Here is a 72,089-nt window from a genome sequence, read left to right as displayed (position 1 = left end):
CTTAATGATCCGGAGAAGCTGACTGGGAAATGGCCTGAACTTCCTCTGTAGTCAGAGGGAGATGCTCCCATGGAGAGCAATTCAGGTCACCTTGGCTAGGTTCTTGCTCTGAATTACCCTTTGGAGGAGCCCATCTATCTTCATTAATTACACAGGGAATCTAGGAAGCCTATCATGCTAATGTAAGTGCTAAACTGTGTGTCTGAAGTAAGGCACTATGAAAACCTCCCTTCTGTGAGCTCCTGGAATCTTGTGTTCCTCTGCTGAAAATATATAAGGCTTCACTTAGTAGGGAAGAAAATTCAGAAAGACTTTTCAATCTTTTTTGTTGCTCTTGACTTTAAAACAAAATCACTGTCACATTTTTTAAAATGCTCTACTTAAGAAAATGAATATATAGCTTTCCCACACACTCATGGCAATATGCAAAATCACCGCTGATAATGAGGGCATCACAGCTTCATTCCCATCACTGCCTTTCATTTTACCATGTGCCTGAGCTCCATAGCTGCTCAAACTGTCATATATATAATAATTTATTAACACAGACAGTCATTGAAATGCAATTTCTTCATCTATTTGTTTCTTTCCTAATTTCACTATTTAATACTCAAAGAAATTCAGCAATGGCTGGCTTGATTTTCCTTAGTTGCATAGATGCAGGACTTTATATTTAATCATTTTTTATTTAATTATTTTCTTGTTTTTTATTTATGTGAACTTTGTGCACTATTTCTTTTCACTTTTAATCTATCAGCTGTTTATATCCTCTCATTCCTTAATATGCATTTATATCATGATTGATTTTTAGCTTAATATTTTGCTTAATATTAGCTTAAATATTTTGAGAAGTGTTTTCTTTGAAAAGAGAAGCATTATGTGTGACATTTCTTTAACTTTTTACAGATGCTCTGATTTAAGTGCATTTACAATAACTCTGCTTTCTTCCTGATTTAAGTGTTAAGAACAATTGTCTTCAGGTGTCTCTGGACAATTATTGGAATTGTACCCGTACGTAATACTAATGCATTAATATATAAATAGAAAAACTCAGATTGTCATAATTCAGAGATTTTTCAAATAAGTAGTTACATGCTTCCCCTTGGTCTTTGGTCTAAAAGTTGGGAGACCTCTTCTGCTTTTCTTTGTCTTAACAGGCTTTTAAGGCTGAAAATGAATCTAACTGCCACTCTCATGATTTTACAGCTACATTTATAATAGGCCTGGCACATCACCTTGGCGCCTCATCCATCTTCACATTTTTCTCCAAGGATGGTAAATGAGCCAGAAACATTTAAGGAGTACTATCTAGGAAAGCTTTGCACAGTATTCCCTGTACTCAGCAAGATTTGTGACATTGATTTCAGTGGTCTTTGTGTCAAAATGGATCTCTCAGCTTTAAAGTTAGTAGAATAATGTACTTGGGAAACATGGCTTCCTCTAGCTCATTACTTGTTTGAGAATTTTGGAATGAAAATTTTACACAAAGCATGTTGTAGCTTGATATCAGAATAATAATAAGTAATTAGTAAATGAGAAATGTTTGAACAGATGCAGGAGTGAAAGAGTTTTTGAAATGATAGAAACTTAACGTCATATGTAGGCTAAATGTCAGGCATTTTTAGAAATTCTAAGGTGCTAATACTGGGTGGCCTTGCCAGGACGAGTTCAGTCATCCTGGGTCATCAGCCCACAGCTATTGAATTGCATGAAAGTTTTTTATATGATTCTGTGCAACAAGCTGGAGTGCTATGATGCTGCTATGCAAATGCATTGCATAATAGAAAAATTAATACAAAAAGTCAGAGTATTGTGATGTTTGACCTAGATTTTAAAAAAATTACTGTTACAATGGTGTGAGAAGTGCAAACCCAACAAATCTGTTACCATAAAACAGAGTTTGTAACACAATGAAAAAAGAGTTTATAGCTGTAGTGTCTTTTTGGAAAAGACAGTAGGGTAAAAATATAAGTGTTATTTTCTCTTTGTATTTCTGCTCTCAGAAAGTCTTCTGCCTTTGGTAGTTCCTCTGCTCTCAGTTTTATGGAACTGAAAAATGTGTGCTTTATACAAAGATATGAAAATTTAGCTTAGACTCCTGTCTTTTTAAAATTTTATTTCACAAAATAAACCACTTTTTTTTTTTTTTTTTAATACATCCCATACCATTAGGTAGTGGGAAATTATATTTTTGTTTAATATTTTAGCAAAAATACAGTACAAATGCAAATTTTTGAAAAGATAAAAAAACTTATTTTTCTATGCAATGGTGTTTATTAAAAATTTATTTGTACACAATTTGTTGTAAAAGGGGTAAAGAAAACCTATAGACATTCCATGATCAAAAAAGAAAAATATTAGCAGTGTCTAAATACCTGATCCTTTGGGAATACTCTCAGGAAAATTAATAAAAGGAAAATAAATAGATGGCAAAAAGTGTATAAGTGATTGATTTTTTATCTGGGTATTGTTTAAAGGAAATAAACATAACTTATTGATTGATTTTACCTTTTTCTGTGATATTTCTTGCTCTTAGTCTTAGAATAAGAATGATTTCATTACATTAAACATTCATCCCATTGGAGGAGCTGTTGAAGAACACGGGCATAGAATTTATATACAATGAGGTCAATAAGACCAAGATATTGCAATGAACTGAGGATATGGTTACGGCCTATGTTCTGCACTATTGTATAAGACACAAAATGAGGAAGTCAGAATACAGCTCATGTAGAATGTCTCAATTGCTTTTATAAATGAGAATTTTGATGGCAACATAATTAATATTTTATGTTACCAAATACGAAGACATTATCTAGTTTATATCCAGGAAATGTAACTGAAATAGATAAAATGCAGGAATGCAATAAAGGATGTAACACTAAGAACCTTTTACCTATGTGGTCACTTTCTGCAGTCCCTGAAGACGAATTTGCTTGGTTTAGTGGCTAGAAATAGTCAATGGAGAATAACATAGACAAAATTGAAATTTCCTCTGATGAAGTTCTTAGAACTTTCTCCAACAGCTATCCTCGACATCCATGCTATTGAGGCATGGCTAGGAAGGGGCTGAGAACACTCTGAGAGTATGGAAGGCTGGAGTGATGGCTTAGGATTTTCTCCTTACTTGAGAGTTCTGATGGAGTCCAAACACCTACATTAATGAAGACCACAAAGAAACAGGTATGCAGAATATGCCCAAATGTGGGAGGCTCTGCAACTTTTCTAACTCAAACTTCAGCAATGTACAAGTTTTCATTAGCTGTGTAACTAATAGTGGCAAAATAACTCAATATCATGAACTTTTCTAAAGGCTGTGGTGGGATTCATTAAAGCCAGGGTAATGTCTTTTACTCATTACATCTTTGTGATTTGCTGGTTCTGTCTATTTCAGACTATGTTGAAATGTCTAACAATATATATAAGCCAGAAATAATACTGTTTTGGCATTAAAGTTACTGCACAAAGAGTGATCATGATATTTGATGGGTAATTTGGCTTTGGTTATTCTTCTACCAGGATTTCTTTAGCCCAAGGAGGTTTGTAACACTCCAGGAAATGTATCTTTTCATTTTCTTAAGAAAATATACTTATGAATGCTCTGATAGATAAATGTGTGCCCTGTGTATTGTTAGCCCCGAGATATCTTGAAGAAGATATCCATCTCAACGGGCCTGTTCCTGGGAGACAGATATAATTAACAATGGAATATATAAATCAACCAATAAGCTCACTACTGTAAGGAAAAGCTAATTTCTTTTTGGTTTTTTTTTTTTTTTTGAGCTTGATTTTTAAAGTGTTAATTTTTATAATAGCTTTCAAAGAAAATTTCAGGTGAGATTTGCACAAAAGCTCTCTTTTATATTTTTCTTAATGATGTTATGGACACAATTAATCTCCCAGTGCATCTCTTCAGAGTGTTGCTTTGGCAACCTTAACCAGAAAGATTATTTTAAAAATTTAATACTATTCAGTAATCTGTCAGATGCATCTACAGCAAACTCAAAATCATTGCCATCATCTTCTTACCTTCCTTGCAAATATATTCTCTCCAGTTTTCTTACTCATTCCCATGCAGATGAATTTGAACTTAATGTTCCTGCACTCTGAATTGGATATATACAAATTTGGGCTGAAATGAAAAGCCCCTTTATAAACTCAGGCACCAGTCAGAGATGGATCACATCTGATCAGGCAGCTGCCAGCTCACTCCTCTGTGCAGAAGGACACATGAACATGACATTTTTATAGTATACCTTTTTTTTTATTTTTTAATTGAAAATATATATGTGAATCTTTTTTAATTTCCTCTTGCCTTACAGCTATCCCTGTGTATCTGGCCCTGTAACATTTAAAGTTCTCTAAAAAAAGCTTGGAAGAATGGTGTCAGCTGAAATAACTGCAGTGTCAGGTATCCGGCAAAAGTGAACCTGCAAAATTTTGACCAATTGAATAATTCTGATAAAGATTAAAATCAGATGTTTTCCATATAAAATTTGATATTTCTTCAACAATCTGCTGAGTTTTCTACTGCCTGTGTTTTTAATCTCAAACCAAGACTGGAATTTCTAGCAGGCCTGTGCATCATAGCTTATTGAGTAGTCATTCCGCAAGATGTTGAGGTGATATATAAATGCCTTCTGCAATACCCAAAGAAATCTGTTTCTTTGTTGCTGCAGAGATTTTCACTCAAAGACCTAGAGAAAAAAAATTCAGAATTATAATTTAGATTGATTAGGCTCATGGATGTTTTTGTAACCTTATTTAATTTTCTCACCTCATTAGAATACAGAAAAAAATGGTATTTGATGAAACATTCAGATGCCAGGAAAAATATCATCTAGAGGATTTATATCACGACAATGTTTACTGAAACATATTTGAAAATAAGAGATTTTTTATATTTTGTTAAATTGTTGCTGTTGCTGTAAGGCTCAAATATATATAAAGTGTTCATCCAGCAGTATGACTAAAATGACAGTTTTTTAAAATACATTATGTTTCTCTTTTGTCACCTCATGACTCTGGTAATTGAGATATTTACTACATTGATGTGACTGTTAATTTGTACCACCTAAAAAGAAAAAATATAACATTTTAAAGTTTTACAGGAATCTCATCAATGACAAAATATGTGTGAGGAAAAAGCAAAAGGGCAGGATGAAACGAAAACAATGACAGTATCACAAGATACATACATATACCTGATTATTTTTCCCCAAGTAAGTACAGTCACAGTCCCTTTTAACAAATTTTGACTAGCTAACCTTTTCTGTGACTCAATTACTCAATAACTAAACAGACAGAAAACTCAGAGGAAAATAACCTCACTGTGCTAAGAAAAATCACCATGGCCAAATAAACTTGACACAAGAGGAGCCACATGTGATATCTCCCTTCCTTTCAGAGAAGTTAGTAACAAAATGCAGGATTTTGCCATGATCTTTCCACACTATTTTTGAGGGAAAAAAAGGGAGATGATTTAACATCTGAATTGATTGAAAAATGACCTATGCATTTTTTGTGTGTTTCAAATGGCTTCAACAGGCTTCATATGCCTCCTCATCCAAAGACAATTTGAGATCCTCAGATGAGAAAATGAATGCTATCTACAGTTTATACAGAGAATTATTGTTATTGAGGAAATAATTTGTGTTTTGTAAATACATATTTATAGGATAATTGATGTGTCTGGTAAATAATATATGATATGCTAATATAATTAATTTCCAGCATTCATTTCTAAATTAGCTAAATATGTATTTAACAAACTTAGTTCTGAAAAGAGCTTAATCACCCACGGGCAAAAGGAAGATTAAACTTGAAACAACAGGATACATTATGTCTTCTTGTCAAAACAAACCAAAACAAAATCCAATTTATAATTTTCCTTGCTAAAGGAACTGTCATTTTATGCCTGCACTGAAAGAATGAAAAAATCTTTGGGCTTATGAAACAACAAAATCCAAGAATATAAATTATAATTTTCAAGGGAAATATAATGAAAATATAAGGAAGAATATATCTCCTAGATCAAACCATGAAGTATCTGGGAAAAGTGAAAAACAGGGCCAGCTGCCATTAGCTTTTTGTCACAGATTATATGAGCAACTCTGTGTGTAGAACTATGCAGTATAAATGCAAAAATGTTAATAATTACATTAATTAATGTTAATATTTTATCATTGATTCAGTAAATTAACTCGTAAAACAAAGCATTGCTTTTTATATAGAAAGTGAATCAAACTTTTATCACAGATCAAGTAACATATTTTTTCTTTTATGAGGAGGAAAATCAGTTCAATAGAAGCAAGAGTAGATTTTGGTGGCAAGAGGAATCTCTTCTGGGAATATTTACATTGGTAAACTTGGCTTGAAGACATGCTAAGACATCCTACAAAAAGTATACTCAAATGTGATTTTAGGATGGAGAGGCTTGGAATGCAAAGTTTATTAAATAAGCAAAATTAAGACTAGGAAAGAAGAAAGTCTGTAATATTAAAACATTTACATTTTATTGTAGCATCAAGTTTTACCTCTTGGTCTGCAGAAAAAATGCCTGTCATTAATCACTAATATACTTTGGACTACTTGTTTCCCTATTGGCTAGTTACTGCATTTACTTTGCATAACACAAAAGCATTACCTGACATGACAGAGCCAGGTATCTCAGTGAAGAGTTGAAAATTAGAAACAGCAAGTCACTTCATACTGTTTCTCAAAAGAGAAAGGAGGTGGGATTTCTTAAAGCATGTGGAAGGAGAAGAAGAAAATGGAGGGTAGCTGTAAAACAGCTCTGGGTGAATACTACACACTTTTTTAACCTTCCAAGATTTGTTGTTAAGCAGGAGAGATGTCTAAGATCAGTAAAAGATGAGTAAGTTGGACAACTGAAGATGAACAGTACCCAGGCAGAGAGACTGAAAATAACAATAATAATAATAGTAATATCAAAAACAATAAAATTTTTAAAGAAACTAACAAAAAACTTCATTAGAAAAAAGCTTCTGCATCTTCTGAAAGTGTTTAAGCATTTTTATTTTTCAAATCTTTTCTGCTGTCCTTTCATGAAGTTATTACAAGTTTGAAATGCCTTCAGACAACCTCCCCTAAAAAGCTATTATCAGCATTGTCAGCCAACAGCCCATGTATTGGACAAAATAAAATCTACTCCACAGAATATTCCAGCACTCAGTAAACCCAGTTTAATTTAGCATTCATCCCCGCTTATGCAAAATGCAATACGAAGTAAACTCACATATAAACCAGATCTAAATGTTGTTTACTCTTGCTGCCCAATAAATAATCCTAATAAATTAGTATTCCTGTTTGTAGAGGCCAGCCACGTTGGCCTATACATTAGCGTTCAGGTTCCCATTCCCCTGAGGATTAAATATGGTGATCGCAGATGGCATCCAAAAGTGGTGTGTGTGGTTTCAGCTCTGGGTTGGGAATGGAGGATGTCACTCCATCAGTACTCCAGATAGCCCAGGTGAAACAGACACCACTATGGCATTAAAAAACCCTCACGTTTAAAACTACTCTTTGACTTCGGTAAAGCTGGAGTAGCATTTAATCTTGTGCTGCCACTCTCCAGTGTGGGGTGTTTCTCCTAAGTTGCTGGTCAGACTTCAGGCATGGTCAGAAGAAAGTCACAGAGCAAATGATAAATCAAAGATTGACCTTGTTAATGACCTGTTTCCTACCAACTTGGAAGATTGTGATGATTTTTGAGTTTTTTTCCAACCTTTATGACTCTATGATTCCATTCTATGATTCAATTAAGTGTGTGTGCATGCTTCCAGTTATAAACAGAGTCAAGTGCTGGATTTCTTATCCTGCTACTCAGGATTTGTGACAGCCTCTGTTATTGACAAAGATTTGGTAAAAATCCTTCAAAAAAAATCAAATCCTTCCCTAAAATTCTTCCTACACATCTCCTGTATGCCTAAGAAACACACAGTACCCACTGGGTGTGGTGGTTGGCATGCACTAGCCCTGCCTGGCCATAGTGCAAACACAAGAACACCATTACCCATTTCCATAATTCAAGTGCTCTGTATCTGTTTCCACCATGTCTTCCACTACATATTAAGTGCAGCAATGGGCCCCAAGCATGCTGGCAGGTATTGCTACTCTTTGTGGTGACTGAAGTGCCTTCATGCTGTGCCAGTGCTGTCCCAACAGCACTGGGTGCAGGAGGTGTCCTGGGCTGCAAAAGGGAGTAGGTTGTACTCCGTGCATTTCAGAGATGCCTTGGCCCATAGATATCTATGCCACAGGAGACAGGCATGTTACGAATGAAACCGGGAAATGGTTGCGTTTTAAACAGCCTGCACAGTTGAACTGGGTTGAATTATGCCTGTCACAGCTTTGTTCTCTTTACACAGTCTGAAGGGAAATTGAAATCTTGGTCTTTAGCTGGGGCTCCTTAGATTGAGAGAAAAAATAAAAAATACGTAGTAACGCTGCAATTTTTAGTCTCTGGTTTTAAATTATAAATTCCCTGAAGGGAAGATTGCACTTTGTGTGGTTCATGGCACACTGGACTAACCTGTTTCATCCTCGAGGGTGATGGGGTGAAGTGCTTTTTCTATCGCATTTCTAAAGCTCAGCATCAATCTCTCAAAGGTTTTCCTTTATTTTAGCTTTGTTGAAAGGTCTGACAATTTTTTTAGGATTTTTTTTTTTCTGCAAGCAAAGATTAAGAGAAAAAGAAAACCTTCACAAAATGAAAAGCTTTCAATATTTTCTCTGCATCTCAAATCCACCCTTACCTTTGCTTCAGACCAAATAAAATAAATTCTGCTTTTGAGTTGCATCATATTTCCAGAAGTAACTAGTTCTGCAAACATTTCTGTAGTTGACCAAAGAAATACAAGTTGATGAACTGCATTCCTAAGAGATTTCCTCAATATCACAAGAACGTCTGTAGCAGAGTTGAAACAGAAGTGTAAAGTGCTGGTTGCAATTCCCACTTGGGCCTTTATCAAAAAAAGAAAAGAAAAACCCAAATCACCCAGCTCTCATTCCCCTCGATATGAATCATTTGCTTGTTATTTTTGAAGGTTTTCTTATTTCAGCTGCTTTGGAGACTGAATGTCTTTTTATTGAATGAACTTTGCAGATTCAGGTCAGGGGTTTTTTTCCAAAAGTACTATTTCCTATTCTCTCAAGTAATACATTCATACAAGATACAGCCTCTGTAAGCCCTTTTGCAATGTGATTGAAATGTGATTTTTTTTTAGTCATTACAAATTTTGCCTTGTGAGTGAAGCAAATGTTTGGTATAGTTTTGTGTTATATTTTAATTTACTTGATTTTAGTGCTTGGGAAATAGAAAATTTTCTGCTTTATTTCTTAGATTTTACAAGAAGTAATAAAATATACGCTTCAGCTTACTCCATTACATCCCAAAAGAAAAATGTCCAGGTACTAATGACCAACACAATCATTCAGACTACCTACAGTATAAAATATTATGATGACAGAACATAGTTCCTGACAATAAAGTTCTGCCCATCTTCTGATTGAACTAAAAGAATCTGCCCTTATAATAGAGATAAAAGGACCAGGAAATCATGGACAAGCATTTTTATATGCCTTCTAAAAGTATTAATTTCTTTCTATGGACTTTGTGACAATCTGGATACCTCGGGATTTTGGTTTGGTTTTGATTTGTTTTGATTAGTTTGTCATCACTAATGGAAAGTAGAAAGCTAGAAACGGGTTTCAGGGTGTTACAATGACATTTGTCTTTCCTCCCTTTCATTATGTGTTAATGAATGTGAATATGACTTATCCTTATGGTAAGAGATAGCAAAGACTGGACAACTCCCAGATGCAGCCAAGGGAGGAAGCATAAGCAGGGTCTGGCTGCCCAGTGGAAGAGCAGAAGGAGTGTGAACTCTTGAGGTGCCAGCAGGGTAGGTGGGTGGAAGGTACAATATTGGATACCTGGAAGAGGAAAAAACACTGTGGTCCTTACAGGAACTTTATACTGAGGAATATAATTGGAAAAGATTTTATGTACTCGGTTGTTGAGAAATTTTAATTGTATCTCTTGAGGAGAATAAAGCAACTGTTTTTGTTTAACTATAAGCAAAATAAAGTAATGATGCTTTAGAAAGAATCCTATGACTATGAACAATTCCACAAGGAGCCTGCAAACATGTGTTATGAGCCAATTCCTTAAATATAATTGCACAAGTATGAGTTCTGAGATAGGTTGTATGGAGCATCTTAACCAAACCTCTAGTCTATCCCCCAACCCCACTGCTGCCTGAAGAGGCCCCTGTGCCTGGGCCTCTGAGTGCTCGCATTCCAGGATGGCCACAAGTCCAGAGGCTCTTTCTGATCTCATCACCAAGGTGACTTGACTTCCTTGTAAGAAATGTTCTGCCCCTGGCATTCCTGCTTCCAGGCAGTTTAAACCTTTCTGCAGGTGGGTTGTCTTACCCTCCATGTCAAATCATTCCAGAGTCACAAATTATCACCAATGAGCAGGTACAATTTTAAATTCCCCTTCACCATGTAAATGCAACTATAGGCATTCCAGGCCACTGAGGGAAATAGAGCTGTTTATACTTTCTCAGGTATTGAACACAAACCCTGTACTTCTCAGGTATTGAGCACAAACTCTGTGCTAGCAGAGGCACATTACTACAGAAGAATCCCTGCATCCCTGTGGTCTCTGTCCCCACTACTTTCTGCATGAGAATGGGTGCAATGCTCTGAAAACAAGGGTGACCATGGCTAGCAAAGGGAGAAGGAAGAAGCATCCACTTCTCCAGGGGAAAGCTCAGGCAGTGATGGCCATGCTCCATGTAGACAGACATGTATGGCCCATTCACACAAATAGACACACCAGCTAAAATACTCTTCTGATTCTCAATGGCAATAGCTACAGGAGCAGCTTAGTAGCCTTGCTTAGCCTCAAATATGGCACCAAATGCCCCATTCAGACTCCAAGAGAATTTCTGAGAGACTTGAGACATCCCTCTCAAAAAAAAGGACATAATTTTGATAGAAACCATTTTTCTCCTCATAAATATGAGTATAGGTTCATTCACAAATATGCCCACTCCAGAAAGCATTCTTACCTGCAACTCAACCCTGAACTACCTCCTACAATCGATCTGATGGGAAACAGAGAATGTGGATGGGTATGCCCAGATGACTTCCCTGTCAGACTGAAATGATGGTAGACACAGCTTGGGTCTGATCCCAGGTGCTGAGCAGGTGGACCACAAGTAAATCACTGCATTCATCTCCTTCACTGCTCAGCAGCTCAGGACAGCTCTGTATGAAGCGAATATATCCCACAATTTCAAGATGCTGTTCTAAAGATGACACCTATATTAGAAATCCTGTAGTCATGAGAAAAAATACTCAATACCAATAGTTATATGCAACAGTATAAATCCCATAAACTAGGGATTCAATCATGAAATCTAGTGCCTTCAAGTGTGACCTGGACTTGCACTATATTCCTGAGATATGGGAACAAAGGGTTTAATTGTCAAACTTGCTGACCACCTACAAAGAAGTGCTGAGTATTTGGTATTTACTGACTCCTACAAGAATACATGTTGACATAGGAATTCATAAAAAGATTTCTGATGATATTTAATAATATAATTTAACATAAGATGGTTTCTGTATTGTATAGAACTTTAACATTGTCTCTTGAGTTCTATCTCATTTTGTACTAAACAAAATAAAATACTTGTGCAAAGTTGATTTTTTGGGCATGTATGATAAGGTTAGGTGGAATAAAAATGTTGAGAAAATGAACACATTTAATTAACTTCACCATGTCTATGCATATGACTTTAGATCTCTCAGTCAATAATTTCTGTCAAAATACATAATTCCTTCTCTTTAAACTCAGCTTTATATTTTGTAATTCCTGCATTAATTTTTCTTATCTATTCTTTAAAGAAGTTTCTTTAATTAGTCGTTTTTTTCTTGTTGTCTTATTTTAAAGTTTATTTTTTGTATATTTGCCTTGCATATGTTGCCACAAGTGTCTTCTGATGCCCTGCTTCCTCTCTTCTTTTCTGATCTATGACTGTCCTTTAATGCTCATGTTCTGAATTAGATTTTTATAATTATGAAATAGTGATGACTCTCTTCCCAAAAGCAGAGGACTTTGCTTGATAAATTAAAATTGATAAATTTGCTTGATAAATTTGCTTGATAAACAGTTGATAAATTAGCAAAGTCATTGAAACTTAGATCACCTGAAACTGTAAGAAAATTTGCTTTGGATTTACCTTTGATTGATTAATAAGGGAAGGATCAAGCAGTTTGTAATATAACCATAACAAAATTCTTACAGGTAAAGTAACGGCTCTGACTAACTTTCTGAAATATTTGCTGCTTCTTTTTCCTGTGGAAACAAGCCAGGGTCTCTGTTTATCTTAAATAAATTCCAAGTGCTTTCCCTTTGACATCTGGGTTCTACTTTCAACTGAGTATTGATATTTTCTTGGATTTTGTTTTACTTTGTCTTTAATTTCAGGGGAGAAAAGCCAGAACTTTCCAGCTGACTGCATTTGTTTCATCAGCAAACATCAAAACACTGTAGCTTTTTTACTGCAACCTGTTAACCAGTCTTTAAAGACAAAATGGAACTGTGGCAGAATTAATTCTAGCTTTGTGCTATATTGCACAGCAACTATAAAAGGAACTGTGTTAATGTTTATTGTCTGTTTTGTAGTATATTTAAGTGCTTGTTAACATTAGAAAACATCATATGTGTGCACAGAAATTGCTGATTTAGGTAGATATAAAAGTGTAGGTTGTTGGAGGGCTGCTTTTGCTATTTTCACTGCTTCCTTCACTCTACTAAAAATTAAGGTTGCCCCACAGGCTGAAATCTTCATGCAGCTGGTACACAGCCATTTTTGTGAACTGAGAGAAATGGGAACTGCAGGAATGTTTCACCAGCAGACAATGACCAGGGCTGCGAGGGGCTCAGTTTTGGAATGCCATTCAAACCAGCAAACCACCAGCTGTGACTTAGTAATGTCAAACCTGGGGAGCTCTTTATTGCATCCTCTGTAGCTAAAGGGACTCTGGCATGACTCTGCTGCCTTGTTCCTGCCACTACTGGTGGGGCTGACAGCCACATGAGCCATGACTGAGTAAAAGGTGGTTACCACTTAAAGTCATTGTGGGTGTTTTTGTAAAGGTTGAAGGTGTTTTTCTGCATTTCAGAGAGAATTCCAATGTTACTGAAAAGTGTTCAGTTTTTCCTTCTACTTATCTCATCTAGTTATCTGGTAGGTAAAGGCTGTAGGAAAAACAAGACAACAACTGAACTAAGTTTTTTATGATATTTAATTTAAAATATTATTTTAGATTAAAAGAGTTTGTTAGTTCTTTGCTACTATATTTTTATTAAAGAAAGGTGCTAGGAGAAGGGGGAGGAGTCAGACAGAAATGGAAAGAAGTGAAGCTGTATTCATGTGCATAAAGATGCAGAGTTTTCAGGTCAGTAATGGAATTTTTAACATTCTTTCCAAGAGGATACCATTTTGAAAATAGATGTTCAGTGGACAAAATAAGCAGCATTCATTATATTGCTAAGAAGTTTAGTTTACTTCTATATTCACCCTTTTCCTAAAGGTCTCTCTGATCTACAATCACAGAATAAATATAACATTTTTTAACTTAGATATGCAGGTTTGCTTCCTAAATTAAAAGAAAGACTACAGGCAGATGACTAGTTTATATGACTTACAGTTTCAAAATTATTTATCTTAATTATTCACTGTGGAATTTATAACTAGAGAGGCCAATTTCCCTTAACTTACTTTCTGTTAACATCAGCTGTGTGTTTGTCTGATGAAAAAAAGGAACACAAATTCTTCTTTATAAAAGAAAAGTTGATAAACTCATGATGGCTTTCAGTCAGAAAGGACAGTTCTTCTGTTCTTTTCATAGCCTTCAAACACAGTTCACAATCTTTAATTCATCACGACTAGTTTCTCATAAGACTGCACCCCTTCGACACTGCAATTCAAGCAGAAGTAGTGGCAGGAAGTCTGTGACAAGAAAGGAAAGAGGAAAGTAATAGAAAAGAAAGAAATGAACCTGTCACTTGTGATATTTACCAATAAAAGATTATCAGATAAGTATTTCCAGGTCTTGTGTGGTTGGGTATTAACTGGTATGGTATAATTTTGTTTCATTTTTTATTTTACTTTACCTAATGGTCTGCTCCAATAAGACAAAAACACCTCCAGACAACCAAACAAAACACACTGTTATAAAATGAAAAAATGTTAAAATGAATTATAAGAAAAGAAGTGTCTGATTTTCAGAAAAAAAAAAGAAAAGAAAATATTTTGTGTCTTTGTGGGCAATACAGTAGATGCAAAGGTGAAATTTATCCACACCAAGTTCAAGAAACACTTTTAACACTCTATTTATATTAACAGGTTCCAAGAGACATTCTTTTCCTAGCTAATAGAGGAAAGTGAAAGATTAAAAAGAAAGGAAATAGTCCATACCTTGCAAAATGCATTGTTTCTTGCCCTTAATTGAACTTACTTGGACTAGAATTTCCCTTTATTGAACTGAACATGAGGATGACTTCTTTGGAACAGCTCATATATGGTTGAATACAATAATTTTGCCTCCAAAAAGAATGCACCCATTCTCTTCCAGTCTTTCATGGCTAGGCTTGCTATCTGTGAGTTAGGTGATTCATCCAAGTTACCATTTCTTTTTTGTAGGTGTTGGCTTACAGAAAACGAGAATGGAGCTTAACTGCTAAGTGAGAAGTTTTTGTAAATCTTAGTGTTGTTTTTCCTGGAAGACAGAATTTGGAGATGTGAGTTTATTCTGAATACCAAATTTTAACTTCTAGTGTAAGTAACATTTTATGGGGTCAACATATTGTGTGTATAGATTTTTATTCCAATGAAACAGCCCAATATAACTGTAAAAACATCTTGTAATAATCAGAGATTGCTTCAGCCCCCACTTCCTTTCAACTATATGATTTTGACCTTCCAGTACAAGGAGGCTACAAGAAAGCTGGAGAAAGAAAATTTATGAAGGCATTTAGTGACAGCACAAGGGAAAGGGCTTCAAACTGAAAGATAGTAGGTTTAAATTAGATATAAGGAAAAAGTTATATTGAGGGTTGTGAGGCACAGGAAGAGGTTTCATGGCCAAGTTGGATGGGGGTATGAGCAACCTGATCTAGTGGAAGGTGTCCCTGCCCACAGCAGGGGGTTGGAACTAGTTGATCTTTAAGGTGGCTTCCAATCCAAGCCTTTCTATGATTCTATGATAATCAGATGCTGAGGGTGACATTCAATTTACTGAAAATGTCTGAATTGCAGTTCTCTGTATATTATCAAGTCCCTGTTGCACCTTTGCAACTCTCAGACTCAGTCAGCAGTGTCAAGAGCAGATTGGAAATGCCTCAAAAAAAGTCATGTTCTAAGTGACATCATTCTTGATATTTGAAAACAAAACCTGGATGCTCTTCCACTGCTTTTCAACCCTTTGTTTAGACTGAAGGTGAGGTAAACAAAATTGTTTTTTATAGCCAGGTCCAGCTCTGAAGAGAACATCCTTAAACCTCTTTCTTTTAAGAGCCTTAGAACTCCTTTGAACTTTTATGTGTTATAATATATTTTGGTTGGCACTAACACTGCCGCAGCAGAGGTGGGTATATTGTGTACTGCTGTCTCCTGAATCTTTCAGCTCTTGACCATAACAAAATGCCTTAGGGCCAGTGTCAGGGCAGAAAACACAGAGCTATGCAAAATCTACATCCCAGCTTCACACAGCCATTTTGCCAGAATAATTCATGTCTCATTTCCACCACTAGAGCAACAGAACAGGTTGTATCATCTACATTACAAAAGCCATGCAGTGTCAAATTTTTTACCTTATTCGTGTTCCTATGGGAAAAGTGATAAACACACTGTCTGCTCAGCTTTGTCCACCTCATGACATTCTGCTTGTAGTGGTATTAAGCATGTTCTTTGGTGATATTTAAGTGCTACTTAGTTTTGCTTTCATTTTGTTTTTATAATTTCTACTTATTTTACAGTCAATTTTTTTTAATCTGAGACAGCAGCTCTATTGAAATGTCATACCCCTAGTAATTACTTGTATTTTATACTACCTTGAGGATAAAAAACCCCTTTCTCTTAAGCAACACATAATTATGTATTACTCACAATGATTGATGGTTTGTTGAGTGCAAGATCATGAAACAGTATTCTGAATATTACAACATAGCAAGTCCCACCAAATCTCAAGGTTTCAGGAACTGTCACATAGATCAGTCATTTTGTATTATAATCATAAAAGCCTCCCAAAATGATTTAAGCAATAGTAAAAGAAAACATATTCCTCACTTGCAGAGTAGAGGCAACTTGATCACTGTAATTGTGGGAAAAGCAATAAGATATCATAAAGTAAAATAATCTGGAGACAGTTCAAATTTACTAATTTGCTGGATGGTTTTTAATGTTACTTGACATGACCTCTAAGTCAGAGAAGTTCTATTAAATGAAGTAAAACTGTGCATGCATCAAACCTTTAGGAAAATAACGTTTTTCAGAATTACTTCAAAAAGGAGTACTTTGAGTACACAGAAGCTAAAAATATGTCTGTACCTTTTCACATCAGGAGTGCACCCAGAAGGAGCAGAATGGCACAGTGAGCCAGCAACAAACCCTACCTCTGATCAGATTAGATGATGGATGTCCCTGCTTTCTGAGAAGTATGAAGATCTTCCCAAACTGTCTTGCTTTGGGATAGAAATATTTTATTGTAGTGAAGAACTCCCATCACCCTGCTCCTTCTTCTCCCACCCCACACCCCTCTGCTCCACATTCACATATTAATGACAATACACTGCAGAAAGGGAAAAATAAATATTCTGGACAATATAATCCCAGTCAATGCTGACGGGTTGGACAAGATCTTCTGAGATGCCAAGATGAGGAGAATGATTTGAAGATTTTAGGATCTTAGCTCACAGATACCAGATGGGAATTATTTCTATTATTCCTAAGCAAAAATAATCAGAGGGTGATAGGCAACTTGTAATTTGAGCAAAATGATAGAAAAGACTAGATAACATTTCATAAAGATATGTAACATATTTTACATGCAAAATAGACATTTTCACTACTTTGTTAAGGAAATTTCCCAGTTTGACCCTTGCTGAGACTCTGGGCTGTGACTCTCCAAGGCCAGAGACTTTCACTGTTGGGACCACAGCCACTTCACATCGGGTGGCTCCAGTGATTGACAGGTGCCCTGCTTGACTCCCCACACACCTCACACAGCCAGACCAGGTTTCCTTTCTGGATCCACCCCAGATTTCTGTTAACAGAGTCTCAGATATCCAGTTCCATAAAGCAATTTATTCATGGCACATTAACACAAACAGCCTCGGCTGTTTTGTGCCAACAAAGCAATGGCTGGGCTCTTATACCCTCACAGTGTGCCCACAGAAAATGCTTGCTCTTCCTGCATTCCTGCTGAGTCTCCCAGTGTCCATCCACTTGGCTGCCACCACCTGTCCTTATGCCCTTTGTTAAGCGAAGTGTTGGCATTTCACAGCTGCTTGTCTAGAGCTCCCACCCAGAGCTCAACCCACATCTCAATTTTCATTGTGCAAACTGAGCTACCAGCACCAGATGTATTCTTCAACACCTTGCACAGACAATAGTGTTTAGCACCATGGTTGTGTATTCAACTTAAAATAAGCTATAACAGGCCACCAAAACTGTTTTCTCTGATTTGCATGCAGAACAGCTATTCCATTTAATGAGACTTACTCATACAGAACTGTAGGAAATGGAAAACTAAATCAGCCCCCTTGACAAGCCTAGAGAATTAAAACTCTAACCTGCTAATATAAAGAAAATACTATCATACACTTTAAATTAATATTTTATAAAGAAAAATATAGCACTGGAAAGCAGAGCTAGATAAAGCAGCCCAGTGAAAATACTTTTGACTTTCCTGAAAAAGAAATGTCAATTTTGAATACATAACTTTTTCTTCCCCATAAGAACATGACAGTTTTGATGGCTCTATCACAAGATGGAAGAGAAATTCAGCCATGTTTTTGGTAATGATGTTATAAATTTGTATTGTGATATTGGCTTTCGCAGATGAATATTATATGTTAAATACTTTTTAGCTATGTATGTACTTTTTTTCTTGCTAACAAGTCTTAAGCTTAAAAGAATTTCCTAGGTACAAGGCAAGGAACCCCAGAGGGCAAGGACAGTGGGGCCCAAGCTCTTATCAAGAGAACAATAGAGGCCAAACTGTTATCAGCAGAAGATATGAAGCCCAGCTGTCCTCAGGGGAAGGATGACGGCCCGGACTCTTATCAACAAGTGACCATCTGCAGAAAAAAAAAAGGAAACCAAAAACTCCAAAATAATGCTGACCAGCTAGAATAATGATGACCTGCAAAAATATATGCTGACCAGAAGAAAATAAAATTGTGAAGAGCATGATCCAAGAAGGCAGAACCAGGGAGGGGACATGCTTGAATATGCATTAACCCCTCACAGCAAGGAGGGGATAAAAAGGGTATTCCTGAGATACCAGGTGTGTTCCTGGCAAGGCGCCAGGGCACCCGGCCATTTTAACCCTTTGCTTTATTTCTTTTGTCTCCTAATTGTCTTTTTATTTATATTAAATTATTTTTATAATTTATTAAGTGAATCTCGTTTTTAAGAATGACAATTGCCATGTAAAGAAAGTGGTTTGGTCATGGTAAAAAGCCTTAGAGCTGACCTGCTGCAAAACAGGAAGGACTTCAAGACCTTTATATTTTCAAATATTTGAAAGATTTAGAATGGAGAAAGCCATCATATTAGTCAGTTCCAACCCCAATATTTTTACTTTTATGACTATCACATAGTGAGAGGAATGACGGGTTTGTCTTTACAAACAAGCTGTGGGTCTGCTGATAAGATGAAACTATCCCTGAGAGATAACAGAAACAATGGGATGGATTCCACTGAAAGATGAAAGGGACACTGGGGAAACACCATAAAATTCCACAAGGGTTAAGAATTAAGAAGAGGATTGTGCATTGTGGGGGGAGGTATCCCCACAGGTATCAGGTGCGCCGGGAAGCCTGTACCTCTCAAGTACCTCAGCCTATGGAGAAAGAGAGAAAGGGCATGCGGTCGGGAAATTAGGATAAAAAGGAGGCTGTGCCCTTCAAAAATTTGAGAGACCCCAGGGGAATGCCCCATGGCCTCTCCCTTTATTCGAATAAAGTAAAAGGGCTCCTCTGTCTCCTTTTTGGACATAAACCTCTGGTGTTTGTGAATTAGTTTTCCTGACACATAGTAAGTGATTAAAGCACTTTTTTTTATGTGTAATTGTATAGTACATCATCAGCTGAAGTAAAGAATTGATGCCTTAAGTTTTAGCTTTCATATTTTCTAGATTCTGTACTGCCTTAGGGTGTGACTCTGAACTTCAAATAAAGTGCTAGCAAGTTCTCTTCACAGAGTAGTCAGACAAAACTATCCTTTTCCAGCTTGAGAACCAAGGGCACCATTGCAGCTTCAGGCCCAAAAAGTATAAACAACAGTGAACTGAGGAGAGCAAATTGGGAGGATGTGACTTCATAACCTGAAGCTGTAATTGGACAATTAACCCCCATAAGTAAATGAACCAAAACTTAGTGTGAAAATTCATGATCAGTTGTCCGTCTGGTGTCCATCTTGGGTAAAGCAACGGCTGGGCTATTGTACTGCCCAAGGCGATCCTTTTAAGGCCTTTTAATACCTACTTAATATCTTTTAAGACCTACTTAATTCCTTTAACTCTCTCTAGCCTCTCTAGGCATCAGTTTCTGGCACTCCAGAAGGGACAGCAAGGTAATCACAGTGGACAACAGTCTTTATCTCTTATGGTCTCCAAGAGCTTTAACTAATGGGAAGGATGCCAGTATGGGATGCTTGTTCTCTAAAGTGCTGGAGAGATAAAATCTTTGCACTGGAACTTTTGCTGATTTGAGGGCTTGGTTATCTCCTCCTCTATTCACTCACACTATGCAAGAGGTTGGAAGGAGCTCTGAAGACCTGAAGCAGGCAGTAGTGTCTTGAGTTATGTTGTGCAATATCTTTTTCCAATAGAAAGAATCTTACACTATTGTGGCTTCTTTGACTTGTCAGATGACTTTCAATTAAAATACAGACACAGTGAGTCTAAGGGAGCAGAATGTTTCTGACCACTACTCAGTGATGGTTTTATGTTTTGCTTCATGCAGATTTGGTTTTTTTTCATTGCCATTGAAACAAAATTCACCTTTAAAGACAGGAAGTGCATCACTGCCACAACTGTGAGCTCTATTGCAGCATTATGCACTTTGCTCTGCATTGCACTCCTGTGGTTTCTCTGATGATGTTACAAATGTAGTGGAGCAGCAGAGAGTTGCACACTATGCACATCATGGCAGTAAAACACACTCACTTCCCCACCACACTGTTGGCAGTCACACTGGAGAAAAGATCTAACACATGATCTGCTTCTAATCCTGGCACTGCTGTATCACGGCTTGGAACTGCTGAGGGTGGCCAGCAGCAGAGGTAGGTCAATGCATGATGGGGTCATTTTGAAACCACTACAGAAAAATGGAAAGGCAAAATATCAATTGCAGTGCTCCTGTTCAGCTAATAATGAACAATATCTGCTGGGGATAGAATGTGTGTGGTCATTTGCACAAGTGTGCTTTCTGCCAGGAACTTACATGTACACTACTGCTTGAATAAAATGTTTTTTCTGCCTTATGAAGACAAACTAATTGTTGCTATGGTAGTAGAATCAGGAAACACTAGAGGATGAAGTTACTAGAATTGAGATTAGTGTACTGGTTTTGGCTGGGGTAGAGTTAATTTTCTTCACAGTAGCATGAAGCTGCATTTTGGATTTGTGCTGGAAACAGTGTTCCTAATTCAGGCATTTTTTCTTTTCTGCTGAGCAGTACTTGCACACAGCTGAGTCATTTTCTGCTTCTCATCCCACCCCACCAGTGAGGAAGCTGGGGATGCACAGGGAATGGGGAGGGGACGTAGCTGGGACAGCTGACCCCAAATGACCAAAGGGAGGTTCCATTCTATATGGAATCATGCTCAGCATATAAAGTGGGGGAAAAAGAAGGAAAGGAGGGACACATTTGGAGTGCTGGCGTTTGTATTCCCAAGTCATTATTACACATGATGGAGATGATTTCCTGAGGATGGCTGACCACCTGCCTGTGCATGGGAAGTTGTGAAGGAATTCATTCTTTTCTTTGCTTTCATTTGCAGCTATTCCTTTCCCCATTATACTGTTTTTATTCCAACACACTTTTCCTGTCCTGATCCCTCCCCATCCCACTGTGAGAGGCTTGTGGGGCTCAGTAATCCTGACTGGGATTAAACCACAGCCCTCAGTCTAAGATTTTTAAAATTTATGTCTGTCAGTTTCTTTAGCCATGATGTGGGAAAGAAGAGACTTTTTTTTGTGTACTGCAAAAATTGCTACCAAGGCTGAATACATGAAAACTATTCAGTAGCTGGTTTGTGAATAAATTTGTATCACAGTATCACAGTCCTTTCAATAGAGATATTTCAATTAAAATATTATTGCAGATTTCTACAGATTTCCTGCTAGAAGTGAAAGGCGTGACTTTTTAATCAGGGTGAAATTTCCATTTAAAGCAACAACCACTGTGTGCAAGGAAAAATATTTGCTCTGCAGCTGATTACAAAATAAATATATATATATATATATAAATATAAGGTAACTGACTGAAAGACTTTATTTATATATGGACAGTGCTCCAAAGATATTGCAAGTCATGAATCTTTCAAATATGGATAGGCTTTCCACTGATACAAAATAGATAATAAAGCAAAATTAAGGCAATAGCAATGGTCTTCTGACCAAGCTAGCCATATGGATCATTTTATTGTGACCAGCCTCCTCATAATTTCTAACTCTCTCACATAAGTTTTAAATCTACCATTGCAATTATTTTTAAAACAATCATGTTGGTTTTAAATCTACTGTCACAAATCACAGGATTTCTTGAGTTTCACAAAGCACCTTGATCTTGTTGCTTAGCATTACTCTCAAGCATTTCTCATATTTTCACCTCAGGACTTTAACCAAATAAAATTTTTTACATGTATATTTCCTGCCTTTTCTACTTTTCATCAGTCCTCCATCAACATTAGAGGCAATTCAAATGAAAATATTGTCCTATTTTTCAGGACGTTTGATAGCTATATGCTTCTCTTCATCTTTCTCCTCATGAAGGTTACCTATCAGGGTGTTATTGTTTTCTGCCACTTTATTGAAACAGCTCTTTATAGGTAGCATTCCCAGAAGATGATTTTCCTGATAGTATGCAAATAATAGCATTCAAAGCATCTTTCAGTTTTGCCTTCATTTAACATCCATGTACACAGAGCAAAAGCCAATGGAAAGTGCTCAAATTACTTGGTCGCTGTGTCACATTCTACATCTCTTGTGACATTTCCAAAAATGGCTTCATGACCCCAAAGGAAACCTGGAGACAGGATACATCTTTTCTGATAGTGTCAGAATATGTTACAAATCCCTTTTGAAGTCCATGAATTTTTTATTTGTCATGGCAACATCTAAACAACTTACTTTATGGTAACAACCCAACAATCTTCAACAAATTCTAAACTGTTAATAACCCTAATTGGCATTTCATCTTTGAAGTCCATACTCCAATTCAATGAGATAGTTAAACACATGAATAGTTTTATACACTTGAGTAGTTCCTGCTGAAGAGATTAAAATAATTTTGTAGTATTTGATTACTTAAATACCTTTATCAATTGGAGTCTAAATTTACTGCTGATTTTTTTTTTGTAGAAATGCTCGTCTTTTAAAAACTGTATTTTTGAATGATAAATACTGGGTTTTGACTCCAATCTGGTATTTGTGTTTGGAACAAATACTTTGGAATTCAAGCTGATGCTTCTCACACTCTGTGCCATTGTGTTCAAAGTGCTTCAATTATTTTGTTTTAAAATTACATCAGCAATACAAATACTGAGATTTTAAATTGCTAAAGATAGTCTTCACTGGTATAATTGAATAGGTTAGATAATTTTACTGTTTACTTCCTGATCACATGGTCTCTTTTAATGATACCTTTTAATCAGCAAATATGAAAAATAATCAAGAGAAATATGTATGTGATAGAGCAAGAAAAAAAGCTGCAGGGTGTTTTTCATACTGGATTGTGGTGCAAGCCAATAAAAGCTCTTTATTAGAAAAGCACTTCAGTGGTTTCTCTTCATTGCCTACTAACAACAAAAATTGAGAACCTGCGGTAAAGCAAATTTTGTCTTGCGCTAAAACATTCTGAATTAGTAAAAATTTAGGTTTAATTCTACTCTAAATTCCTTTGGACAAAAATTTTCTCTTTAGCCTTTGAAGTTTCTTGTGACATTTTGTACAGTATGTTGGCACAACTGCAAGCAATTCTGCAACTGGAATTAGATAGCTTCCTAAGAACTAATGTTCATATCCCATGAAACACAGGAGAATGATGGCAATTCTAGTTCACATTAGATAAGGATATATTTAGCTTTTCAGTGACCTGGTCTTAAACCAGTCACTGAGCAGTACATAACCTAGTCCTTAAAATAAAGAAAAAAATTAAAAACAAAAACAAAACAAAAAACAAAACTCAAGAGAAGAAAGAGGGGTGGGGGTGAAGAAAAAATGTAACTGAGCAGTCCTGTCCTCATAGAATATTTCTTTTTACAGATGCAAAGACAAATTTCAGCCTATTATTGAAAACTATTTACCAGTGATATTTCTTGTCAAAATTCATGTGGTTCTATAAGAAGAGGAGAAAACTACTTATAACTGCAATACTTCTACTGAAACAGTAAATGTAAAGGAATTACATGTGAAACAGAGAAATTAAGAATTAGGAATCAGGCATAAAGAAATGCTTTTACTAGAAGAGGGGGCTGCCAAACCCTATGGAATGCTTACTGCTCCTACAAGGGCAAGAAGGAAGTGAGACTATAAGATAAAGAGCTAGAATACACAAACAGGATGTAAGGACAAAGGCAGCACAGGATAAGGGGATTCTTTGGACCCCTAAGCCAGGAAAAATGGTATAAAAGGCCAGAAGATGGTCAAAAGACTAAAAGAAGCATGTGCAAAGAGACAGGGTGAAAAGTTCAACTGGGGAAAATCGCTGATTCTGACCCCCAGATGACCACCAGAGTGACCAACAAGGAGCAGTGCGCAGTTGCAAAGAGGCGTGGAGCTAATTTTAATATGAAGTGGGGTTAGGAAATGAATATGTATTAGGTATATTGTGTAACCCTAGTTTGTAAAGAATAAAAAGAGAAGCGCAAATGTCCGGGGCGTGCATGATTTTGGAGAAACTATCCCCCACGCACCTCGGTGCTGAATAAATACATACCTACTCTTATAACTTACTCTGTGGGTTATAGAGTTTTCCTTCTGCTTATCACATGTCTCATTCTGAGATCAGAAGTGTTTCATACACAAATATATCGTATGACCTTGTCAAATAGTATTATGGAAATAAATAAAAGTTTGACTGTCAAGTTGAATATTTATGGTATTTTCTCCTCTCTTATTTACACAACTTTCCACATATGAATTTGTATACTATGAGGCCAGGAATACATGCTTTCCTTTGGGGCTGACCTTGGGCTGTGAAATTATGGAGAAGTATAGCAAAACTGAGCCAGAAATAATGCAAGGGACACAAAAAACCCCCAGAAACCCTCATAGATATTTGGAAAATAGAAGTTCTTTGATATTATGAAAAGGTAATACACAAGAGGATAGTAAAAAAAGAAAGTACTTTTCAAGTGCATTAGGGGTATCAAAGTTGATTTTAACTGGTATAAACTGAAGAAGCACAAGTGGCAAGATAGGCTCATAGCTTATGTATTTGAAGAGAACAAGTGTCAGGCTATGTTGGGGGTTGGGTGTCCTTCATTTTGTTCCTTCTCACCTATGGAAGTTTTTGCCCATTAGCTGTGGTGAAACCTGATTGATGGTACTTGTTGGGTGCTTGAGAAGCACAGGGAGTTTGGCTGGGCCCAGGGGGGAAGGGGGGCAGGGGAGGGGAAGAGGGGCAGGGGAGGGGAAGAGGGGCAGGGGAGGGGAAGGGCGGGCGCAGCTCGGGCTGGCTGGTTTCTTAGGCTTGAGAGTGAGACACACTCTTGGAGCTGTTGCGGCTTGGAGAAGGAAATTAGCCATCATCCAGACGGACCTGCTGCTGCTTCTCCTCCTTTCCTCTTCGTTGGTGGCCTCGCACCCCCTGTCCTGCCGGGACGTGTGGCAGTGCCAGGCACCGCCGCGGAGCTGCTGATGCACCTCATCCACCAGCCCAGGATCTCTGCTCATCCCTGCTGTTCCAGCTGAGTGTTCCTCAGAGCCCTGCAGGAGCACCGGGACTGACTGCCCGAGGGGGTTTGTGAAACAAAGCCTCTCCTCCATCTCTTCCCGTCTCGGCCGAGAAGGCTGTCACGGGGTCCCTGGTTCTGTTTTCTTGTTAACGCTGTAGTTATTGTTGTTTGTTTGCCTTGTTATAAATACTAGTAAAGAACTGTTATTCCTATCCCCGGATCTCTGCCTGAGAGCCCCTTGATTTCAAAATTATAGTAATTTGGAGGGAAGCAGTCTACATTTTCATTCCAAGGGAGGCTCCTGCCCTCCCTAGCAGACACCTGTCTTCCAAACAAGACAGGCTGTCAAATTACAATGCAAGCAAGGAAAAAATGTTAACTGCTCACAGTATCACTGATACAGAGACTGCCAAATCTGAGACAAACTGTAACCAGCAAAACTTTAGATTTAACGTTCAGTTGTCTGTCATCTGGTAAAAATCACAGGAACCTAAGCAACTTTTTATTGAACGTCACTGGGTAAGTTGCTACCCACTCCAGAGAAAACTTACCCAATTTGTTTCTTATATATATTAAAACACGAAGTGATGATGTAGACTGCTGGGGGAAGGGGTGGAGCGAGAGTATATTCTGAACATGTTGGAATTGAAAAAAATTAGGAACATCTATGCTAAATTGGTCTAAAATTCTATTTAGACCACAATCTCAAGCAGTGACTGATGGCACAGGTCCAGGGAAAAGCAGGATAGGACAAGCCTATAGCAACATTCCTCTGTTCTGTTTTCCCAGCCTGCAAGACTTCATAGCTCAGGGATTCTAAAATATCAAGATATCTGAGCAATGAACCCTCTGTCTAAAAAATCCCAAAGCAGTTGTGATTAAGGTAGAAGAGATTTAGCACTTTTTTTCCCTATGGATAATATCCTGAATGTCTGCACTGCTACCATTTCAAACTTAGTTCAGGTGTCATTACACTACATTTACAACAGTAACTTCTGGGAAGATGCATTTCAACTACATGACAATCACAGATACAGACTACACAATTTACAGTGCTTTACTATTCTAAAAATATACTCAGAGTAGAAAAAAAATTGAAATATCATCTTGCTTCAATAAGAAAAATGACAGCAACATGTACTTTGTGTGGTCAAAAACTAGTTTTCTGAGTTTGTTTCTCTGGTGAAGAACCAATTCTTTTCAAAGTTTTTGTCAGGACAGTATTTTCTTCTGTCTTTAATGTCAATGTATGCTTAAATTATGATTAAATAGAGAAAATTATTTTCTATTTATAGGGTATGTAAGACATGTATGTAACTTTGGAATGCTCACTTCGAGAAGAAGAAAAATTAAAAGAAAAAAAAAGAGAAATGAAAGTACATATAGAATCGATTTCATCAACATTATACAAGACTTGGGATATAACATACAGCTGTTTTGTGTCTACTGCTTTTCTGAATTCATGCCTTTTTCACTGAAGTGGTTACAAGGAAAACATTGAAATGTTTACTCTTGTAAGAAGAATTTCATTATGATATATAGGAATGAGATAAAGATGTTTTGGCTACTTTTTATTAGAATTTATTAAAATTTATTAGAATCATGAAATCATAGAATGGTTTGGATTGGAAATGATCTTAAAGATTATCTAGTCCCAACCACCCTGGCATTGCTTAAAGCCCAGTCCAATCTGGCCTTGAACACTTCCAGGGATGGGAAATTGATGACTTCTCTGAGCATCCTGTCCCAGTGCCTCACCACTCCTACCGTAAAGAATCTCTTCCGTATATCTAATCTAAACCTACTCTCTCTCAGTTTAAATCCATTACTGTTGTCCTATCACTACAGACACTTGTACAAGATCCCTCTCTAGCTTGATCTGCTGCTTGATCTCACTTCCTTTGATGCACCCCAGGACACAGCTGACTTTCTGGGCTGCCAGTGCACACTGCCAGCTCATGTTGAGTTTCTCATCAACAAACACTTTGAATTACTTTGTGTATTAATTCCTGATAGAAAGTATTCCTAATAATTAATATTAAATAGAAGCATAATTTATATTCTTATGATATGGCTTTTGACTTTTTATGGCCAAACCATTCAAATATTAAGGATGGTTATAGAATGACAAAGAAAAGCTTGGGCAGAAATTCCAAAATGGAGACCACAAAAACTCAAAAATGCTTAGGCAGAAAACTTTTAGCTTTCTGTGACTCAGAGTAACTGTGAATCTTCTAATCTAAATCTAATCTAAACAACAGAAAATAAAATAAAAATAAAATCTTATCAGAACATTACACATTGCAGTAGAAGATTTCTTTGAAACTCTCTAGATTATGATGATGTTATTTCTATATTATACCCAAGAACCAGCAGATACATGGCACATTCCACCTGTTCAGAATAGCTTTTATGTTCCTGTTTTCTGAAAGAACCTTAATGCTCTTTTGTGGTATTTCCTTTTCTTCTGTTGAGTGGTTTAGAGGTCTACTTCAATAAAGTCATTAGGCATTTATTTTCTAAAAGAAGGTGGGCTGCTTTAGTGTTTTTATGGTATGGAGGTACCATTTATTCTAGCATATTATGAGATTCTAAGGCATAGTACATGCATATTCTAAGTACATAGAAGGAGGTTGATGCAACTGCCTTGCTTTTCTCTACTATTAAGTAATCTAAGTTGCAGAAATGCAAGCTAATTAACCAAATTATTAATAAGGACAATATTTTCATTCCCTTCAATAGTGTGCATGGAACTGATAAAACAAGCAAACACTTGTGTAACTTTATATAGCCTGGTAGACTAAAAGAAAACTCTCTTGGCAGCAGGTGGTGGATGCAAAAAGGATATAGCAATGAACATAAAGAGAATTGGTGAGCAACAATTAGTAAGAGAATACACATTTTTCCCCCATTTGGTACTTTGTTACTTATGCAATCACATTTAGGGAAGTCATTATCATACCAACAATCACGTACTTCTTTCCTGAAGATGAAAGAAGGACATCTGAAATTTTATATGCAAAGATTATTTTTTAATTTTTTTTCCTTAGAATGTAGACAGAAAAAAGCAAATACCTGGGTACATATTCTGGAAAGAAGTTATATTGCACAGGTTATGAAATGTTAAAGAAAATGCACTTTCATTTTCCTGTTTAAGAGTGTGATTCTGTGATATGCCTATGTGAAACTGTCTCATTAACCAGACTGAATATTTGATGAGAAAAGCTAGTTAGCTGAGGCCTACATCCAGAAACTGAGAGTTAGGCAGAGTTGTACTAAATTCTATGGGACTAGGGACAGAGTGGCTTCAGTACAATAATATTTGCATGTTGCATTACCTTACTCTGATCATAGCAAAACCCCTAAACCTGCCAGTTTGCTAAATTTTATGTCTCCCATTGTTTTCCAAGACATAATCATTGACTCTGCATGTCAACTTATAAGAATTTCCAGTCCTTTGCATAAACATGGTGGGATTGTTTTAACTTACAAACAACATCAACGTAAAATAAATATCACAATTCAACCGATCCTTGGTTTATTTTATGAAGAGATTATGTAAGGCATGGTCCACAGCCACATGGTACCTGTTAAACACTTAATCTTGTTAAGTCTTGAAAAGTTGGCATGATACTTGAACATAACCCATCCCTATCCACATTAATTGCAAAGCCGAGATCAGTTTTTTATCAGTCTGCAGCCACTGCCTTGTCTAGCATTTTAATGATCCTGATCTCTTATGGTGACATGCTTAGTTACATTTCCACACAGGACAACTATAACTATTAAGCTGAAGGCTAAATGGGTGAAAACTGTACATGAAGGAACTGTAAGGTGTAAATTAGTTACGGTAAAAAGCATAAACTTACATCCTCTGAGTTTCTGCAACAGTTTATTTCTAGATGGATTTCTGGATATTCCTTGACATAAGAGATGAGTGTAAGAACTTGAAAACTTAATTAAGCTCAAGTTAGTACAAAATTGCCTGTCTTATGCAGAAGAAACAAATTGTCCCTGATGGCCAAAAGTCATCTTGCTACACTACTGCATCTGACAAAACAATATAAAGGACAAAAAGGGAGTGAGTGTGTGGCATAATCAAGCAGGGTAGAAGCACTGAACTTGTTAATTCTTAAACAGAATCCAGTATCCATATCTGCTACAGTTTGTCATTTATCTTTTCTCATCTATGACAGCTAGTCTAACATTTTAGGCAGTAATTTCTATTTATCACAAGCTCCTATCCCAGACAGAAATATGGATTTTTCTTCAAAAGAGAGCAAGAAGCACAAAAGCAATTCAGTCATTTTGTCCATATATACTGTTCTCATGACATCTATGTCATTGTCCTTGTCAGCTAATGCAAAAGAGCAATGTGATTCTGCTTACAGGTTCCTATTCAATAACATCTCACTTAGGAAAAAAAAAAAGATATTACTATGTAGGAGGACTAGTGAAATTTCTAATGGTATTATTTTGCTATAAAAAAAGCCTATTAAAACAGCAAAATTAGAAAAGCTGTGTAATATGCCATCTCATTTTTTACTATTTCATTGGAGTCTTGTACATGAATAGAAGGAAACTAGAAGCAGGGTCAAAGTTTTCAGTAGATTTCTTTCACCACATGAACTTAATGGTATTTTCACAAGGACTGTTCCTGTTTTCAGTGACTCTTCATGACTTTAAATACTTGTGTGTATAATGGTATTGAACTCTACCATTTCTTGTCAGTTAATCCCTTCTCTTGAATTATTTTGAATTATGTATCCAGGATATAATGCTGGCATGCTTCACCTATACTCAATATTTATAGGACAAGGATTCTCACAAGAATTCAGTGATGAAGTCTTTTGTATAGTTTGCAAAAGTTAACCTGCTATCCAGATGTGAAGGAGAAAAGTTTCTCATTTTGCTTTTCTTGGTCCACTGTCATGGTACCTCATTACCTTCCTGCAAGAAATCCTTGTGGTCTTATAAAGGTAGGTTTTCCTTAAAGGTTAAATGTCCCTTTTCCTGACAGATCTTCTATAAGTATAATATTACAGTGGCTTAATGATTCTAGTTCAGCTTTGCAACAGCAAAAGCTGAGACAGGTGTCTCAAGAGAAAAATCCTCTAAAAATATCCTTGCAGAAATGTTGTACTAAGTGTTGAAAATTGGTTAAATTACTTGCAGTAGGTGGGGGCACATAATTCTGTTTGCTTCTTTTCCAAATCCTATGACTAATGTTCACCTTTATAAAAGTTATTTTTGCTTTGGGAGCCACTGCAGTGCATCTTTACTTCTTCCAGCACTTTATAAGCACTTAGTAGTAAATCATGTGGACTCAACTACCTGATCTCATGTATTGGTTCATCAACCTCTTTCTTTGCAATGTTAAATCATTTGTAAAGTTAAATTAAAAAAAAAAAAAGGGGAAATTATGCTGAATTCGTGAACATATGACTAAATTAACTCCAAGAAAGTAATTCAGCTGGCAAAGGTGAGTGATATATACTTATTTTAAATCGGTTTTGTCAGAATATTCTATTAAATGAAATACAATAGTTACAATTAAATAATTTCATTCTGTCTATTTAAAAGGCTTGACCATTAATTATTTAAAGCAGATATCATCTAGCTTGAAATGAATGTGCAATTAAATCTATCTGTAAATTGATTTGCATTATGCACTGCAAAATTCGTGTCTGGCTAGATATCTTGTTTATTATTCTGAATGGGCTACAGCCAGATATGTCAGGAACCTGTAACAAACCCATTATAAAGAACACTGTTTCCTCATCTCCCAAAACCTCACAAAAGCAATACGTAACTTTGGAATAACATTTTCCAGATCTAGAGGCATTCCTATTAAGGAGCTGGGCAACCTGAGGGCAGAGTTTGGCCCATTGTCTTTGCACTTCCTACCTGCAGTCGAGTAAGTATATAATTAAGCTGTCTGTGGCTTCTATTTTGCGAATGGGCATTCATCCGATATGTGAAGGGGGAGGGGAAGCCTCAGACCATTCTTTTTAGCCTTCAATTTTCCCATTAGGATGTACTCAGAAAGGAAATTAAATTGGTGCTGTGCTGTTGATTTATTGCAGGAAGGAACACAGTTTACACAGAGAAAAGTGCAATTTGAATTTTACACAGTTCACTAATAGCATATATATCTTCTTCATATAGGTATTGCAGTAAAAATGACAGTGTGGTTTTGTCTTCTAATAAGGGGAAAACATAAAGCTTATTTTCACTTTTAATATATAATTCTAATGTATTTTCTGTACAATAAAAAGGAGTTTGCTAATTAATTTATATTATTAATTCAAAGAAATCTACGTTTTTAAAAACTTAGAGGCTGTTTATATATGACACTGACATATATTTAAGTATATCTTAAAATATACTGGCACACATGGGCACAATTACAGTAAGACTTCAAAAAGTTTATTATGCATTTTTAAATCACCTAAGTAGTTTTCCAAAGTCACCTAAATGATGCTGCCTGCAATCAGCCCTTCAGAGCTGGCAAGTAAGGAACTCCTGCTGTTCATGCTAATGTATTTTGCATTATTATCTCACTTCAGATGATGCCGATTTGTGAATCAAAATGTTAATTAATTAGATAAACAATACACACCATTGACTTGTATTATCTCTATGTCATGCTACCACCCACGTATTTAACCTCTGGGTTAAAAATATAGCACTTTCTTTAGGATGGGACTGAAACATATTATTTTCAGGAATTGTTAACTAGGAGATATGGAATAACTAAATGTTCTGTTACAATTTAAATACAATCAAATTATTATTGTTTTTTATTACTATCTGAAAAATTATTGCACTGTCTTGTGGAAGAGATTTCATATTTCCTCTTTTTTGCATTATATCCTTAGTAATTTGGAGTTAACTTTGCCAGATAGCATATGATAGCATATGCTATTTGATGTGGGACACTGTGTGCTTTTTTTCAGAGTCTATTCTACTTCTGATTCCAGGTGCTCAAATTTATCCTCTATACAAAGGGAAGAGAAAAGTACTTGCATAGTTAGTAAGCCTTTGCTAGTTCACACTTTCAGAAAAGAAAGCACCTGGAATTACATATAATGATTTGTGGAAGAATGGGATGCAATTATTCCTTCATTCCAACAGACATTGCAAGATCTTGAATCAATACCATCTAAACCATTTTTTTCTGATGAGCTAATCTGTCTGCAACCAGGTTGGTCACATCTAGGGTTGTAATAGATGTAAAGGATCATTAAAAGGACAAAATTCCATAAATAAAACCCTAAAAATTAATAATTATATAAAATCAAGAAGAAATAATCATATGGCACCAAAATTTTAGTGAATAGTAATTACTATACACTCTCTGTAAAAATGAAAAGACCAGACTAGAATTCTTATACACACAATCATTTGGCAAGGTAAAGGCATATTAGAGCTGGTTATCCAGCTCTTCACTTTAAATTTTGCTTGCCAAAAAATATCTTTTGTAATAGTGGGGGTGTTTTTTTCTTCTCTAGCATGACATAATGAAAGAAAACTACCTATTGGTTTTGGAGATGTTTCTTCAGTAATTTTTTTCCCCATTATTGATTATTCATTCTTGAAGAAAAAAATGAGAAAAGAAAATAAGGAAAAAAAAAAAAAGAAGAAAAATGTGGATATGAAAAGCAAAATTCTTCCATTCCCGGAATCTTAATGCCTAAACTTCTCCAAACCAGTTAATGTGATGTTTTCAAAATCTCTGCAATCAAATCACTTAAACATTTTTTTCTCCTATTTACTTTTGATTTGCTCTTTATGTCACCATTCTGCACGGAAGTGGATGAAAGGCCTTATTAATGGACAGATAGAAGAACAATTTCTAATGAAGATAGATGTATTGTGCTGCTGTATAGCAGAGCATTAAACTTTCTGACACAGGTTGAAGTCACCACATTACAGAGAGCATAAAGAGATGTGCAGTGTTGGGCAGAAAAAAGTAAGTAAAAGAAGATCTGATTAAACACTGAAAAATACTATTCTGGTATATGCATTTGAATACTGAATAATACAGCACAACCTTAGAATATTTTATTTAATTTTCATCTACTGTATCCCTCCTGGTTTATATTAGTCACTCAGGTGTGGTATTCCTCTAATACTCTAATACTACTCAATTTCTCTTGGCATTTTGTCCATTTACTATGATTTACTACTGCATAAATAGAGCAATAAGGCTGAAATATTTGGGGTTTTAATAAATACATATTTTATTTTATAGTGCTTTATACTGAGCTAGCTGGTTTTTATGGTTACAAGTGTTCTTGTTTAGCTGAAAAACCAATCCCCCATGCATTTAAACAGCTCAGGCTTTGCAATATATTCAGGAAGATCTGCTTTGAAGTGGTACTGAACCATTATTATTCCTAGTTTAAATAGATTGGCCAAAGTTAGCAAAATCACTTTCCGAGTTTTCTTTGCTGGATTGGTCTTCCTGTACAAACCCAAGTAGGAGGAGCAGGGGACCTTTGAAGATGAGTGATGCTGTCTGCTGTAGCTACATAAGCAGTAAAACATTAATGGCAGGGAACCTGGGGATGATGAAGAAACCTTAGGAAGCAAGACTGAGAATCAATGATAAATAAGGAGAAAGGTTTCAAAGACAATAAATAAGCAATTAATTATGAGAACAATGGGAACTATCTTCTAGTTTTATGCTGATTTTTAGCATCAGCTGTTGAGGAGCAAGAATGCAACACATACTCACAGTCTTAAGAAAACTGCTTGAGACCAGATGGTTGCCCAAATCTTTATCTGTTTATCAATAAGACAAAAAATAAAGTTCCAAGGCCACTAAATTAACAGTGTGTTTTATCGGATTTCTCAGAAAAAAACTTCCCACATGACTTCGTGTTGCTTCTACTTTTAGTGTTTTGCTTAAAGAAATTAAAGTGAAATCACTTTCTTCATAAATAGATGTTACAGACTGCTTTGTAGGACTCACATTTTTCAAAGTCATGAAGAAAGCTGAAAAAAGATGCTAATATTCATGTTGAGAAACCACATTTTTGTTTCAACAATGGCCTTTCTTTTATCCTCCTTTTTCTATGAACATACATATTTTCTCCTTTTCTCTCTCTGAAGTACTTGTGAAAGTCTAATAAAGGCTGCCACGTGGTGATCCAGAACTTTTATAGAGACTACAAAGTGAGACAGTACTATGTTATGTAAATGCCCATTGCCTGCTGTAGGTATTTCAGGGATGAGGATTTATTTCTTCCTAAAGCTGGGAAGAAAAGAGGCATGTGAGGGACATGTGCATAGCTGTGGATACCACCCCAGCTGAGGGATACCTTATTCCTCACATTGTGCATTATGGTTGTCATTAAATGGCTGCACACCTCCACATTGAACCTGGGGTAACGCTCTCCCCAGCAACCAGGCTGTATGTTGTCTTGATTTTCTGTATCAAAAACTTCAGGGATTTTTGGTTGAAGTCCTTCATAAGAAAGTTGAGAAATTTTAAACTTGCTTTAACTCAAATAGGCAGCAAATTTAACCTGATATCTATAGAGACAAACTTTTTATCCAATACACAAGGAAAAAGTCCTGACACAGAGATTAAGCACAGATTTTCCATACTCCTTCTCCTTGTTAAAAGTTTCATTCCCACTTGCATGGTTATAATTACAATACATGAGCATCTCATCTAATCCTTTCTATCCTTGAAAGACATTTTTTAGGGGACCAGGGGAAGTTATTGCACCATTTGTACAGATGCATGGAAAGTTTTGTTGGTATTTTATGTGGAGTTAATGACATAGAAGTTACATTGCTCACCAAAGAATGTGGATTCTTAATTTATCAGGTCATGTGGAAGTCTATCCTTTGCAAGCAACCACTGTCAATTCTTAGACCTCCTTCAAACCTTTGTGCAGGTTCTACACATGTCAAAAATTTCTACGGCTTTCCTTCTTTTCACTTGTTTTCAGGCTTCCTCTAAAATTTGTAATTTTAAGTGGACTCTCCATATCCTTTAGTAATTTTCACTTCATTCCTATTTCAGCCTTTTTTAAATTTTTTTTTCTGGTTTTTGGGTTGTTTTTTGGTTTGTTTTTTTGGTTCTTAGCTTTTTGTTTTTGTTTTTGTTTTTTCCTGGCCTACTAGGGTTTGGAAGTCTGTAGTACCTTTGAGGAGCAAATAATTTCTATTGTGGCAGGTATTTCTGCTTATTTAGGGCATACCTACATGACCAAACTCTGTCTTTGCTTTGTCTTAGAACTACATGAGCCAAGTTCTTTTAGGACGATAACCATGACAGCACAAAATTTTACTCACAGAAATAAGTCCTTCTGAGAAGATAATTGGTTGCTATTGAAACACTTTTGCACTTCCCATAAGCATTTTGCTGCCCAGTAGATCTTATTCATCTCTCAGCCTACTCAGAACAATGTTAACAGCAGTTTGCAATTCATCTATAAATTGTTATCCTTTACCATACAGAAGGTGACAAACAATGAAAGATAAAATGTGTGGGTGGTTTGTTCTGTGGCTGCGCACAATCCTTCACAAAATCACTGCCTGGCATGGTGTTTGTTCAACATTTTCTTCATAAACAGAATAAACATTTTCTTCTTTATATTTTCACATGTATCAAAGTATTCTGTTGATTTTTATAGAAGCTCTAGAGATTACTTCAGTGGTGATGATCTGCATTAGGCATGAGAGGTCTACTTACCACTGGTCTCTGTTCAAAGTAAAGGAAGGAAAAAGAGGCAGTTGTGCAACTTAGGTTGCTGTGTTGTAAGGTAGTTATTTAAATAAGACCAGCCAGCCCAGAACTGTTTCTTTCATTTATTAAAACACAAATTCTAAGCAGCTATCTCAGAGATAAATCTGTTCTGTAGATATCTAGCATGAAGTAGCCCAAACTTCCTTGGGCTGGTGTAGTTTGGCATTTAAGAAAAAAAGTAGAAAACACACACGGAAGTGATTTCTCTGAGAGAGGCTGCTGGGAGTTTCTTCTGTGCTTGAGATCAGGCCAATTGCTGGCCAGTTCTCAGAATTCACAGTATCTTGCGCTACTGAAAACTGAGATCGCCTTTGTGAATATCACGCTTTAAAAACCAAGCCCGGGAACTTCTGTCTCTGTTTACGGCCTTGGAAGATATCGGAGCTCTGGTGTGGCTGGCTCCGTTCCCCTGTGGCCTGTGAGGCCTGGGGGAGGCTAGGTCGGACTACAGCAGCTCCTGGGGGGGGGATGGAGACTGTGGGGTTCCCCCAGCCTCAGGCCTGGCCGGACTCTGCTGCAGCCCCTCCCTTGAAACCCTCTGTGTCCCATTCCAGTGGGGTGGCTGAAGGCCTTCCTAGGGAAGCCCCTGACATAGGCTGGGCCGAGCTACCCCTCCGCCTGCACCCTTGGCCTGCACAGATGGCTCCAAGCCAAAAACTGTCTGCTCCCTCCCTGCAGCTGCTGGGCTGAGAGAGACACCTGAAATCTGAAACCATGAAGCCATGGTTTGGGTCAGATTTAACCCTTTCACTACACAGAAGAGACCTGCAGACTTAATCCCCTCTCCAGAGAGAGGAAAGTGTGAGAGGAAAGTGAAACCCTTTCACTACACAGAAGAGACCTGCAGACTTAATCCCCTCTCCAGAGAGAGGAAAGAGGAAAGAGGAAACATGATGTTTCATGTTCATCTCCCAACATGAAACATGAAGGTCAGTAAAAAGAAAAGTCAAGCCTCAGATGGAAAGAGAATGAGGAGATGCTTTAATAAGCTGAAATATTCTTTTGGTAGGGCCATAGAGATGGACAATAATGTTCTGAAAAATAACTCCTTTAATTCATGAAAAAGTATTGGGGAAATAAATATTCAAACTGTAGATCTGAGTAAAGGTATCCATTGATGAAGCCAAGCAGATGGTGGAGTAGCTGTGATCCCATGAGAAGCTTGAACAGAGAGATGAGAGTTGATGAAGACCCTTTTCCCCCAGGGAGAGAAGAAGAAAACCTCTGTTTCCAGAGATAATCACAGAGACAGATGGAGAGAACCTTTGCCTTTGAATAACTCATTCTTACAATAATACCCCATGAGTTCATGGCCCATGGACACACCTCTGAGTGGTGTGAAAATGGGAGGACAGCATGATGTCAGAGTTTGTGCCCTGGCAGTTGCTAATCATAGAAATGAAAAACCACAAGAAAACTGTTTCTTGTTGAGAACTCTCCATGGAATGACAAGAGAAAACTCTTCTCCCTGTATAAACTGATGAAAAGACAATTGTATAGTTGGTGCTTCTTTAATATCCCAAGTTTTGTCTCTACAGTGTCAGTTGAGGAAGGAAAAAGGTTGGGTGGGGGGAGAAGAAGTTTCTGGAGGTTTTATTCTGGTTTCTTATTCTTGTAGTCCTGTTAATAAAGTTTCTTTATTCCTTTTAAGTTTTAAGCCTGTTTTGCCCTTCTCCTAATCCATATCTCACAGCAAGAAATGAGTAAGTACCTCGGTGATTTTAGCTAGAGCTAAAACCCACCACAGCTGGGAGTGTTAGGTTTCATAAGTTTTTCACAAGGTACTATTTCATACATGTGGCAAATGTTTTCATATGTGGATGTTTCAAATGTTTCTGTTACTTGAGTTTTTTTAGGGTTTTTTTCTTATTTTCCTTTAGAGTTTGACCTTGAGTTAGCTTATTTTTCTCTTTTGGTATTTCTTTGTGTTGTTTTCATCATTACAGTAGTAACGTCAGTAGTACAATAGTACAGTAGTACATTATCTACAGTAGTTATAAGTAGTAGTTATAAGCCATACATAGAAAATTTGAAGTAGTTCATTACCATTGTATAGTTTTGCCATGTCCTAGAGGACTTCGTTTTTGTGACTTAATTCTGTTAATTTTAATTCAGTTTCTTCCACTTTTCCTGTTTAGTTTAGGTTTTTTCCTACTATAATGTCCATTCTTAAATTCTATCTAATATTGCTTCGGCCCTACTGCTAAAGTAATTGTGATCAATATTTGACTAATCCCATTTGACATTTTTTCACCTATTCTTTTCTCTAAAGTGATCAGGGACTGTTTTTAACTACGTTTCCTGCATGATGCAGCACATAGGTCATCATCCTATTTCTATCCAATATACCCTGACATGTCATTTCATTTTTCTCTTCTGCTGCATTTTGGATCTGCTTTTTTTTTTTTTTTTGGTCATTCAATATTTGTCCTGTTGTTAATTCCTTACCCACTCTTACCCACACACACAAGCAGAAATCCTGATTAGGACTCTCTGGGGTTTTCTTTCTTCCCTTTTGCAGCAACAACAACAACATTCTAGTTAGTTTTCACTGGGGCAACCTAATAGATTGTGCCAATAAAATGGCTTTTTACTCTCCAGTTTTCTTCTCTGCCATTAGAAAGCAATACATTTAGAACCAATAAAAGCAAATGTTCCTTTACACAGCATGTGAAATTCACCCTCACAGAAGGCCATCAAGTCAAATAACCTGGTTGAATGTTAAAAAGAAGTGGGCTAATTATATGAACACTAACAACATTCATAGTTATGCATGGCAAAATTAATAATAAGGGTAAGCCAAATATCATGCTTAAAGGCATAAATTGATTAGCTGCAGGTGTGAGGATGGATTCTTGCTCTCTACAGAAATTTGTTCAATTGCTAAGAGGTTTTGAAGAGTATATGAAGCAACTTTGAAGGGGATTTGTTGCATTTTGGGATTGGGTTTTTTGATTTTGTTTTTGTGGGGGTTTCTTCATTTGGTTGATTTTAATTTGGTTTCACCTCTTCTTAATGACTTCTTATTTCCTTCATTCAGTCAAAGAACATTGTAGGAAATTTTAAGGTAAAGCAGCTCCTACTTCCTCAGAGATCTAACTGAGGTAAGAAACTTCCTTATACTTTTTGTCTATGAAGGCAGTGAATACTACAGAGGAAGTAGTTCCATATTAATGAACTGCCGCAGTATCTTTCTTCAGATCTACCTTTTACACTCACTTATCTTGGTGCCACTCGACAGTGAACCAGAATGTGATGTGCAGCATGTCAGAATTTTTATATTTAATTTTTATATTTCCCAGCTTTAATAATCTCTCAGTTATCTTTCCTTTACTTCAACTTCATCTTCTACCTAATTTTTAAGGCTTTGGTGTGGTTTTCCTTTAGACTGGAATCATCTTATTCTTGTGTGTGAGTTCAGCAAGTACCAAACCAGAGTCCTGATTATGCTAAGCTACTATCCTAATTATGAAAAGAGATGAAAACCAAAGCACTCAAAGCTTTGTTGTGGATCTCTGCAAGAATTTTTCCTAATTCTTCCTTCCCTTGAAAAACTGCAATATTTTAAAAAATAATCCTATCTGCCAATGACCTTCCACACAGCCATGTCATTTGCAGGGTTTTTCCATTCTAAGCTTACAGATTTACTATTTTTTTTCCTTCCAAATTTTGGCCTATTTATACCATCTTGAGCTTTCAGGACAATCATTTTCCTTACATTTGAATCACAAATATGTTACAGTTGAAATTTGAACTCTTTTGAATAAGTTCAAAATTAATACTATGTACTTACTATTCTATCAGTCATTCTTGCCTAACAGAAAATGCCAGCTTTTATTTTTCATTTCTAACCATGGATTATCCTATATTTCTGAAGATTCCTGCAGTGATGTGAAGAGGAATAACCTAGGTTGAAATAAGATAAGTTTTTAGTCTCCTTTAGAAAATCTCATGGCAGAGGTCAAGTCAATGTTGATAGTCAGTTAAGCTGTATGACTCTTTCAAAATTCTTCCTATATTTTTAATAGAAGTATTGATGAGCTCTAAAGAAAATAGGCTGTGTCAGCTGGATCTCCCATTAAACTCTGAGGAAATAAAACTGATGTGAAGTGAAATAAAGAGTCAACATTAACACAGGATGTTTGGTATGCAGTGCTATTGTCTAATTTCTGCCTAAATTCAAGTCCCTAGTCAGCTGTTTCAGCTGATGGGAAGATACAAGTTTTATCATTATTATTCATTAAACAATGACATTGTATAAAAAATCATTGGCAAATAACTAGTGAGACACAAGAGAAACTAATGTAATTTGTATAATAAGTTAATGTTTAGCATCTCTATCAAAGAAAAATAAGAAGGAAGGGAAGATTTGTCGTCTGGGTCACAGGTTCACTCTATTCATAAACCCGTGTTTGTAAAAACATTATGATCTGCAGTCTTAGATTTTGAAGATATTGTTCGCTGGAGTTTAGTTTTAAAAGCATATTCTGAGGAACTGCTCTGTAGGCATGTACTTCAATGTACATTTAAAATTTCAGCTGAGATCTGAGAGGAGATGCTCATGCATTATCTAACAAGCAGCTTGATCAAAATACAAAAATTAATGCATAATATGACTTGTAAAACATAAATGATAATCAACCAGAGGTAGGAACTTGCCAACATTTAAACAAGGCTAGCCTATTTATATAACAAATGCCTGCAATATTTCTCATGAGTCATTTCTTCCACTCACACTGAGAATACATAATAACCTCTTGTTGTTCTGTACCAGAGGTCATTTATTTCTCAGAAAAAATGCATGCACATACACATAGACTTAGACACATATACATATGTGTATATATTTACAGAAAGTATATTCATAAGGTTAAATAATTCTAAAGACTACGTTTTCAAATATGAAATGCAAATGTTAATATGAGTCATTAATTTTTTTAAGATTGTTTGGTTTGCTGAATGAAAAAACAGTAGTTAAAATGATGATTGCTATTTCCTATTCTTATGTTAATTCCTTTTCCTCCATTTACAGAATCCTTTATCAAAGGATACAAAAAATTAACATCAAACTTAGCTCATTTCATTGTTGCCTTAATTTATGTAGAACCAGAAGCATGCCACTAAAATAACAAAAAAACCCCAAAAAAACCAAACAAAAAACAAAACAAAACAAAAAAAACCCAAAAACAGAACAATAGAAAGAAGAAGTGGGCTTTTAAATATTTTAATCATTATACCACTCTGCTCAAGAATTAGATGATTACATGCTTCAGTTTGTTTTGTCTTGATGAAAAGTTTCAAGACCTGAATTGTAGAACTTAAGCACCCCAAAATCATTACATTAACAAAGGAATCTTTCTACAAAAGAATCCTTCAAAGAGGAGGAAATAAATTGAAATAATCCTAGAAGCAATTATTTCTTAGAAGAAATATGAAAAGGTAGAAAAATAGTTACCTGTTTGCCTCATAACCTCTCTTTGAATACCCTGATAATGTTAATAAAATATTATTGTCAGCATTTAACATTCAGCCCTGGCTTATTTGGTGAAAAAGACATATCTGCTTATGACACTGCCTCCAGATGTTCTGATTTAAATGTCACCTGCTCAAAGATTCTCATAATGTTACTCATTCTCAGGGGGCCTCTTTTTTAGAGGGAATACAGGTGAAATCAACCATGCTACCCAATCTGATAAAAAGTTATATTAGAATCTAGGTGATGTAATTCAGTGTACAAGTCAAGTATAAAATTTTATTTGTATTACAGTCTTGCACTCTTCTTAACTGCCAATCTAACTTCCAGTACACACTGAACACACACAGATTGGAATGCTACTAAATGCTTGTTTTCATATTGAACATATTGAAGCACATGAAATGCAATATTACAGAAATCTTCATCATCTCAAATGAAGTAATCTGAGAACAGTAAAAATGCAGGAAAGAATAATTATAAAATTCCTGAAAATCCATTGAAGGTGTTAGTAGTGCCAAAGATCTGATTTTCCATTCTCATCCGCTTAATTTGTATGCTTAAGGAAAACTGTTTAGTGAGAGGCTGACATGCATTTGGTAGATCAATACTCCACTGATGCTGATATTTGTCAGCATTTTCTTTAGTTGATGATTTATAGGATGCCAGAAGCTGTTATAGAATACTTAACTCTTTGTCATGTCTCAATTTGGTCTATGCAGGAAATGCTTATTCTTTATGACACTGCATTTTAAAAAAAATAAAGGACATGCCACAGCAGATACTTTTTATGGCCACTTAAAACAGAGTTATAGTACTGCTAGGAGTTACTAGGTTGATGCTACTTGGTCTAAAATCTTGCTAAAATAGATTAAAAACTACTCTTCCTAAATGAAAAAAGGAATCACCTTTTAGCTGATACTACTTCTAAGAGTTGAAATAATTTCTGTCTTTGAATCCAGACTCTTCTTTTAATAACATAAAAATAATTGAAAATATGGATTCTTTGAAGCTGAATAGCTGATGCTGCTGAAATTAAATCTGAGTGCAAAATTTTTCCCAAGATCTGTTAAGAAAAATACTTGGAACAAGGAAGTTGTCGCCTTCTGTCATAAAAATATGTATTGCAGCCTTTTTAATAGAGAAATGTAATTTGCAACTGAAAACCGATAATAAGGGGTAAAATACCTGACTAAAAATAATGTATAGCTCTTACATAGCATTTTTTATCAGAAGCCTAAGGAGAGCTACAGCCTTTTTCGAGTACTGTGAATCTAAGATGCATAAAGAAGAAGCGAATTCTTCAAATTAGGGTCTGGGCCATGACAGATTTAGCAGCAACAGATGTGCTCCTGCTCTATGGCATGATGTCCAGCTGGAGCCAGTCCCTAGTGCTGTACCCCTGGAGTCAATGTCAAGGCCAATACTGTTTAACATCTTCATTAATGACCTTGATGACAGGACAGAGTGCACCCTAAGCAGGTTTGCAGATGCCGCAAGTTGGGAGAAATGGAAAATAAATCAAATGGATGGATCTGTTCCTGTTCCTATCTAGATTACTCTGTCCAGGTCTTGTCTTGGCAGATTAAAGGTTAGCAGCTAAGGCCGAGAGTTAGGACTCCTCAGCCTGGATGAAAGAAGATTAGGGGGAGAACTTATTAAAGAATTTAAATATCTGTTTAACTGAAAGAAGGTAAAGGAGGAAAAGTTTTATAAGCAGTGACTACTTAAAGGACAACAGGCAGTAGTCATAAATTAAAATATAGGAAATTCTACTTGAATATATGAAAAAAATAATTGAAGGGTGACCAAACACTGGTCATATTGCCCAGAGTGGTTGTGAAGTCTTCATCCTTAGAGATACTGAAAACACAACTCTGCAATCTTGATCAACCTACCTTAAGTTCCTGATCCTTGCTTTAGCAGTAAGGATGGACCAGTTGATCTTCAAAGGTCCCTTTTAACTGCAACAAGTCTCCGAATCCCAGTTCTCTGATGTCTGTCCTGAGTAGATGACCACAAGTAACAAGTTTATTTTCCTACTTTATTTTCCACCTAGAGATGGAAAATCATTCATCAGTCAATATACACTAGTGTAAAAGTGAAGTAATGCAGTGATAAAGTATATTGCAACTTAAGGTAATTCTCTAAATACAGCAGAAGATTATTTTGAACTCAGAAGATATTTGTTTGCTGCTAAGGTAGCAAAGAGAGGCCTACTGTTACAGAGCTGCAGTGTAGTAATTAAACAAATAGCCAAAGCAATATTGATATTTTCTAAAATAATTTGTTTTACAAGGGTTTTGACATGCTTCATGGTGAAACAAACAATGTTTAATATTTTATTCATGGATTAGTATAATACATTTCTAAGTAAAATCGATACTGTGTTTTTATTAAGAACAACATTGTACTTCCCAGCAGAGAAACGAAAAGCACCATAAGTAAGGAATTGCAAAATGAGAAAAAAATTTCATAGCTAGTGCTAAACCATATCACTACAGAGAGATAAATAGTTCTTATTCATATTTATTTAAATATGTGCCAAACAACCTGTTTCTTTTCTTTCTTTTCTTTCACTTTCTGGACCCTTCCAGCAAAGGACTGATCCTAAATCATCTGAGAACTTAATTTACAAATGAAAATATTTGCATCTTTATGACACTTGCTGAGATCCCAGAAGCAAATGCACCTCAGCAAAAAGGGTGGAGTGCATGGACACACATGAGGAAGCTTTTTGATAGAAGCAATCTATATAAAAGAAAAGCAATGCCTTTACTACTGACAATCAAATACGGGTTTTGTAGTTCTGTCTCAAAGGGCAGGATGTTAGGCTCATTCAGAAGGATGATTATAAAGGACAGGTCTCATGGTTTAACTCCAGCTGGCAACCAATCCCCACACAGCCAGTCACTCATTCTCTGCACTGTGGGGGGCGGGGGGAGAGAATTGAAGGGGTAAAATTGAAAAAACTTGTGAGTTGAGACAAAGACAGTTTAATAGATAAAAGTGTCACATCCCATTGGGATTTGGTGAGCAATTTTGTCTGTAAATCACCCTCTCTCTGCACACCTTTGTTGTTAATATTGTTGCTGTTACAGTTAACTTTCTTATCTCATTGCTGTTTGCAGTAAATTGTTCTCATCTCAACCCACAAGTTTTACCTTTTTTGTACCTCCGATTCTCAACTCCATCCCTGGAGCAGAAAGGGAGAGTGAAAGGGGTGGAGTGGGAATGAGCAATTGGCGTTCGGTTTGGGACAGTCTTGGTCATGGGAGGACACTAAATTAGGGAAAGCCATTCCTAAATCAGAACACTTGGGAAGACAAGCCATCATGCCAAATGTATCACTCTTCCTCCTTGCCACATTTCTATAAACTGCGCATGATGCCATGTGGTATGGAATATCCCTTGGATCGGCTGAGGTCAGCTATCCCAGCTGCGTCCCCTCTCAACTGTGAACTCCCAGCACCCTTGCTGGTTGGATGGGGTGAGGAGCAGAAGGGACCTTGGCTCTGTGTAAGTGCTGCTCAGCAATAACAAACACATCCCTGTGTTACCAACACTCTTTCCAGCACAAATCCAAATAATAGTCCTATATTAACTACTGTGAAGAAAATTATTAAGTCTACTCCGGCCAAAGGCAGCACAACAAGGAAGCATTTGTGGTCATTCCAACTCTCTCCAGTACAAACATTCAGCTTAACGAAGGTTCATTTGTTAATATGGAAATAAAAGTGAAGAGAGATGATGAAAAACATGCTGAAAAGCTTGATATAAAGTGGGAAAGAATAAGGGAAACAAATGCTTTCCCAAAATACCTCTTTTGAAATATGTATGAAATGCAAGGACTTGATTAGTGAAATTGAAAATTGTCGATGAGAACATCACACAGCTTTTCAGTTGCACTATAAAAAGCTGAGGATTTAGGTAGAAAAAGAGAAGAATCTTTCTAGGATAGTGAAACAGCATTAGAAAATAATTGTTATAAAATGAAGGAAAAAGACCAATTAAAAATCAGTCTGCTATTGTCAACAACTAATTCTGGAAAGCTGTTCAGGAAATGCCAACATATACCTCTCCTTTTTTGATTTAGGACATATCTGTCTTTTCATTTTGAGTAGAAGCTGTAGTTTATTAAATGTCTCATTTTTGACATAACGAGTAAACACGTGACAAAGAGTATTAAGCCTTTTTAAACATGAGTGCCTTACTTTCTCTTTTTAACCATTCATCAGGACCTGGTGCCTGATAGCACCAGGTCCTGATGAATTGATTCCTGTTCTTGAAAAAAAGCCTGATCTCTCCAAGAATTGTATTCCCCTGGCACTGTTGCCTTCTCATACCCAGTTACAGGAAACTCCCTTACCTACTTCCTAGGTAATGAAAAAGGAAGGCTTTGATTAACAACAATCCCTCTTCCCTCCCACTTTGTGAAATTAGATTCAGAAAGAAACTTTACAAATGGGATCTCTCCCATTTTCAGGTCTCTAGAAGAAGGTGAGAAAATTGTGGCTATTGCTGTTATATTTGTCCTGACACATATGTTAAAGTCCTATCATTTAAAAAAAAAGAAAAATGAAAAATCTCAGACACAAAGATCTGTGCAACTAATTGCATTGACAAAATGGTGAATCCTTGCCACTCCAGATGGTAAATATTTGCATTTCACTTACCCAGATTTGTCAACCAACATCCAAATCTTTACTTTCTTACTCCCTACAGGAAGTTCTGCATAAGGGAATGATTTTTCCACAGTAATCCATGTTCCTCCATGCAATCTCCTAGATCAGCTCCAGGGTGTTCATTCTTCAACTGTTTCAGTAGCTTTAGCTACTGAAATAAGCTCTCCATCACTGCTTAGACCCTTCTTTCCTCTCTATTGTCCTGTAGATTCATTCTGCACAGAGCACACAAAAAATCAAAAGAAAGCATGAAAAAAATGTAGAACCCATACAAACTTTACCCTCTCAACAAATCACTTGCTCACTCTGACAGAAGTTTGTGTGTGTGCTTCCTTAGAGAAGAGTGACCTTCTCCTGATAAAGTCTTTTTTTATTCCATTTGCCCAGGTAATGCATTAATATTGCTTAATTATCATTAACTAGAGATTGAATTTCAGCTAAGGCAAGGAAGTCAACAGATATCTTTACAGGTATGGAACACTATAATCCAGGTATGCTAGAGTATTGAGAGCTTGGTTTTTGAATACTTTTTTTTTCCGTTTTCTCTGATTAAGGGAGCAAAAGTCTTCAAAGTCATTGGCTGAAAGTGCCTCAGGGTAACAATTTGAAGTTTTAGCTGAGACTAAAGCACATTTTCATATTTATATATTGTATAGAAGGAAAAAAACATCTTTGCCCTGAGAAGTTTAAAGCCTAAAAAGATAGGACTAAAGAGTTTAAAGAAAATGGGAATAGAAAAGGGAAGGAATTTCATAAAACTACATCTACTTTCAAAGCTCAGCTTTCCTACAAGATTAAGAGACACCATTTGTGACTGGAAGAAACAACGTGTCATTATTCTGACCTCACGGAGTATTGTACTGAGCTCTTGGTTCTGTAAAAAGAGAACAAGCATAGAGACTGAGGATGAAGAAGATGCATCAAGGAAAAAATCAGGAAAAAATTGGCACCAGCGTTTTCCATGGAACTTCATTAGAGAATTTCAGAATCTTTTCAGAATTTCAAAAGTTAGTGTCCTGAGCCACTAGAACTCTGAAAAATTGTATTTTTTACAAGCTCCTACAGCATGTTTTTCAATACTGACAAATACTTTCCATAAGTTCAGTCTTGCAGATCTATTGAATCATAAGATGGTACAGGATGGTAAAATTTTCTATTTTGAGATGTTTAAGGGGAGAGTGAACATGTTCAAGGAAGATAAATCTTATTTGAATGAGCAAATACATGAAACCAATTTCCCAAAGTCCTGAAACATAAGTTGACAGAACCAATATAGCAAGAAATACAGTCTAACACTGCAGATCTAGAAAGAGACATTTCCAAAGAAGTATCAAGCTCAGCAGTAGAAGTACAGAGGACCTGGCGCTAATAAAACGCTAAAGTCAAAATAAGAGCTTTAGGTTTGAGGGTCATGAGATAAGACAATGTTTTTTCTAAATTGTTTGTTGTTACACCTAAGGAAACCACATTTAACCTTAAAAAAAGTTCTAAAAATCACTCCCCCTCCCAAAAAAAAAAAAAAGAAAACCAACTCAAGAACAAACAAAAATCTTTAAAAACTAAACGCCTCCAAATAAACCACCAAATCAAGCAAAACCCCCTCCACCAAGAATGTATCAAAGCTATCTGGCAAATCATCAGCTTCTTGTATTTGTACTCACAACTCAAAATTTTTACTTAATATCACTTACTCTTTCTGCTATTGGCTGTGTTATCTTAGCCATTAATCAGATCTCTACATTATCCATACAAAGAACAAGGGATTAAGGCTTGGAAGATAATACGCAATATAAAAATGGTCACAATTTATGATAAACTCCTGCCTGGTGTTGTTCTAGTTGTTCTCCTGTGTCAAGCAAGGAGTTTATATGCATATACCTATTTTGAATACTGATAACATAGCACAACAGTAAAATATATCTATTCCTTATGTATATACAGCAGCTGAAATGGACATTTTTATGTAGTGTACCCCACAAGTGCTTTTAATTCCTGATGAATCCTAACTAATCTGAGCACTCTAGGACTGGGTTACACTTTCAGGTTAATAAATGCACACATATTGTAAAAGGTTGGTCATCAGTGCAAGAATATAATCTTCAGTTAGCTGCTGAGTTTTCTTAATTCATACTTGGGGATAAATCAAAACCAAAAATCCCTCACCACCATAAATACATATTCATATACGTATGCATCTTTAAACCAGGAAGAATAACAGAGGTAATACTCAGAGTGATTCTGGAAAAGGCATCTCCACAGAAATGAAGGAAGCTTTCCATGTTCCACCTTCCAGTGCACAGTTGTAAAGCAGGGCTTGGCAGAAAGCAGCCTTGTCTAGATTGGTACATCATTCAGAAGAGCCATGCAACTGATTGCTTCTCTGTGCTGCTCCACAGCGTTACATCAGGTATTTTCAAGTCACTGCTCTTGTTCCTCTGTCCATCCCTGATCCTGAGAGCCAACCACAGACTGCCAGTGCAATTTACAATCTACCAACAGTAAGTTTTGGTCAAGTGGTGTCCCATGGTACAGCTCCCAGTACAACTAAACCAGTGGGATTCAGAGAGATACACTGGGAGAAATTTTCACTAGTATACCCCAGCTGTAGCATCTTCTTTGTCATGTCAGCTGAGAGGGGTTTATTGTATGACCTATCAGAATTCTCTCTAGTGTTTCTGGACCATTATGGTTTGATTCAAGAGAGAGCTGGCTTAGAAGGGAGTTGTTCACTGTTAAGGCCTTTGCTCTGGTGCATGTGTTGTTCTGCCTGCCTGCTGTTTTGTATCATTAAATATTTAATATTTCACAGATATATTAATCTGTCCTTCCAGAAGCAGCCTTAGAATTATATTTGCCACAGAAGAGTATAGAGACACAGCTTTTAGTATGGAGATGGCACACATTATCAAAATTATATTTATTAATAAATATCCTTGTTCCATACCTTTTTTTTTTTTCCCCACAATGGAAACTCATACTGGGATTTTCTAAGATGTTCATATTCAGCCCATTTTCTGTAACTTGTGTCAGCCTTGTGGATTTAACAAGTTGCCCTGCATGATAAGAGCATCACTTGGAGAAAGCTGATGACATTGATTATAAATTGGGATGGTTTTGCAAAATAAAACAAAACTTGCATTTTGTATGATTTGTAAGTTCAGTTAAATCACTGTTTAAAATGTGTGATTAATTTAAAGGCATATGGCTGGATGAATCACTGTCCTTTTCAGTGTTTTGTGTATTAAAGACCAAAGTCATGTATCTTTGGAGTACACCTAAGGACAGAATTCAGCTTAAATGATGCACTTTTGGGCAGTCAGGCATTTAACCTAAAGACTGTGTTGTCAGAAAAGTTGCTTGATAGTGGGAATTTTTATGAACAGATTATACAAGACTCTTTGGCAGCTCTTCTCACACAGTCCCTGTAAATCAGGGACAACTGCTTTATTGAAGTGAATGGAGTTAGATAATCATAAAAATGGTGTAAATAAAGAGAAAATTAGGGCCTTCAAATTTGAATACTGACTTTCAACATTGAATTTTAAGAGATTATTAGCCTTCAATTTTCAGTGAGACTCTGCTCTTTCTCACAGTGAATGCCAGCCATTATAGATAGCCATAATTCTGAAAAGAGGCTATCATATCTACAGCACACAGAGAATTTAATACAGCCCTGTGCATACAGTGTTGTTCACTTCTACTCGTCCACCTGGAACACATATTTTGCTACTGCATTTCACTTCTCACCATGCTACCCACCCTTCTCTAGCTGTTCTGTTCATTCTGCTCTGAGTTGCTAAGCCATCTGCAAATAATAACTCTCCTTGCCACAAGTCCACTGAGTTTTTGAGTATTCCTTTGCACAGCTAAGCATCTCAGCCCCAACAGAAGTTCTTAATATTTCTAGACCCTGAATTAAGCATCAACAAGAGGAGATTGCTCTATTTTCAGGAAACTTAGTGAATATTTTTCTTCATATAAAGTAAATTAATTCACAGCTCAAAAAAGGGTACCTTTACTAGTTTTTACCATCTCTAATATATTTGTTTATTGCAGATGTTTTATTCTGAGTCACATCAAAACCACAGGATTGAAGTTGTTGTAAGTTGCATTTATCAGAATAAATTAGGCTGTTTTCTTTATCTGGTGATTATTTTAGCTCAAGCTGTGACAATTCTGAAGAGAATGATTACACATATATAAGCCAAAAAATAATAATAATTTATTTTAGAGGCCCTACAAATGAGTCTTCCATGTGAATATCTTTTTAACTTGTACATGACAGTAAGACATTATTCTGTTACTGCGAGTTTGAGAATGTATGTGGATTTCATACAAACATCCAGCCATTAGTTTCCTAATTAATTTCTGATTATCTAGGAAGAAAACCAAGAAATTATGGATTTGGATCAAATGCACGTGACTTCATTATTCATTATTTTAAGCTGGTTAGTTTTGTGAGTCCAGGCAGTTTTCAGGGCTTAAAATAAAGAGAAGGAAGCAATTAAACATTCTGTTCAGTGATGACTCATTTATTCAAAAGACTGTGACAAAAAAAATGTATGTATGGTTGACAGGAACTCTGCCATTTGCAAAGGTGACTTGAGGTACAAAATAAAAATATGTTTACAGTAATATTACAGCCTCTCTATAGTGCATTAGCATTGCAAATATGTCCAGACAGAATTATATCTTCTGTTTATGCCATATTCTACATTCTGATTAATAAGCTTAATTACTTACGTGGTCCTTTTCCTTCAGTAAAAGCTCAAATTAACAGAGAAGATTCACAATTTAGAGGTCAAGGAACAGAAAATTCTTGTGTTAGTAGTAGTAGAAGTGGTAGAATTAGTAGTAATACTACTGTTATTCCAAAAATATCCCTGCAGCTTTTTTCTAAAACTTCGGGTACTTCATATCTCTTAGGTACTGAAAGAGTATGGAATTCTTAGAGGTAACATTTCTGATATAAATTGTGACTTACATTGGAAATTCTTGTAGCCAGTGAGCATATTCTAACCACACATGCAATCTGTTTATAAGGTATTTATCAGTATGTCAAAGTTGGAATAGGAAATACCCTAGAGATATTCAGCTTAATAATGGGGCTGTGTCTGTTTGCAGAAGTCAAGCAGCTCACGGAACATATACAGAATGAATGATAACCAAAAAAATAATACATTCTTTTACAAGCAGCAATGGCATCTCACTCAATCTCACAAGTAACACCTAAGATTGACAAAGTCCCAGAACAACCAAACCAAATGTTGCTGTTTAACCCCAGCCAGCAACCAAGCCTCATCCAGCAGCTTGCTCACTTCCCCATTAGGAAGATCAGAGAGACAATGGAAGGGTAAAAGGTGGAAAACTTGTGGGTTGAGATACAAACAGTTTAATAGGGAAAGCAAAAGCTGTGCACACAAACAAGTCAAAACAAGGAATTGCTTCACTGTTTTCCATGCATAGGCAGTTGTTTGGCTATCTCCAGGAGGGCAGGGTCCCATCACGTGTAAAAGGTGGCTTGGGAAGACAACACTGTCACTTAAAATGTTCCGCCCCTCCTCCTTCTTCCTTCCACTTTATATGCTGAGCATGATGGTCTGGAACCTGCCTTTAGTCTGTTGGGGTCACCATTCCTGGCTGTGTCTCCTCCCATGCACACCCAAACTCCTTGTCAGTATGAGACTACAAAAAGCAGAAAAAGCCTTTTGTAGATTCTTGATTAGAATTGCAGATTTTAGTATTTTTCAAATCATAAAGAAAAACTAGTGAGAACATTTTCAAGGTCCTTAGAGTGCAAATTCAACTATGAAAACTTTAAACAGTTTATACCAGCAATGACCTACCATGAGCTGTTCAACCATAAACATCAAAAATTACTTGTATCTATTTAGATTTTGATATAGCATACAGGCATCAGAAACAATTCGTGGGATAGTGTACAGAGGATAATAGAAAAATGACTACAAAAATATTCCTCCTAAGATATACAGCCTTTATGGTTAAGCCCTCACAATAGATTAGGGTTTTACAAAACCATAACCATCTGAAAATAGCTCTAGAGTAGGAAATGTCTGTACCTATGTAGTTACCCATTCCATATATAATACAGGGATCAGTTTAGATTCTCCATCTAGTCTGTATTTTGCAATGGTTATGTGAAAGACACACAAGTAATGTAAACCGCTGGTGCAGTCAGGCAGAATACTAAAGGATCAGTATTACAGTTTTCTGCTCTCATTGGCAGGTTTACAAACAATTCCCTTTCAAAACCAGAGTTGGATTGCTTTACTTAATGTGCATTTTTCTCTGAGAAGTTGCTGTGAAAATGCTACCTTGAAGTTTTACCTCTTAATTGTTCCTGGATCTAATGTGCAGTTATCAAGCTGGATTTCAAGATAATCCTGAGCAATTCACCACCAATCCATAGCATACACTTTTTTCCCCTTTTACATGTGTTCTCGTTGGTACTCATGAAACTATGCAGAATTAATGAAAAGAAATAACAAAAATTGTTTCCAATGATTATATATGAGAAAAAACATTATTCTGTTCACAATGTCTTTTATATACGAGCCTAAAGAGATAACATATTAACAAAGAAAATAAATCCTGCATAGGAAAGAAAACAAATTAATTACTTTTTAAAATCATATTTCCAGTTAAGTTTTTATTCTCTGCTAAATTTCATAAGTAGATGGTTGTACTGTGTGCATGTGATTCTGCAATCTCAGAGACCTTCAATACTACTGATCCTGTAAGAGTGGATATAAGAAAATCTATACAAAACAGAAGAAAAATCTATGAACAGCACACAGTCATGTGGGTGCATAGAAAGTAACAATTGCAGACAATAAAGCCTAGTCCAAGGCAAGTTCTCAATCAAAAATATCAGCTCCCTAACCAATCTTCTGCTGGTGTAAACCTATAGAAGCTCTCCTGATATCAGAAAAGCTTGGTTTTCCCACATGCTTTAGAAAGCCCAAACGCTCTTTCATGATCTCTCATCCAGTTAATAAGTAACAATAATTATCAACAAGAAGATTAGTTAGAACTATGAAGTTTTCTCAAACACTTCAGAATCAAATTTTGTACCAGAATTTTAAATGCAGACTATGCTATAGAAAGAACCAAACAAAAAGAAAAACCCAACAAAACCACCCAAATAATTTCAATCCACCAAGCAACCAAAACCTCCAAACCCCAACAAATCTGAGTATTAAATTCAAGACAGAGACATAAAGTTTTGTGTGTCCCACAATAAAATGAGGGATAGTAATTTAATTTGATATATTCTAGCTATGGTATGGAAATGAACTATCAAAAGTATTTATAGAACTTTAAAGCCCCCACATACGTCGTTTTTGGGGAAAGGTAATATGAATTATTCAGTAAAAACAATGAACAGTTCAATAAGGAATGAACATTTCAATCTCTTCTGAAAATAAAAAACTGTGGGAGCGTCTCATAAATGAACTGTGAGCAAATTTTTCATGGGCAAAAGAAGATATTTCATTATGTATTCAGAAACAATTCTATAAAATCAGTGTTATACACTAAAATTGAGAAAAACAAGAAATTGTATGTAAAGGTGATGTGGTACACAGCAACGAGTTTAACATAAAACTATTGTGACAAAAAAATGAGACAATTTCCAGAAGATGTCATCCTGAAATGATGATCCTCATAATCTCATTGTGTTGACAAGAAATGACAAGAGATGACAAAAGATGACAAAAAATAATATTTCCCCATCATAAATTCACATTGTTTTGACTGAAAAATATGATGCTGTTCAGATATGTTGTAGATACCCTGGAAATATTCAAGACCAGATTGGAAGGGCTTTGAGCAATGCATTCTAGTGAAAGGTGGCCCTACCCATGAAGAGGCTGAAACTTAAAAGCCTTTAAGGTCCATTACAACCCAGGCCATTCTGTGATTCTGTGAGTCTATGAAACTCCAGTATCTATGAACGAGGACCAAATCATAACATGCATTTCCTCAATTATTTATTTTTACAAGGTAGTTTTTAAGTGACTTTGAAGTTTCTGTTTGTTTTGTTTTCTGTTCAAAACAGACATCTGATAAATAAAAGCTCCAAGTTGAAAGCTCCTAAGGAATATAGAAATTATTTTCTCTAATTTAATTTTCATCTATGTCATCAATAATTTTACCTTATTCATCTTACTATTACAAATCTTACACTTTTGTGCCTTCAAGATACATCAGGTTTTTAACTTGCAGTGATAGGGTTTAAAAAGATTCTTGTATATCCCAATTTCCATGAAGAAGCTGCTCTCTGCTTTTATAGTAGAATCCCTTACTAATTGTCAGCCAGATTCTGCAGTCAGACTGTTGTATCCACAAAGACTGTTAGTTGATTTCAAAGGCTTTATCTATTAAGTTGCACTGCTGTATCAGGGTTGTATATATTTTTACTTTTCATTTTTATTTAAGAGGGAAAGAGGAGATAATCCTAATAATTGCCAGGTGAGTTTTTCTATTTCTCGATTTGTATTTGTGTCTTTCAAATGTCACATGATCTGAATTAACTGTTTCTTTTATTGATAGCTGAATGTAACCCCAAAATGGGTAAACAATATAATTCTTCATCAGAATTCTTGTTCAGAATGGGTGTGAAGTATTATTAAGAAATATAGCAACAGCAGCCAAAGTCAAAGTTATGTCTGGACTTCATTTCTCCACTTTTCTGCCCTTTGACATGGAAGGAAAGGCATTGTTAGGTCATGAAGAAATTGAGAGCAAAAATTAATAGACAGAAGATTAAGAAAATTAGGTATTCCAGCATACAGATAATGAGACCAGATAAGGAAGAGATATATGCTGAGAAGTGGTACAATATTAACCACTAATAATTTAATTCAACAATTTGACATTCAAAATCACATTAAAAATGTATGAAAAATAATTTCAAGAATGAAGATACTAAGTGCCAAAAATTTCAGGTGCTTAAATAATGTAAAAGTCATACCCGTTTCTTGATGTACAGATCAGTAAGTCAGAGTGCAGCAAGACAGATAGGAAACTTGCTTGATGGGCAAAGTGCATTCAGCACTATATGATTTCTATGCAACTGCAGAAGCGAAGGCAGTGTAATACAAAAGACTGTTTCTTGATGAAGGGAAAATCTATAGAGTGAGAAAGAAAGCTTGTTGGCTAATATGGTGATACCATTCTTCTGAAGGAATGAGGCAGTAGGCATTTCTTCAGACACCTTTCAATCCCAAGAGTGTCTCCACCAACATTTACAAGGTACCATGTTACTTGTCTTAGTGACCGATCTTGAAACAGACCACAACAGAAGCAGATTACAAGAACACAATTTTTTCAACTTTAGCTTGAGCTGTGAGGCAACCACAAAAGTTTGGCCAAACGTGGGAACAGGCTACCTAGAGAAGTGGGCCCCAAACCAGTGGGTGTTCAAGAGGCTTTGGGATAGTGCCATCAATAACATAGTTTAGTTTTTCATCAACCCTGAACTGGTCAGGCAGTTAGACTTAGATGATTGTTGTAGTATCCTTCAAACTGAAATCTCCCCTCCCCTCCCCTCCCTTCCCCTCCCCTCCCCTCCCCTTAAAGCACTTCAAAACCAAATAAATATTCTCGAATAGGTTCAATGTATTTTGCTAATACACAAGAATATAACAACAAACTGTTATATAATACCACCTCCCACCATATTAGCAATCATATTGTATGTGATGACACATATTCCTGCGGAAACCTTGGGCTTGCAGGGGGAAGGAGGGTTCACTGCATATTCATAGAAATTTCACATTGCCATAAACCATTCCAGATTGAGCAAACAATCCCTGCCCACGCTCATTAACAGAGGCTCAGAATGAGACCAGCCTCACCTCTGGCATGCTTTATTGAACCACGATTCTTCAGTTCCATCTGCTCTTCAGAAATGCCAGTTCATCTAGCAACCAATCCCATCCGATATTTTTAAACTGTGAGAGGAGTTAGCTGGAGCTCTTAACAAATTGTTCCTGTCTTCTACCATCAAGTTTCCCATTATCATTGACAGCAGGAACAGCCCATGGCCAATACCCATTTTCACTTCTAGCTGAGAGAGAAAGTTCCCCCTAAAAACTTCATTTCAGCTAAGATACATGTTTTGTTCAACTGAACTACACCAGCTGAGGATACACACCTGTTCCTCATGAAAAATGTAGAGAAACTCAATTTTTTGGTCTTAGTATGATGACTGAAGCAAATTTAACAGAAAAAATCAGCTTGGGATTCTCTGTCTATGTTAAAAATTGGTGGACCATAAATTACTATAGGTTGAAAGAAGCATGTTCCAGAAGTTTATCAAAATGCCCACTTTGACCAATGTTTTGTAAAAGTGCTTTGATATTCAAGAAAAGCTTTGCTCCAGACTTTAATAGACAGCTTCAAAAAACCTAGTTCATCATGGGAGAACAAATGGGAGACAGAACAGAGAGCACAGCTAAGCTTGATGCTCTGGCCTTGGTCGGGTACAGACCGTGAGATAGGTAACTATGGATGTGAAGGGAAGAGCTAGAAAAGTACAACATATGCAGATATCAAGGTTTTTGAAACTATGTGGTTTTGTAAGGCTGCCAAGTAATACAAACAATAGGCTGATTCTATAACTAGTGAGAAATGTTTGCTTAGGACTGTCACTGCTTGGGGCTGCAACAGTATATAAACTGAACTTTGAAAACAATAAATGACTTCAGTGACTTCAATGACGTCAATAAACAATTTCAACCCCTTTTTCCTTGGACTTCAATGACTTCAACTTGGACTCCAATCTTTTTTTGCCTTGGCTTTGATTTCTTTTTGCTAAAACTTCTTGCTTAGGCTACTTTTTGCACCCCTCCTTTGAAGTCCATCTCTCAGTCGTGCGGCAGTCCATCATTAGCAGGATGGATGGGTAGCCTGACCCTCTGCTAGTAAAACATAGAGCCATGCAGAATGGAGCAGACAGACTCCCTGGTGGTGCTTGAGAAATGTACTCAGGAATTGTCTGGAAATACAAGTTGGCATCAGCCCCTGATGCGCTGGGTAGCATTCCTGCATGACAGATCACATCTTCTGGGGTCCAGCAATGTCATCAAGTGCTGTTTCTTCATGTAGACCTAGATGTTGAGTTCAAAAATATTGCCTAGTCCTTTGAAAACATTTTCTTGAATTGGCATGAGAATACTCTTTGTCACCCTAAAAATTAAGCCTTCTGATAATGTTTTCATAGTTTTACTTTCCCATGAAAGTAACTATAAACGTAAGTTGTTTATCACATTCCTTCTAAGAAAAATCTTTCGATGGATGTTTCTCATGACCAGTGTGCTTGGGAATGTGGTAACTTGATTATCCAATCCCTGGTCAGTGTCGAGAATCTATAAATACTGGAGTCAGAGAACAAAAACCAGTTTTTTGTTCTGACACGGAGAGTGGTTGTGTGAATAATTTTGTGTCCTTTAGCAACATATTCTCTAATAGTGCCACCAAGTATAATGATCACTTGAAAACCTTAATTTTACTTCCATATCTCTTATGTTGTTTTGAGTTTTTTTTCGTGGGATTTTCTTTTGTTAATGAGCCTGAATTCTGGAAGAGCCCATATTTTTCTGAAGGTGTTCAAATACAAGGGGACATTGTCAAGTATGGCTGAACAGAGTGCAAAATAGAAACTATTCTACAGCATAACACTGGTGTGCAATTTTTTTGCCAGTGTGTACATTTCTCTGGCATATCTTATAGCCTAAGCTTTTTTAAATTTTTTTTTGTTGCATTTTCTCCCATAAAGCTAAGGATTAAACAATATAAATATTACTTTTTGGCACATTCAGAACAGGCTTACATTATTTTTTATCTATCCTTTTTTTAATTTTTTTTTCCCTAAAATTGATATCTTCCCTTACTACAATACTTTGAGAAATCAATTGAAATTTGTACTGGAGACACCTGGAAAAATTTTTAAAAAGGGATGTCTGCTAATTAGTATTCAGTTTTCATTTATGGAGCATTATCTTCTCAAAGATAAATATTAGTTCCAATTCTAAACTGAATCAGCAATTTGTAATGGTTCAGAATTTTTTCTCTGCATAGCTCCAGGAAAAGGAAAAAGGAAAGGTGTCTTTAATTTTGCTTTTAAAATGGCCAAAGGTCTTTTAAATTAAATTTAATGGGAAGTTGTGCTACCTAGATCTTCAGGGTTAAAGAACCAGGGAATCTTCTATTTAAATTATCAGAGATCACATTTCATGATACTACCCACATAACACAATTTTCTGACCACTTTTTACCCAAGAGGAACTGCCCAAATTTATAGGTTTGGGTAATAACAGAAATTGGACCGTTTATATGGCTTGAAGATCTCTTCAAATGTGAAGGGACAGAGAAGAAAAAGAACCTGACCATGGGCAATGAACCCACAGGAAGTGCCATGTCAAGATAAATTTACAGGCTGTAGTTACATCCACAGCAAAGGCAGTCTTCCAAATTGCTCCAATAGCCAGTAATCTATCAGACATCATCTAAGTCCCTGGAAATGTCTTTTCTGTCTGCCATACAGTGTTTCCAAGCTAGATGAGCTAGTTTTGGTCAGCTACCTGCTGCAAGTTAGCTGACATCTGTCTGAGAGATTAAAGCTCCCTCATTGGAAGTCTGGGTTCAATCACTGTCCTGCTTTGTCCCATACTCTCCATGCTCTGATGCTTGACTGGCTCTATTTTATTCCTAGTCCAGGCGAAGGCTGATACCTTTATCAGTGGCTCTAGTATTTATGGTATAAAAGGGGAGCGTAATCATACTTAGTCATGCCTCTTTTGCTTGAAGAATATATATGCAGGACAGACCATAGGAAATGTAGGAAATTCAGCGTGGGACATTAGGATGTCCTAATGGGACATTAGGAAATTCAGCAGCCTGGAAAAGCTGTACCTGCATTGCTGTTGGAACCTCATTTTTGTCACTGCGGACAGTTTATTCTTGCCTTGGTCTCTTGAAACTGTGGGATCAATGAAAGTCTTGCTGTGACCAAGATGATCCACCTTTGCTCCTATGAGTAGCAGTTAATGAAAAGGAATAGTTAATGAAAAGGATAGCAATCTATACAAAAGTTGAGGAATATTACTCATTATGATTAACCATTGTTTCTTTGTCAGGTTTCCATCTCTACTAAATGTTGCCAGCAGATATGAAGGGGAGCATTAAGGTTGAAATCAGTTGATGTCTGAGTTCTGATTGAACAAAACTAATGCTTTTCTTCTTCCTAGTATTGCAGAGAACAAAATATGGGAAGGCACAGAAAAAAGAAAACAGCTCAGAATGCAGCAATCAGGCTCACTTCTAAATGCATAATGTGGATGATATTGAGGTGAATACCCAAAAGGAAACTTGAATAAGCTGGCTCTGGCATTTAGATATTTACTGATTCCAAACTGTCTTTGTGAAAACTGCAATTTTGAGAGCATAGAAGCTTAATTCAGTATTCCTTGGAATACTAAAGTAGAGAAGTGTGGAATCATTTGACTGATTTATTCTACTCCTTTCTTCAAGAATTCTGTATTTTATTCTCTTGAGAAGCCTTGTCCCTTTCAGAAAACCAGACTGTGAAGTTAACCATTGTCAATGAACCATCACCTTCCAACTGGAAATTAATTTGATGAACTGATTCCTGGTGACACAGCTTTTAAGATACAGGTAATGCAAATGGATAATCAATATGCTTGTCAATAGTTTTGGAAAGCTTATTTGTCATCACACCAAAGTTTAGAAGCAGGCCTAACTAAACTAAAGTTTTCTCACCAGTGAATGGTATATTAGAGCAAATAATGTCAGCTTGCTGGGCTATGACAGAAGCAGTGGGATGGTGAAATTGGGATGGTAAAACACCCCCAGATCCAGATCCAGACCCAGATCCAGTATTTAATAATTTTAAAGGTCAGCAGCATTCAGTTGTGGTAGTTTGTTCAAAAACATTTAGATATTTGCAATTAATGGATCACAGTTTCTTGGAGCTATCAAAACCTACAATAGAGAGCATAACTCATTATTTACATTTTATGAGATTCAAATCTTGCAATATATTCCTGGTATTTTGTAATCAATGAAAAGAAGCAATTGGAAATTGTTTCTGATGGTCCTGACTTTGTCTTGATCTATGTTGGGGTAAAGTGAAATGAAGATCTCTGTTTCTAAATGTTGTTTAGAAGAAGGTGCTTCCAAATGCGGAATCAATTGCTGTGTCACCCTCTCATGGCAGGTAAATGACACTGTAAGAATCAAATAGAGATGATGCTCTTTGTCCTTGAGATGTGACAGCTCCTTCAACTTAAGGTAACTTTATGGCTGCTCTAATGTGTACCTGAAGATATATGTGATTTAAATTACTTTAGAATAATGGGTCAGAAAGAGCACTTAAATGCCTTCCTTACTCAGCTGTCTCAGCTAGTTAATTGCAGCCAAGACTCCTGAAAGGAGGACTGATGCCTCACTTAAAAAGCAGGAAGACACTTCTGCCAGGGGTCTAGTGTGAATTATAGGCCACAACAATAATCAGATTCAGTAAAAGCTTTCTCCATATTCAAAGATGTTTGAATCAAAGTAAACACTTTTCCCAGTGTTTCTGTCCAATCAACTGTTGCTCCTGTGATGAAAAAACTGTATGCAGTCACAAAATTCTATGACATCTTTTTCCTCTAATATTTAGACCTCTTTTCCTAGAACTTACATTGGACAGGGATCTTTCTTTTAAGACAAGAATGTTTAGTTTTGAACATATCCTAGTAGGTTTTCTATTTGGTTTGAATTATGTTGGTTATGTCTGTTTTGTTTTTTTGGGTTTTTTTCCAGTGTAAAATCTGTAGGAATGCAAGTGGGATGGGAACTACTGAGTAATGTACTGACTCTTCTCATATTCCTTCCATTCAAATGTCAGTCATGATGATATATGTGTGTGTGTGCACCATTTCCACTGAATTCCATATGTACCTTTTTATACCCTCAGTTATTATGCTCTTCTGATGGTCATGCTTCATCCAGAGCTAAAGTAAATGTAGGACTAAGTAAACTTCAATTCTGCAAAGAGATTGAGTATAAAGTTAAGACTAGCTTATTTGCACTAATTTTTAATGAGTACTCATATTCACATTTTAAAATGAAAAAGAACAGATGAATAGTCACCTTCAGCTCCTAACTAGCTGGTCTCTTGAGCTTCTTATATAATTTATACTCAAGGGTACTTTGTACTCCTTGAGGAGCCAAGAGGCTTCCAAGTGCAGTTAAACTGAGCCAGTGAAACACCAGCTTTCTGCTGGATGCGTCCCTCACCTTTCTGCACATCAAATGCTTAATGTTCTCCTACCCTATCTCTACTTCTTGCTTTTTTTTTTGCTTTGTATTCCTAGTTCTTCATTCTCCAAATGCTTCCACACAAATGTTCTCTACTTCTTTACCTAATCCTTCTGAAAATAAACAGCGGTTTGCTTCCTTTCCGTTTTTCTTTCAGAGTTATTTTTCTAATGATGGTGAATCTGGACATTATTTAGACACTGAAAATTACATGATATTATATTGATGAATAGTTTTCAATATGGGTAAAAAGAAAGATAAATCCTGGAAGACTTTCACCTTTGACAAAGATTGCATTCCAGGGCAGCAGGATCATGTCTATGGAGGCTGCAGTTACTGGTGACTGACATGGGACTCAATGAGACAGGTTTCTGCTTGGTTAAGCTCAGGAAATCATTTATTCAGCACAGGAGCAAACTCAGCTTAAATCCAGAGACAGAGAATAGAGGCAGGGTGGGGGTTTTATGGGGCAGAGCCAGGGTGGAGTTTTCTGATCTGGGTCTAATAAGGGAGAAATCCCAGGGGCACAGAACCAATCCAAACACCCTGGACTGACACCCCCACGAAGGTCTGGGGTGGAGCGACTCTTTCCAGGCTCACAGGGCTCATCCCCCAAGGCAGAGGGTGGAATTTAGCCTTCCAGGGCTTTAAAGCCATGCCTCTCACTTTAACGATTCTTATCTGAAACTAAATCTTTGCCTCCCAGGGAGGAGGCACCTCACAGAAAAATGGTGTTTCAGGTAAGGAAGATGCTACATGAACCAATCATAGCATACTCCCAGGATAGCTTACTTGAGAAAATGTGACAACTGGGCACAAAATGGAATCCCTGTCCTTTGGGAAATTTTATTGTTTAATGTTTGCTTTCCAACCTCCTTGTTGGCAGCCAAAGGCAAGACCATCCATTTAATATATTTGTGGAGTTGATGGGTCAACTCATGAGAAGTCATGAGTCATGAGAACAGGAGATTACTTGATGCTCCCAAGGAAGAGAAGTATTTGGAGAAACACAATACATTGATCCTAAATGCTCCAAACCCTTTCCTGGGGCTACAATACTTGGGGTGGTAAGGAAGCACTACTTCATTTTGCTCAGAATGTATAGTTCTTTTTGTCCAGGTGACAAGAGAAAAAGGCACAAAACATGATGCTCCTGCAGCAATTAGTAGTGGTCTCTAAGATGCAAAGGACTTCCAAGATTGCTTCTATACCCAGCAGTTGCAGTAAAAATAGGAACCCTTTACCATGCTCTGCCCCATATTGCTTCTACTTTACCTTGCATGTCAGAACTAATGTTCCCTCCCCCATTCTTTTTGGAACATCAAAAATTCAGCCTTTTCTCTGGAATCCCCACATGAATAACACAGGTTATTCAAGAGCTTGTCCTCATATCTAATGTTACTTTCTATGCAATATCAGAACTAGGACTGAAGACAGAGAAAGAAAACTTTATAGCACTGAAGGTTGTTAATTATCTAAGTATAGAAGACAAAGGTTTATTACTGGGGGTGTGAATGACTAGATAGCTTATGTAAATTTAATTTTGCATTTGTTTGAAGATAATTGATTGGACATGCATGTTTTCAGATCACACAGGGACCTAAGGGACCAATGCTAATCTCGAATAATTTTTGGTGTGACAAATCTTTACTGCAAATCTTGCTGCTGTCATTACAAAAACCAGTTGCAAGAGAGCTGTTCACTCATCACCTGACACTCCCTGTTCTCTGAAAAATATGGCAGGACTTACTTCAATGGAATTAATGTACCCATCTAAATTTCTGTAAAATGTAACTGATTTAAAGAGTGTACCTAATTGAAAGAAATATTTTTAAACCCAGTGTCCATTTGATAATGTAATTCCTTCTCTGTTTCTATATCTATTTAGTTTCAAAGATAACATTGGAAAAACCCATAACTTTAAAACTTTCTCAGTTTGTATAAGTGTTACTATTTTTTCCATGAGAGTCACAAACTGATTCATCATAGAAACTTCATGAAAATTTTAGAGGTCTTTAAGAGGTTTGGTGTTCCTAGAAACCAATGTTCCAAAGATGATACTGGAACTGGGGAGTCCTAGAACAAAACTTTCCATGAAACATTGCAGACAGTACCATAGCCACATTGTACAGCCAAGTAATTTCTTAAAGCAGGGAGGAAGAGCAGTATATAGGAGTACTTAGAAGAAATGGAGTTAGGATGATGGAGTAGAAGGATGAAACCTTCATTAAAATTAATGTTCTAACAATGTGATTCAGCAGAACTGAGAAGAGACCTGCTAGACCTATTTCTTTATGTACCTCCTGCCACTTAAGATGTCAACAGTTTTGAAAGGTTGATGAAAATGACAGGGGAGAGAGACAGATGACACATGGCTTGGCAAGTCAGCATGCTATTCTAAAAGCTAATATGGGCAGGGCAGGTTAGTGGAGAAAGAAAGGGTGATCACAACACAACAAGAATTAAAAATAAATAAATTTGATTCTTCAAGAAATTACAAAGTCAAAAATTGTAACTTTGGAGGAAAAAAATTAGATTTTTAAAGCACTGTTTATTATCAAATTTCAGTTATGTGCTTTTTCAAAGCACTAACTCATGTTCTGGAGCTGCTCTCAAAAAAAAAAAATAGAGAAGTTTATTTTTAAAAATTTAAAGCTGAGATTCACTCATTCTGTTTATTCCAGAAAATAGAGCGTATGAAAAGCAGAGCTGGCAGAAGGGATGGGCAAAAGTCCAGTAAGAGAAGGTGGGGATGCAATAAAAAATTTCTATCAATAATGCTAATGAATTTCATCCTTGCCATTCTGGAGCTGTGTTGTTTATATTTTACGGGTTTTTGGTTTTTTTTTTTATTTTTTTTTTGGTTGATTGGTGAATTGAAGCATTCAATTTCGGGAATTTCCTATTTTTATTTTTGTGGGGTGAAGGCTAACCTAGGGGTCATGGGTTAAGAATTTTTTTTCTATTCCTGCATTAAAGACTGTTTCAAATGGACCAGATAAAAGATACAAAGGACATTGTAAAAAACAGTAATTGAAAGCAGACCAGAATTTTACATAGGGCTACAGAGCTAAGAGCTTTCTGAGATAGGATGCTGAAATAGGATGATGCTGAGATAGGATGCTGAAATAGGATGATGCTGAGATAGGATGTTTAAATTTTGCTTCAGCTACAGAACAAGAACAAATATGAAGATTAACAAGGACAAGTGCTGGATTCTGCACTTGGAACGGGGCAGCCCTGGATATATGGACTCACTGGAGAATGAGATGATGGAAAGCACTGCCACAGAAAGGGACCTGGGGGACCTGGTTGATGGCAAGTTGAACATGAGTCAGCAGTGCCCTGGCAGCCAGGAGGGCCAGCCCTGTCCTGGGGAGCATCAGTCACTGCATGGCCAGCTGGGCAAGGTAGGGGTTTGTCCTGGTCTGCTGTGAGCTGGGGTGGCCTCACCTCGAGTCCTGAGTCTAGTATTTGCCACAATATAAAAAAGACATTAAACTGTTAGAAAGCATCCGAAGGTGGGTCATGAGGATCAAGAAGGGCTTTGAGCAGAAGCTGAATGAAGAGCAGCTGAGGTCACTTGGTCTGCTCAGCCTGGAGGAGACTGAGGACAGACCTCATAGCAGTCTGCAACTTCCTCATGAGGAGGGGCAGACACTGATTTCCTTTCTCTGGCAATCAGTGACAGGACCCAAGGAAGTGGCCTGATGTTGAGTCAGAGAGGGTTGGGTTAGATATTAGAAAAAGACTTTTCACCCAGGGGGTGGTTGGAACAGGCTCCCCAGAGAAGTGGTCACAGCACCAACCTGACAGAACTCATAAAGCATGTGGACAATAGTCACAGGAACATGGTGTGACTCTTGGGGATGGTGCTATGCAGGGCCAGAAGCTGGACTCTGATGATCCTTGTGGGTCCCTTTCAGACTGGACTATTCTGTGATTCTGAGTGCTATGCTGGGTCAATTGGTAATTGCATAAAGGATCCATCTTTTAGGAGCTAATCAGAACTTTGTTTTTTAGACTTTCAAAAGTTGTTCATCTTTAATCTCTTGTTCTGTCCTTTCTTCTGGTGTTACATCTTCCTTGTAATATAAGCTAAGGTATTTACTGTCTAAAAGTAAAATAAAAATAAACTACATAAACATGATTTTATGGGCAACAAAATTGAAATATTCAAATCAGTCAGTTCAATGACAGGTGTATATTTCCAAAGGACACCTAAAGGAATGCATTTTACTTCCTACTTTGTGTGCTACTTTCTGATCACTGGAGACCAATTGAATACTGAATTACTTTGGATCAAATAAAAAAAATTATCTTTGATCTCCGTACAAGCTAAACAAACATTTTACAAAGTATGATGGCACCAGAGGGTATGGATCTCGATGGGAGATAAAGAACAAGTTTACTCTATTTTTCTAACTTTCACAATATGGCACAAGAGCACAAAGGAGCAAATATCTTCATGGAGAGCCCACTAGAGTCTTTGGAAAGACCTCTACAGAAGCATATATGTTCACCCCATGATGCTATATAATTGCTCTGAAAGATACTATGAACAGAAAGCCTCCATATAAAATGTATTTTTGATGACGCACAACCACAAACTAGAAAAAGTAATTTTAGCCTAGGGATAAAGAATAAAATTCATGAAGACAGTCGAGTGATTTAGAAGCCCACGTTGGAGCCAAGTTCCAAAACTGAAGTATGTTTTTAAGCTCAGATCCTATGGTGAATATTGGACTTATTACAGGATGCAATGAACTCAGTGGTGCCTAAACTAGATTTTGATGCCAAAACCAGTACCTGAGCTAGTAAATTTAAAATTGTCACATCTGTGATTGCAAGATTACCTTAAGGGTTATTGACTCAAATGCCTAGTTAATTTATGAAAATTGGACATGGGGTTCTTAGCTGGCTTAGACCCCTTAGAAACATATTGAATATGACTCAGTCTTACAAGGCCAAAAGAGTCTTTAACTACCATTGTCATCAGAGGAAAGTGGAAGTATAAGAAGAAAACCAGCAAAACACAAGTGTGAGAGTCAACAGAATGAAGAAAAGGGGTGGTTTTAGCTAGTTTCTTTTTAATGTACCAACTTCTGTACAATTTTTAATATTTAATAAAATACAAGATTGATTTCATCATAAATTTATCTACAGATAAATGATACACTAAAGGTACACTAATAATAAAAGATACACTAAAAGGTAGAGTTGATGATCTTAAAGATCTTTTTTAAGCTAAATGTTTCTATGATTTTATGACTCTATCTATAAAATAATGATTATACATGGTGTTTATATATTTCTATGTATGTATGTCTGCATACACTATATATGTCTACATACATTATTGATGCTGCTAAGTACAATATGACAAACCAAGTGGTTAACCAGGCATAAAACCAATTCACTGTGCTAGGAAACATGCATATAATGATTAATGGACTGAATAAATACTACATATAGAGTAATCTCCCTTCTGAATATTCCCAGTTACCCTAGATAATTAATTGTTGATTCATCACATTTTACTGCATACTTTGTCAAGTAAAAGAATGTTTCAAAATATGTACGTACTATCAAAAGATTTCTGTTCTTGTTCAGTAACCACGTATTGTTCAGCCTTGTCAACAAAGAGGTCAGATCAGAGAAAGGCAGTTGCTAATACAGAAGCAACTTCATGAGAAAAAACTTAAAAATGGTATGTTGTGGTTGTCATGTTCTGAATATAGAAGATTTTTCAGAGCAACAATACCTATAGCTTGCTCCAATATTAACCTGTAGCAATCATATGCAAGGATCATGTTAAAAATGTTTCCATTTAATTTATGGTGAATACTATATCCTAATCCTAATCTATTGAAAGCAGCACTTCAGCTTAATTATAAGACTTTTCTGGGATGGCAAGGCAAAGAACTGCTCAAGAAAGTCAGGTCTCTTATTTTGGAATTTTTGGACAAGCTTTAGCAGATCACAAGTTCTGAGTGATACTTGGACCTATTTTTCTAATTTGTTTTACCTCTTGCCCAATAAGATTTTGTTCACAGCTGCTCCATCCTATATACTCTCCATCTGAAATTCTTTCACAATGTTTGATGCCAAATATTTTGTCTTACTGCTTGGACACTTGTGGAGTAACTTTTTTCTAGAATTTGAATTAATTTTCTGATCCTTAAAGCTGCACTAGCTTTATCAGTGAGGGGCATAATTGTGTATTATTTGGAATGGTGATTTCACAACAGTCTGTAGTAATGACTTCTGGTTTGCTTTTGCCAAGGTAGGCACATATTTTTTAATTCTTGCATTTCAGTTTGATATCATTGAGACCAAAATATATTTGCCTGGGCTCATTTAAGCTGAAGAGTCCCTTCAGTATTCACATTATTCCTTTTGTCACTTTCTTCTTTCTAATCTGTCCTGTAAGGATCTCATATATTAATTTTTCTTTCAGTTAAAATGGCACAGGTCTGATATTGCCCTCATTACCCAAAATGTTATTTCTCCCTCTGGCCTCACCAACTGTATTAAATGATGTTTCTTTTGGGGGAGTCCAGCAATGACATTCTGAGTAATGCTTTAAACAATGGGTCTCAAAATGGATTTAATTTACATTTAGTGAGACATGTATGGTATGGAAAATTAATTACTACTGACTGTTGAACATGAGTTTTGAGAATTAATAGTTAAGCAATGAATAGTATATTTATTATATTGAGGGTTGCAGAATATCAATTATATTTCTTTCCAGTAATGAAGTGCTATTTGTTTGACATAAGTTAATTATTTAGTCAGGTTTAAAAGAATAATTATCTAATCTCTGTAAACAGGCTCTGTTAATTAAAACAAATAGATTGAAAGCTGCACACACAAAAAAAAATGAATGGATTTTTATTTTTTAACTACCTCTTTTTTTCCTAAATGTTTTACTACCAGAAATTTTGAATTTCATGGCTTCTGCCAGGGTTATCCAAATTAAGTTGTGTCAAAATATATTTTTATCCATAAATTTATACTCAATCCACTATCAACAAGGGATAAATTAGGTATCATATTTTCAAGATACAGTTCTTTGTAGGGTGTAGTTTTTAGTTGTTTTTTGGTTTTTTTGTTTGTTTGGTGGGGTTTGTTTTTTTTTTTTTTTTGTTTGGTTTGGTTTGGTTTGGTTAGGTTTTTAGTTTTTTGTGGGTTTTTTTTGAGTCTGCTTTGGTTTTTTTCCCATCTTTGGACTGAAGTAAATCTGCAATAAACTAATACATTGAAAAGTTTCCTTTGTATATTATACACTTCAGAGAAAGTTTGATTCCAGAGTTCTGGTAGCTTAGTAATTTCAAAAAATAATAATAAATAATTTTCAATAAAACATATTGGTTTGGTAATTTTGTTTGTGCTGTTTTTGGTTTTTTTAACAGTCTGACATTACAGTTTAATTTTTCATAGATTTAAAATTTCCTGACTGTCCTTTATATCATACATTCTACATGACAAGTCTTTCAAAATTATATTAAAGTATTTCACATAGATATTTAATGAATGTTTCAAAAATTGTTAACTACTGGCAGTACAATGGACCTGACTGTTCATCATCTTGCTCCTTCTGCACTCATTGGCCTTTGCAAAGTGAAGGTAAACAAACATAAAACATGACAAAGTAATTTGTTAATCTTTACCCTACTGTTCATAGGTGTAAGTGCTTAAAGAAGAACTAAAAGTGACCCCAGTCACTATAGAATATATCTCTCTTCTTCTACTCCCCATTCCTGTTTGCAAAGTTGATCATATGCACTGAAGTGTAATTTTAATTCTTGCAGTTCTGTCAGACAAAAGATTTCCAAATTTTGATACTGTTTATATCCTTGAACTGATACATGTGTATGGTATTAAATTGATCTTTCTGTTTTCCTTTGTTTTGATTGGGTAGCCAGTCCACTTTTTCTTCTATAAGCCACTATAATAAGGCTATAAACAATGCAGGAGTCAAGTGACCACCCAATCAAAGTATAAAATATTGAAAAGGTCAAAAGAGTGCAGCTCACTACAAAGATTCATTGAATATAAATTAGACATTAAACTCATGATATCTCATCCCCTTGACTGAGTAGTAATGAGAATGGAAAATGGCAGAAAATTAATCCTTTCTTATTAAAAATCTTGTAATGAAAATGTGAAACTTAGTAGTAACATAACCTGTTCTCATTACAGTCTTCAGAAAAGGATCTTTGTGGTCTTCTTCAGATGTCATAGCTGTGATTTTTCTCCATAATAAAATAGTACAGTGACTGTGGTTACATTGCATACTACTCCTTTGCATAGGTTTCTGCACTGCACAACTGCCTTAAAGTGACAAACTTTTTCATTCATTGACACTGGAATTTCTGCTGTATCTACACTTTATACCAATGCAAAAATACATCTGTATAATATGCATTTTGAGTGCTGCCTAAACTAGTTAGATGCCCACATCCTATTGAATTTCTGTGTAACGTTCAGACTGAGGTTTCTCAGAGCATTTTTAGAAGTCAAGCTTGAGAGAAAATTAATAACCCAGGGATGATTATCCAAATAAATATGTACACATTGTCATTGATTGCAAATTATCAATGGGATAAACACCAGAAATGTGTTTACACACCTACACACAAACAAATTTCTGAAAGAAAGGACCCATGAATATCTATTTTCCACATTAAATTCCTCTGTGCCCACAACATCAAATTTATCACAGAGAATTTTACTGTCTTCTTGACTTTGAAGTGCTTCCAGACTTTTCCCTAACAGTATTTAGACTGTGAGACCAGGAAAAGTAATACAAAACAAAGTAATGCAACTGAACAAAACTTTATTTTGCTTTCTGTGAAAAGATAGGCATAAAATAACTTACCTTGATGAAAGTATATTAGTTAGTGTTCATTTCTGTTCTCAGCAACTGAACACAAGTCACAGAAAAATGAGTACATTTGTTTTTTATACTGAAAAATTCATGCCAGAGCACTTTGATTATGAAATATGAGGAGAAAAACATATATCACAAGTGTTAAATTAAGTTATCAGAATTACCTGTTTCCTGCTCCAGAGAAGTGATGGCATGCATTTGTTATGGTAGGCAGAGCAATCTCTGCACACAGGCTCTGCATAGGAATGCCTCCTGGCAGATGGCCTCATATCTCACATATCCTGTCCTGGGACTCATGTAACAAGTATGATTATTTAGCCATAAAGGATGGTCTATTATGAATTTTACATGACCACATTGGTAATGAAACCAACCACAGTGAGCCTCTGCAACCCAGTAAATCCCTGATGCCATGGGAAGGGATTGTTATAAAATGTGGAAGGTTGTAATGAACTAGAGAGAAGAGCTCTTCTATAGGAGAAGAAATTCCCAACCCACTCATCTGCATACAGACACACTTGCAAATTTATACATATTTTTCTAGGTCTATAAAAACTCACATGCCAGTCAGAGACAGCCAAACTGAAGGTCTTTCCATGCAAGCTGCAGTCCACTATGTGCGGTGGGAAATGATGGCATGCAACTCTGTGGCTGCTCCAAATACCCTTGAGAGCTGCAGGTTGCAGAACTACCCACAGGCAACCCAGGAAAAGCATCTGCAACAGCACAGCAACCTGGTCTGTCTAAATCATGCTGGCAGCAGCTCTGGTTCTTCAAACACTCTACAACCTGCAAAGTACAAAAGGGCTAATCTCACCTCTTCCCCCTGATCTGTCTATACAAGTGTATGAAATGACTTCAACTATCAACCTACATGTATTTTCTTGAGGTGGTTGGTAAGTATGTAAACAAACACTTTCTTATGTATCCTCTCCAGGATTTCTAAATGGATTTGTTTTTCTCTGAAAGTGGCCATGAAAATGCCCATGTTTTATTTGCCATTTTTTGCAAAATTATTGCCAACTTCTAAAAGCAATCTCCTCTTCCTAATTTTTAAGCTATCAATTTATTGAATCTTTTTTTCATTAATCAAATTTTTTTTCAATTTTTTTTCAAAAATTTCTTTCAATCAAAAATATTTTTTTTTCGATATTGTTTTCTATTTCAGAGTCAATTTCAATTAGCAAAGTATTTTAGTATACCCCTGGAAAAAAAAAAAAAGACTTTGACATTTAAGTGTTGACAGAATGCACTGCATTCTAGGATGGCAGAATTGCACTGCAGTTCCAAAAAGGACCAGGTACACTGCAGATTTCTGTTCAAACCAAGGGACCCTGGAAGGAATACTGCCTGAATGAAGCCAAATTCTCTCCAGTATCCTTGTGCAGCCTATGGGAACACACAACTTAGAGCAGATCAATGTTACTAGCAAACTATCAACCTAGTAGGATCAGCAAATCTA

Source organism: Pseudopodoces humilis, chromosome 1 (assembly GCF_049639895.1).
Source record: "Pseudopodoces humilis isolate 2021_Gansu_Grassland_sample_001 chromosome 1, ASM4963989v1, whole genome shotgun sequence".
NCBI lineage: Eukaryota > Metazoa > Chordata > Aves > Passeriformes > Paridae > Pseudopodoces > Pseudopodoces humilis.
Note: the sequence above shows the minus strand (reverse complement) of the source record.